Genomic DNA, 72,089 nt, shown 5'->3' with positions numbered 1-72,089 from the left:
ATTACTTTATTTTGTGGAGAAAAAGAGAAAAAAAATAAAACGAATTAAAGAAATAATTTAAAATTAATAGCGGTATTAAATTTAAACTAAAAAGTTCAATTATTTATGGTTAAACACATAAAAAAGTCATTAATAAAAAAAATATTACATAGTAAAAATAATGTTTTTTTTTCATACTTTTAGTAAAAATAATCTAACACAAATTTTTAAAAATAAAAAATTATCTTTAATTCACTTTGAAAGAAAATTTTAACGAAATCTAAAAATCAGTATTTAAATATATTCTTAATGGAAAAATACTTTTAGTAAAAATAATGTAACTCAAAATTTTAAAAATAAAAAATCATCTTTGATTCACGTTGAAATAAAATTTTTAATGTAAAATTTTTAATATGTTCCTAATGGCTATTAATGAAAATTATTTTAGTAAAAATAATATAACTCAAAATTTTACTAATGGCTACTAATATATTCCTAATGTCTATTATTTTAGTAAAAAAAATATTACAGCGTAAAAATAATGTTTTTTTCATACATAATAAAAAAAAATATCCATAATTTTGTATTGACTTTTTTTTACCGTGGCTATTATTTCTGAGAAAATTCTACAATCAAGTCATTCAAAAAGTATGTATATAGTTATTTACAATTATTTGGAATGATGTATTCATTATTGAATATTGAATGTTTGAATGTTAATGTTATTGTTAGTAATGTTGTGTTGTTGTTGTTGTTGTGTTTACTGTTTATCTAGTCGGTTTATTTTGGATTATTCACCTTAATATTGTAAATTTTATGATGATTAAAGAATAAAGATTCATGCCAATATAAAAGAATATTTATCATTGATTTATGGTCAAATGATGATGCATGTCTTAATATTATTTTTAATATAGTTGGCCTAATATATACTTGCAAATATTATGATAAATATCATATTGCATTTGCCAAACTACGATGGACGTTATAGAATTTTTATGCTATATGCATGGAAACATTGTTAATGGGCCAAATGTGATAGACTATGATAGGGAACCATCTCTTCGTATAAACATGTATCATCAAGTTGACTTCAATACATTAATCGATGGATTATGTGATGCATTATCCATAAATAGAGATGATGGGGTAGAGGTAATATTTAGATATGGTAGTATGTAGCGAGATCTACTTTCTATATCCTCATCTCATTACAAAGTGAGACTGATGTACGGTTCATGATGAGCAACGCTCCATACCCTCCAAATAGAGTTGAACTGTATATATCCAACCCAGTGTCCCAAGTCCAGCATCGAAGAAGTTGAAGCTACTCTTGAGTTGGAAAGCCATGATGTGGAGGATGAGCGGTGTGATCTAGCTATTGCCACAAAAGACGAAGAAGTTGAAATAAACTATGATGACATTGATCTAGATCAAGTACCTGGTCAATTTTATGGCATACATGAAGTCCTCGAAACATTTACTGAGATAGATCTGAACAAGATGACCATTGAACCCGATTTGACAACGAGGGAAGATAGTAATATGGGGTCTGATTCACTACTTAAGGGGATGATATTCAATTCCAAATTGGATTTAAAAAATGCAGTGAAAAACTATTCAATCATTCGACATTAAAATTTTGAGGTCATTGAGTCGAAGAAAACAACATGAGATGTCAGGTGTAAGAGATATGGCAATGGGTGCACATGGAGACTTCGGGCTATTTGCCATAAAAAATACAGTAAATTTGAAATTACCCAGTACAAAGGTCTGCATTCTTATGTGTATGCAAGACTGAGTCAGAATCACAATCAATTGGACTTAGATCTAATTGCATCTGAGGTAAGCAGCATAGTGAAAAAAAATCCGTCAGTTGACATCAAAATATTACAAGATATTATCTTGAAACAGTATGGTTATTCCATCAGTTATTGGAAATTGTGGAACGGAAGAAGAAAGACAATTGGGAAGATATTCGAAGATTGGATTGAATCGTATAATTTGCTGTCCAAATGGATGAATATCTTACAAATCACAAACCCCGGTACAGTCGTCCATTGGAGGCTAAATGAGGTGGATTGTGATGAAAGACTTGTAATATTCAGTAGCGTGTTTTGGTCGTTTGGACCTGTTATCGATGGTTTCAAGCATTGCAGGCCGCTACTTCAAATTAACGGAATGCATTTGTATGGGAAGTATGAAGGAACATTGTTAATAGCTATCTCAGTTGATGCAAATGGTCACATCTATCCAGTTGCATACGCCATTGTACCGGAGGAAAGTGCTGACTCGTAGGGCTGGTTTTTGAGGAATTTATGGGATCATATGGTGCATAAAAATGAGAGAATGTGTCTAATTTCAGATAGACACAAAGACATTATATCTGTAGTTAGAAACCCTAACAACAGTTGGGTTGGAGTACACCACAAATTCTGCTTGCGACATGTGGTGAGTAATTTTAACGACAAGTTCAAAAATAGTTTGTTGAAGAGTTTGGTGTATAGTGCAGGATCAAAATTTCAAGTTCGGAAGTTTAATGGCTGTATGGCCGAACTTCAAATAGCAAACCCTAATTGTTTACGATATGTTGCTTCTATAGATCCTAAGCAATGGACATAGTCACATAATGGTGGTCATTGTTATGGATGGCTAACTACGAATGTGGCCGAAAGTACAAATGTTGTTCTGAAAGGAGCCAGAAAGTTACCCATCACTACACTAGTCCAAGCAATATTCTATCAAACTATTGCTTATTTCATTGCTCGTCGTGTAGAAATAGAGACTACTCTTGAATCAGGAGAGTGTTTCACGAGGTAAATTATTCACGTCTTAGTTACTCACGCTTTTATACTGACTATCGAGGTATTCTAAGTAATTTTCGTATTTGTCATAGGTATGCGGTAAAGAAAATAAATCATTGGGAACAACGTGCAACCAAACATTCCATCAACATATTTGACCATCGAACAGGGTTGTGTGAAGTCACCACCTCAATCAACCAATAACACTAAAGGGTGAAAACACACACTGAGTAAAATTAAGTGAAAGAACATGCACATGTAATAAGTGGCAGAATTTTGGAATTCTCTATTCTCACGCTATGGTTGCGCGTAAGACCATTGGCGTAGACTACTTTTACTACATTGAAGACTATTACAAAATTTCCACTTAGCTGGCATGTTATTCACCCCAGTTCGAGCCCATCCCCGATAAAAAATGTTGGCTTGATCCTAACTTCCCAACTATTTATCTAGACGAATCACGAGTTAGGAAGGTTGGCAGACCGTGTACTTCTCGAATGCAAAAGGAGATGGATTGGAGGGAACGTTACATGACACAATGCACAATTTGCAAACAAGAAGGGCATAATAGACGAAATTGTCCCAATTGAACTCGTGATGCGACTTAGTTATTTATTTTTAATTCTCATTGTATTTAATTGATTGTAACTTCTTTTACTTATTTATTCTTTATTAATTGTCATTGTATTTAATTGATTGTATTTATACAATGAAGGATGTATTCTTTATTAATTTTCATTGTATTTATTGATTGTATTTATACAATGAACGGTGTATTCTTTATTAATTTTCATTATATTTATTGATTGTATTTATACAATGAATGGTGTATTCGTTATTAATTGACATTATATTTGTCGATTGTAATCACATCAATTTTTTCTAAATTTAATATTGTTTTTATGGGATCAGATGGACGGGGATGTTACTACAGAGCCATACAACGACTCGATTTTGTACTTACAACGCAACCATAGATCTGAGGTTTTTTGGGAAGACGAGCATATCGATGTAATGCATTGTCGGCGAAGAGAGCTGTAAGATTCTACGGAGTCTCTTGTATAAAATTTATACAAGTAGACTGGCATCTGATAATAGCATTAGTGGAACGATGGCGCCAGGAGACACACACTTTCCACATGTTGCATGGAAAGTGTACAATTACACTTCAAGATGTAGCCATCCAATTTGGACTCCCAATTAATGGAAGACCATTGATCGGGTCTCTAAATTATGACTGGGAACAACTTTGTGCCCTTCATTATTGTTGTTTCATTATGAAATACTAATAGCTAAAATTTAACTTCTGATTGTTGTATATAAAATGACAACTATTCTGTAATTAGAGAACCTACGCATGTTCTAGTACAGTATAGGCACATACTCGATAAACATATGTCTAACCAGGTAATATTTTATTCATTCATACATCATATATTCATAATGTTTCAATCTTCTAGTTAATTCATTTTTTGACACATATGCATGCAGATTATTTGGAAGCCATATAATCATATGATCCAACTATTGCCGCCATATTGTCTCGATAGCAATGAGATATAGACATCTAGATGCCCACTCATATACTTCTTCGTTGTGGAGTGGCATCACCTAGATCGTATGAAGTGTCAATTTGAGATGTTGCAACAAATTCCTCAACCTTGCAACACAGACGCCCGACTTCATTCACACGATTTAAGGGGCAGGCATGAGCGAGACTGGATTGAATATTTGGCTCCTCATATTAAAATTTGGGAAAATTGACAGAATTTAGTTGTTAATGGATCTCCTATTAACAATGGTATAGGTACCGAGCCTGGATATATTGAATGGTATTCCACTGTGAGCAGGCGGTACATAACCAAAGCAGGATCATCCTATCACTTGTTGGTATGAGTTTATTGTTTACTATGATTGTTTGATTTTATTTCTTCATTACACACCAAAATAAATTTTAAAATCATTAACTTATTATTCAATTCTTTTTCAGGTCGAGCTTCCAAATTTGCCAATATCTACTCAAAGAGGCTTGCGTAGACGCACCTCGATATATCGAGTGCAATATTTCGATGGTGACATTCCAAGGAAGAACAAAGTGATCCAACAAGACATGAGGATGTTCCTATTCGACCTAATGTTCGGAATGAATATCCAACAACGCCACTCGATCAGTACACTTCCATGATGTCCTCTCCCTCAACATTTTATTTTTTTTTCCAACAACCCTCAATACACTAAGCATGGAAGAAGAACAAACTTCACATGTCCATCCCAATATCCATGACCAGTATGTTACATATCCATAATGTAGTGAGGGTGTAAAATCCAAACCCTAATTACCTTAAGTAAGCAAGTGTAAGTTATGTGATGTCTTCCAATAAGTTGTAATGAGATTATGTTTTGGTTAATAGTGATGGAGAAAGAAAGTAAACTAAAGAATAAGAGAACTCTCGGATGGCTATGTAGGAAATAATGGTCAAATTTTGGCTAAGTATGGGAAACCAAGAGAAGACCATGCTATCCTATGAGATTTAATGCTGAATTGTGCTATGATGGAGTGGGAAGAAAATGGCTTAATCAAATCTCAGCCATTAATCTTCATTAGTGGGCTAAGTGGCCCAAGGAGATTTCATGCAAGATTTTGGGCGGTGGTAAGCAGAAAGACCGACTTCATTTTATTGGTTTGAACAAATTACTTGGGCTATTCTGTAATTCTAGTGGCATTCGAAAGCTCTGTGTGTCTATTTTCTGTGGCTGTGCTGCTGGAAGGAAAACTCGCCGGAATAAGGTCGGAGGATCAAAATAAAAACAAAGGGTTTGTTTCTCAGGTGAATCTAGGCCATCAGTGAAGAATTGAAGCTTCAGGACGAATCAAGAAAATTTTTGAGCTAAACTTTTGAGATAATATTGTTAAATCAGTTATAAACAACTTTGTAGAATGAAACTTTTTAAGATGAGGCCTGAAAATCGAGTTATATATTTTTGAGATTTGAACTGGAAATTGTTGAACAAGCAGACAGTTGCTTGAATTGGGGCCAATGATGAACTTTTGAATCTCCAGAATAAAGGACGAGGAATTTCGAGCTGAAATTTTAAGTTAATATTTAACTTGATTCTAAGCAAGTTTGTAGAAGGAATTTCCTTGAGATCAGTTCTGGAAATTTAGTTATAAATTGTTGGAATTGAATTTACAGTTTAATGCTCCAAAATTTTTCTAAGTGTAAGGAGTGTGGGCGATCAAAGGGTGCATTCTTTTGACACCCAATCCCTCCAAATTGGCTAAGTGTCTGACCCTCAAGGTGAATGATAGGAGGCACAATGTGATAGTTTGGCATATGAGCTTGATTTATTGAGTAGGCCTAAAAGGAAGGCTAATGTAAACACTAAGTAGTATGTTTATATGTGTAGGTTCAACTCCCATCGGAAAAGCCTATCAAGCCTTAAGGAAGCAAACTTGAAGGATCTGTGAGTGACTAAAATGAACTTAATGTTTTCATACTTATGCATAAAAGACCATATAAGTTACAGTGGTATTGATGATGAATTTATATTTCCTTAAGCAACAAATGTTTAATGAATAGCTTAGCATATCTCCTCCGGCTTGTATATGTTTTAACTCATGCCAAGGTATGTTGTGAATTCATTACAAAAGTTAAGTTCCTATGTTGAAGCATGCATTCTGGAGGAAGGCTACGATAGAATGAGTCTTTGTGTAAATGAAATGCAATGAAACTTAATTTGATGCTAGGAAATAACCCAGTACTGAAGGACACGGAGAAGGTATCTGGGTAATAGTACCTAAGGTGTTGACGGTACTTAGAAAAATCCACGTGCACGTAGGTAGTTCTGAATGAGAGGCTGAAGTATGGATCTCCTAGGCCATATACCAGCAAAGGGAGGCCAAAGTATGGGTCTCTTGGTCGGTAACAGACATTGGGAGCTAGAGCGATGTAGGCTCGTTTTCAACTAAGGAATAATAATGTTTAATGATGTCTAAGAATGGTTATCAATGTTTATGTTTAGAGGAAGTTGCTTGAGATGCTCATCAGTATATTTACATGTTTATAATGATATAATGCGTGGTGTAATATGATTCTATAGTTACTCACTGGGCTATTAGCTCACAGATTTTCTATATTTTCCTTTTTCCAGGCTACGGTCAGATTCTTCAAGGTTGATCCTGCTCTGCTTGCCACTGAAAGACCCGGCTTGATAAGAAGAACTTAAGTTGATGATCTGTCTATGTACACATGTTTTGAGAGGGACTAGGGCTTTGTTAGTGATGTTTAGGCCCAATTGTAAATATTTTACCCGTAGATGTTATGTCATGACTGTTTGCATGTGATTAAATAATCTTATGTAGAACCTTATGGAGGCATGCTATATCGTATATTAATAATGTTTAACAGGTTGGTATTTAGGCTAGAAGGCTAACGTGGTAGTGTTGGCAGTAGGGTTAGTAACTACCACCGTCATATCCTCTTCCAGATTAAGAGGGTAATCTGGGAGGGGATGTACAGAGGGTATACACTTTGGAGAGGAAAGTCAACCACCAAGTATAAGAAGGTGTGGCAATCGTGGACACTATGCCACTCAACATAATCGATCTAGGCGTAATAGAGGATCTTCTTCCAGTCGTGAATATAGAACATTGTACATATGATTAAATTTATTAATGAAATTCAATTACGAAAATGCACTTGCAGTCTATAACACATCCTAAAGAACCTTGACTATTATTTACAATAGTCGAAAATTAATATCTATATTTTTGCATAAGTTTCTAACAACTTTAAACAAAAAAAAAATAATTTGAAGTTAAAAATTAATATTGAGTATATCAAATCAATCATAGCAATGTCTTAATCTTAAAATAATATTATTCTTTATACTGTTAAAAAACTAGTAATATTACTATCAAAATAAAAAACGAGATCAGTGAGATAGTTGATTTTAGGTAAGAATGATTTAGAGTTAAACAAATAAAATATTATTAACCGTAAACAAACATAAGTAATGAAAGTGTTGGTTTCGGTTTGTTAAAAGAATGGAAAAAATAATAGCAAAAATGTTTTATTATTTTATTTTATTTTTGGAAAAATTTCACTAAGTGAGCATTTAGATATTACTAAGCGATCGGAGAGAATACTAAGCGATTGTTTACTATCCACTATAGTTTTTATTAAACGATCGTTTAGCTAATAATATTAAGCGATCGCTTAGCTAATATTAAGCAATCGTTTAACGAACTATTACGTGATCGTTTAGATATACATTATGTAATCGTGTACTAATTTATAAAGCGATCGTTTGGCTAATACTAAGCGATCGCTTAGGTTTTGTTATGCGATCGTTTGGATAATACTAAGCGATCGTTTAGCTAACTGTTACACAAACATTTAGTTTTCATTTAGATAAATTTATGCTAAATTTATAGAATACAATTGGTGTTGTACATTTAACTAAGCAATCGTTTAGATAAATTTGTGCTAAGATTACATATTGTACAGTACAATTGGTGTTGTACAGAATATAATTGGTGCTAAAATTACATATTGTATAGTGTAAATTTGTACAAAATAATTGGTATTGTATAGAAAAATCGAAGCGATCGTGTATAAATTACTAAGTGATCGTGTATAAATTATTAAGTGATCGTGTATAAATTACTAAGCGATCGTGTACAAATTACTAAGCGACCGTGTATAAATTAATTACTAAGCGATCATGTATAAATTACTAAGCTATCATGTATAAATTACAAAGTGATCGTGTTTAAATTACTAAGAGATCATGTATAATTTACTAAACGATCATAAACGATTGTGTTCCATAGACGCATTCTGACCTTTTTTTTTAATGCGGCGTATGGAAGAAAATAATAAAATATTCCCGAATGCATCTCTTCAAGAGACGCATTCGGATGGGGACAAAAAAACTCCCTTTTTTCCCTAAATAAGTTGGAAAGCATCCCTTTTCCTCAATTAACTTTCAAAATAACCCCCCAATCTAAATAACCCGTATTAATGGTAAAAGCTATATTATTAATTAGTAAAAAATGTCATTGGTTTGAAGTTTATTTTTATCCCCCCGATGAAACAAAACATCACAAACAAGAGACGCAAACCATTTAGTGTAAGAAAAAAAGAAGGGAAGAAGTTCTTCCAATATCTTGGAAGTCAAAGAGTGGGCCGAAACATTATTCCAACGACGAGTGTGGACAAAAGAAACATCACCCAACTCTTGTGCATAAGACTTAGTATCGTGGATGAAAAATGAGACTTTTGTAAGATTCTTAGTTTAACCAAAACCATTCTTATAAAACTTGTAAAGTTGAGAGACTCTCTGGCTCATATTAAATCCGTTATTGTCAATCGTTGATATACTACTCAATATAATTAAGAATAGTATATTAGTGATATTTGAAATTGCTTTCTATCCATAATTATTTGATATTCATGTGTTATGAGATATATCATTGATTTTTCATATGAATAAATTATAAAAAATGAATTTATGGTATTTAATTTTCATTTTCTATCCGTAATTGTTTACATGTTAATTTGTTATTAGGTTTATCGTTGATATATCGTAGGAATAAATAAAAAAAAAGTTATTAATAATATTTATATTTATTATTTATCAATAACTATTTGCATCTTATTTTACCATTATATATATTGTCATAACTATCAAAAAGAATAAAAAATGTATATAAGTAATATTTCATCTAATTTTTCCAACACTTATCGTTGGTATGTTTATTTACTATTAGATCACTATATACCTTATAAAAAAATGCTTATTTGTTATTAATTCTATTGCGAATATACCAAATCAATAAAAGTTTAAAAAGCATATCAATGATATTTGAACCTTCTTTTCTTTCTTTTAGTGGTTGTTTTTCATGCTCATTTGGTCTAAAAAGCCATTTATATTAAAAGATTAAAATTAGTAAATCGACCATAACTTAATATAAGAATAAAAATTTTCTGATAACAAATAAAAATAAATTGCTAACAACAATGTATTATTGATATATACACACACATCAATGATAGATATGTATAGAAATAGTCTATCAATTATAAACATAAAAGAAACGTATGGGATAAGGAGTTGGTTATTATAATCCTACATTATTATAGTTGAATTATAATAGTCTATGTTTGGAGGTGTAGATTATTTTAGTTTGGGTTATAATAGTCTGTATTTGAAGTGTAAACTATTTTAGTTTGAGAAGAAAACAGTAAACACTATAGCAAAAAATTTAAAAAAGTTATGAATGTAAAATAGTAAAAAAACAGTAAAAAATAGTAAATATCGTAACAAATGAGAATTTTGAAATAATGTTGAGCATAGCTAATTTGGGATTTTGAAATATTGTTTACTATAGCAAAATGTGGTTATTATAGTCTTATGATAATCTTTACCCCAAATGTTTTCGAAATTGTTCTCATTCAGTGCACTATAAAAAAAAAGTTCTCTATCAATAATGAACATAAAAATAGTCTACTAAATATGTAAAAATAGTTGTTAATAGACAGAAAAAGAATATATGAGAACTTATACATATTAATGATTTGTGATAATCTACATATAATTATTCATAAACAATAAATATTTAAATGGTTGATAAGTGAATCAACATCTATTAATTTTTTACATCAGTGAAAATTATTTATCAGTGATGGAGGTTTATTAGTGATAAACTATTTACAAAAGAAAATTAAATAGTCATATTTGCAAATTGTTTATTGGTGGGACATATTTTCACAAATTTTGCTGGCCCATCACAATTATCCAATAAATAAATAATTAAATGGCTCGGTTTGAGCTTGAGCCGAAACCGATTTTCGGTCATAGTTGGAGCTTGGGGGCCGTCGACTCCGCTGGCTTTTTCCATCGCCTTGGTTGCATCGGAGCTTTCACTAATCGGAAACTATCTCTGAGGGTTTACAGACATGGGGGCTTCAGAATCCGCACTCTCACGCTCTCAGTCAGCGGTATTGCTTTGTTTCTACATTATCTCTTTGCCTTTTCTCACTTATATCTCTTCTTATTATGTCTTGCTACGCCTGAAGAGGCCAGCTGATGTAATCTCCACCGTGTCGGAGCGATCAGAAGCTGCGGATCCCATCTTGGAGAGGCTCAATTCCCTTCAAATCGTAAGTTCAATTTATTACCTCTCTTCAAACTCCCTTTTCGTTTTGAGACTTCATGATTATTGCACCTAATTTCTTTGAGTTTGTCGAACTTTTATCTGCATTTGGAATTTTATTTGGATTATTTCGTATTGTAGACAACACCGATATTGCAGGCACCCCCTGCGGAAGGTAGCCTGACAGATATCTTAGTAAGAAAACCGCCCTCTTCTTCAAATGCTGGTAGGATTCTTAGGGTTGAACTTATAGTTTGTTTATTTACCTTTTGGGTTCTTTAGGTAGGTTATAGCTGTAGATGAATATATAAACTAAAAGCAGTTGACACATTTGTTCATTTTCTCTATTGGGATTGGAAAATTAATTTGAAAAAGAAAGAGTGCATCTCCTCCTGTAATTTTTAACTGTTTGTACAATATGAATCATGCATCCTTGATCCATAGGTTATATATATATTTTTAAGTTATTCTATAGGTTCTATCTTGTAAGATGCATTTACTTTAGGAGAGTTTCCTTTTGAGCTTTTCTTTTTGTATGCCCTTGTATTCTTTCCTTCTTTCTCATCAAAAGTTGTTTATATACACACATATATAGAAAACCTTCATTATGTAGAATATTTTATCCAAGTATGAACCTTCAATCCTTTGTTAATCTTCTAGTCTAGTCAAATGAAGCAACCATTTTGCTAATTTTGGCTTCTTTCCAATTTTATGACTTTCGTTATAGCTTGGACATGGAGATCATTGAGACCATTTCTTAGTTAGTTATTGTTATCATTCCTATAAGAAAAGTTATTGCTATCAGATTATATCCTTTCTGTGTCATTTTATGCCATTACAATATTTTTTCGAACAATGATGCTTGACAGTTCTTTTCCTTTTCAATGTAATGTAGTTACTGTAAATCCTCAAGTGCTTTTGGAGCTCTTCTCGATATACCGTAAGTGGCAGGATGAAAAGGTCCAAGAGATCAACAAAAATCAGGTTTGCTCTATAAAGAAATATTATGATTTTTGTATAATGAATGCAAATGGTTGTGAGTTAAGGCATCTTCTTTCCCTTTTATGCCTATATATATTGTTTCCTTCAATAAGTTATTGCTTTGAAACTCATTATATCACTACATTCTGGCCTAGGGTCACAAAATTATACTTTATTTCAGCTGTTTTTGTTTGAATGCCTCACTATTATAACAGATAAACTAAATTTCAGAAGTACTTCTTGATCATGTACTAAAGCTAACACTAATGCGATTAAATGCTTTTTTCCGCTTTATGACTTCATCTAGAGGCTAGAGGCCCCATGAATGAGTAGAATATAACCATCATTTGTTAGTCTAGTGGTAGTGGAAATATCAAAAAAAGGCCAAAGGGCTAAGAGGTCATAGGTTCAATCCATGGTGACCACCTACCTAGGATTTAATATCCTACGGGTTTCCTTTATACCCAAGTATTGTAGGGCCAGACGGGTTGTCCCATGAGATTAGTCGAGATGCACGAAAACTGGCCTAGACATTCGTAGATTAAAAAAAAAAAATAGAATATGCTGTCCTGATAGAGTTTGAAATGGGCAACGCCATATTTAACATCCTTCGATGTACTTTTCTCATGATAAATGGGTTTTTCTCCTGTTTTTTCTATTTTTAAAGGAGAAACAATTTCACTGATGAATTAAATAAAGAGAAGATGAAGGGAAAAGTTAATACACCTCGAAGCACCGAAAGGTGTATTACTTGAAAGATCTTCGATCGGAAATTAAAGTAGAAAGACTATAATTGTTAAATGGTATTTACATTTCTCCTTTGATGTAGAAAGAGAAGATGAAGGTAAAAGTCAGCTTTCGGGATAAAAGGAAACAAACTGAGGGTTTTTTTCTTGCACAGCACAGTAAGACGTAGCAGATAATTTCAAAAAGGTCTTTTCACGGATGCCCACGAAGCATTAAATCTAATAAAGGGCCAAAGATCGCTCTCTAAAAACTTTATCATTCCTCTCATCCCAAAGGCCCCACAAAAAGCACATACCCTGGTCTGCCGCAAAGAAAAAGGCTCTTTCCATGAAGAGGGAAACAAGTTGAGGTGGAAGCAACTTCTAATGTGCCCTTGGTTCGTCTAAGCAGTAGAAAGAGGGAAGTTTATTAGAAGAAATCACCCAATAGAAGACAATGCTGACTCTTCAACAGGATTCCATTAGTGTTTCAAGGACGATAGACAATTAGAGGACCATATAGTAGAAGGTACGAAGCTAATTCCCATATCCCCTCAGTCGATGATGCCGCTTTTAGAGTTGTCCAGAGAATGCTTGGAGGAAACGGATGCTGAAATGAGGACATAGCAGATTACGAAGAAGACCCCTCTTCACCTTAAAGTTCATTAGGTCCTTGAAGAAATGAAAATTATGTATTAGACCCATCTCGACAAAAGGCAGTGTGGCAGTAAAAGAGGAAAGCTAGGGACATTACCAATCAGATAAAACCCTTGGAAAAGGAAATTGAAGCAGAGGGTAGTAAGGTAGACATGGAGCTCCCTCCAAAAGAGCTCTTGTTAAGGGGGTGTTTGGCCCATGGGTTTGGAATTAGGGAGATTTGGCATTTAAAGCCAAACCCATATTTGGCCCATCGGAATAAAATGTTTGGGATTAAGAACCAAACTCATGGGTTTGGAATATGTATTTTTAATGAATGTCATATGTTCGAGAAAAATTTCTCTTCATCTCCTACCTCGTCAATGGTCACCGATAGTCGTCGACAACAATCGTCGACCAACTTTCGTTATCTATTGCTGGCAACCGATCGTCTTGATCGTCAACAATCAATCACCTTGACGGTCAGCGGGTGATCTTTTTGATCATCAGCGATCGAGCATCTTGATCGTCAATAACCAACTGTTGTGACATTAACGTCTGACTTGACTGTTGATAGCCGACTATCTTCATTGTTGGTGGGTGACCTTCTTGATCGTTAGTGACCGACCATTGTGATTGTTAACGATCGATTGTAGTGACGGTCAGTGACCAAACGTCGTGACCTTCGACGGTTGATTGTCGTGATCGTCGGCGGCTGACCAGTGCTTTAAAAAGCCTTCTCGAGCGCGTGCCTAGACCCAAGGCATAGGTCTGGCACCTCGCCTTGGAAAGGCAAGGCTCACAAAATAAGGTGTGTCTTAGGCGCACGTCTTTTGTGAAACCCCAAGGCTCAAAGTCATGGGCCTTAGGGCCTCTTTATTAATTTAAAAAATAGTAATAATTAAGGGTCTTCCTTCTTTATTCACTATGGACCATTTGTATCTATATGCATTAGGAAACCTAAAAGAATTGAAGAAGACCATTTGGGAACAAGAAAATGATAATAATGATTTCGAGAAAATAAATTAAGTAAGCCTAAATGCAAAATTTCTTGTGTTTGGGGTTTTCTTTTCCATATTTTCACTTCAATTATGCTTTTTCTTTTTAATGTAAATATATATAGTGCGCTTCACAAAAAAAGCCCACGCCTTTCTGTGCACCTTGCGCCGTGATGCGCCTTGGGTATTTAAAAACATTTTGACCAATCGACTGTCTTGATCATCGACAATCGACTGATCGTTATGCTATCGTCAATTGGCCATTGTGATCGTGTTCGATCGATGCATGCTTGTCAGTGATAGTCGGCAATTGTTATCGGCATGCTGCCTGTGACCTTTGCCCATTGTCAACTTTTTTCCCCCTCCATTTTCCTTTCTTCCTTCTTTTCCCTTTGGATTTCTCATTCTTTTTCCCTTTGTTATTGTCACAAAAATAAAATAAGAACTAAAAACAAGCTCCCTTATCATAGGATTTTCTCCTCGCTAAAGCGTGGTGTCGATTATGCTAGTCGTGGATAGTTGGATGTTCTATGTCGTCTGCTTCCCACTGCCGATCACTAGGGTTTTATTTATTTATTTTTTTGCTTCTTTTTCTTCTTCTTCCTCTTTTCTCCCATTCTTACTCATTTTTCACACCCTCAAAAACAAAAAATTGACTATTTCATCTAAGAGCTCTAAATGCTGAAATGTTGCATCAATAGTGCTACTTATGGGTCATGAAATTCTCTTCATCGGCCATCGCATACCTACCATTGTTGGTCACCTAATGACGGTTACCAACAATTTTTTTTCTTTCCTCCATCTTCCCTTATTTTTCCCCTTCAATTTTTCATTTCCTTCTTTATTTTTCCACCAAAAAAATATATATATAGTGATTGATGGATTCTGAATGCTATTAAATGCAAACCTTAAATGGAAAATACATTTCATAACTACAATAAAAAAGAAATAAATTAGGAATTTGAAGTAAAACTATCTTTGTTATAAATTTGTTAGTATACTAAATTTCAAACTGGTACTATTTTGTTATCAAAAGATAAATTTGTTATTTAAAAAGAGATATTTTAGAAATCTAAAGATGAACTGAATTTGTTATAAAACTTATTTCAAAGTTATGTTACTTTGTTACTAAAAACTAATTTTTTAATAAAAATAATTAAATCATTGTCATTCCTAAATTATTGTCATGGAAATTAATAGACCAAATGAATTAACTTAATATTACAAAAAAAACGAAGGTAATATAAATTTCATTTTAAAATGGATGGGTTAAAATTTTGGGAAATTCTTATAAATAGAAAAATCTAAAAAAATATTTATACTTTATAGGAAAAAGTTTCAAAAGTACTGCTATAAAGTGTAAATATTTTTAAATATTTTTCTATATTTGAAAAGGCCCCTAAAATTTTCTTTCAAAGTTATCATAAAAATTAATCCAAGATACGAGGTTATACAGTCCACAAATCAACTCTAAAAAATTAGGAGGAAAAAAAAATAGATTATCCAAACTCATGCTTATATCCTAACACAAGCATTTGTGATTCCCAGGCTTCAAAATCCCCTCAAATAAGTCTCAGGCATTTGATTTCTAGGCTTTTTATTCTGAACCTGCACCCCAAACGCCCCTCAAAGAATAGTACTTTCACTTGGTCTGTGTTTAGAGGAGCTCCTAGCTACTCATATTGAGTCTTTGACAGCTTTCTAGTTTCTCAGAGTTGGGTTGATTACTTTAAAGAGGTGGAATTGGTCAAGTTCTCAAGAATGACTTTCAATCATTGTCCAATTCTTTAAGACTTGGCGACTGTTTTTGGGGTCCTTCCCCCTTCTGTTTTGAAAATATCCGGTTAGATCACCCTCAATTTCTAGCAAAAGTAGAGGTCTGGTGGAATTTTACGTAATTTCAGGGTTGGCCAGGCTATGCGTTTATGGACGAATTGAAAGGTCGGAAAGGTTTTCTAAGGAGCTGGAATTCAACATGTCACTTGTTTCCTCTTTGCTTTGATTTTATAGACATTTTGTAAATATTCTATAGGTTTAGGGTTTAGGTTTGTAGGCTTGGTTTTTTGTGTGGCCGTCCATTCTTTTATTTTTTCTCAAGGAAAGTTATTTCCCATAAAGAATGTCTCTTTAAGTCAATTCTATGATTTCTAATCGTTGGGAGGCTAACATGAGTTAATGTCGGTTGGACAATTGTAGCTATTTATTTCTCCAAAGGGAACCTTTCTGAGGTTCTTGTACGGCTTCTTTTCAGTCACATCTTGTACTTTCCATTTTCACATTCCTTGATGAAAGTTGTCCTCTACCATTTACATTTTATTTTTAAAGAATAATCTAAAATCTGGATGCAGTACATTTTTACTTTGGCTAGGCGAGAATCAACCTTGCTATATATATCTAAACTACCGGAATCGCCAATTGCCATTGCTTTTGTATAGACATTTCAGTTCTTTAGCTGATCAGAAAATCATATTATTCTTGACAGGTATTTACCACACTGCTGCCTTGTTATGGTTCTTCCATTTGAAGAATTGGAAGGATTTGTTGTGCATGAACTTAATTTGGTGATACTTGTTGTAGGAAGATATTGAGAACAAGATTGAAGTCACAGATGCTTTGGCTGTTAAACTTCTTCAACGCTTAAATTTTTCTGTTTCTGCAGTGAAGTCAGCATCCCAACATCTATCAGAAGGTACCGATACCATTTTTTTTCCCTCCATTTTTTAAAAGATTGGTTCGTAAATGCTAGTGTTTCACAAAGTAAATGTACTATTCTCTGCCTTTGGATGTGTGTAATGTAGTTCACTCACTGGAAGTGGAAATCGGTGAGCTTAAGGGAAGATTGACAGAGGTTATTAGTAATTGCGATGCATTGTGCAGAAGAATTGCCTCAGAGGGTCCGGAGTCTCTTCGGTCATCCATCAAACCATTTGTTGTCGCCACGGCCGACTCGGGGTCTTCCTGCAACTCATCTTCTGAGCAAGTAGCAGCTTTGAATACAAATCAACATCCCCAAGAACCTAAATTAGATTGATTCATCATTGGAAATCACTTTGTAATACAAGAACAAAGCACTCCATTGCAAAAGAAGGTAGATATAAATATGCCAATTCTTGATACATTGGATTTACACCATCCATCTTCAACATACATAATTTTCTTTTTCAGCATTCATACAGTGTCAAATTTTCTGTTTACAGCAAAATTAGGCTGTTAATTGAAAAAAAAAAAAAAAAAAATCTAAAGCAGTGTTCCAAAATCTAGGACCGCTGACCGTAGGTAGCTCTTTGAAAGGTCACCGCCTGACCGGCCGACTGGCCAGCCAGGCAGAGGCCACAGCCACATTATGAGGACATCTCTCTGGCCCTGTCGTCCCCTGGAAGTTCCCCACCGACGTAGCCTTCACTTGCTTGTTAAGATCCATCTTCTAGAGCCAGAACTATATGACCCATTTCAATAAATCACATTGATTGAAGATTGGTACTGTCGGTGCTTAATTAAGCTCGCTCTTGGCCTGAATTTAGAAGTGTTTTAAATGTTGGTTTGTCCGAAACTCCATTTAAAAATAATGCAATCGGGAATTTTGGATTCGCGAAGAGAACGCAGAAGAAAAAAAATTAGCTAGTGAAGTGTATTTATTAATAATATTTTCTGAGTTGAGAACAGATGTAATAACTGACTGTGAAAAGAACTTTATATTTGCTTAAATAACACAAAGGAAAACAAAGACAATGAATTCTGAAAATCGAGCTATGTTACTCTATTCAATGAAGTTGCATTGAACATTAAAGATCGGGCAATTTGCAGCGTACAGTAGTTTTTCTGGGTTGGCTCTATCTGATCTGATGCATTTCAAGGTTGCTGCTGAGCATCCATATAGCCAGCGTCAACCAATACTTTCTCCCGCTTGGCTATTTCAATGTCTTCATCCACCATCATCTTCACAAGCTTCTCAAATCCAACCTTTGGTTTCCATCCCAATACCTTCTTCACCTTGCTTGCATCACCCTTCAGATTATCAACTTCCGCCGGCCGGAAGTATCTCTTGTCGATCACCACATGATCTTTCCAATTCAATCCGACATACCCAAATGCAACCTCCAAAAACTCCTCCACCGTGTGTGATTCCTCCGTCGCAACCACGTAATCATCGGGTTGATCTTGCTGCAGCATCATCCACATAGCTTCCACGTAGTCCCCTGCAAAACCCCAATCCCTCGACGCCTGCAGATTCCCCAAAAACAACTTGCTCTGCAATCCAATCTTGATCCGCCCTACAGCTCGTGTGATCTTCCTCGTCACGAAATTCTCTCCCCTGCGTGGCGATTCGTGGTTGAATAGTATCCCATTACAAGCGAAGATCCCGTACGCTTCACGGTAATTAACAGTATACCAATGCGCAGCACATTTCGCTGCAGCATAAGGGGATCGAGGATGAAATGGAGTCGTCTCCGACTGAGGCGGCGGCGTAGACCCAAACATTTCTGACGATCCCGCTTGGTAATACCGAATGTGGCTACGGCCAGTAGCAGAAATGTGAGATCGAACGGCCTCAAGCAGACGGAGAGCACCAGTGGCGACAACATCAGCAGTGTAATCCGGAATTTCAAAAGAAACAGCAACGTGAGATTGAGCAGCGAGATTATAAACCTCATCAGGGAGAATGATATCGAGCCATCGACGGAGAGAGGAGGCGTCGGTAAGGTCAGCGTAGTGAAGCTTCATTCGAGCCTTATGAGCATTGTGAGGATCGATATAGATGTGGTTGATTCGCTGAGTGTTGAAGTTTGAAGATCGCCGGATCAATCCATGGACTTCGTAGCCCTTCTCGAGAAGGAACTCGGTGAGGTAGGAACCATCCTGACCAGTAATGCCAGTAATTAAGGCCGTCCGGCGCTTCTCCGCCGGATCGGCGGCCTTGCCGTTGGTATCGGAGGCGGATCTGGTACCGTCGGCAATGGATGCCATTAGAAATGAAGGCGATTGATGAGTCGGATCTGGGAAAAATCAAAATCAAAAGAAGGGAGAGAAGTGAAGAATGGGGGAAAGAGGGGAAGCTCTAATTATAGTAGCCGCGTCTGGGAGAAAGGGTTTGAATCCAGTGAGGGCGAGTGGCACGCACTTCTTGCTTTACACAGCTGGGTTACCCAGTCAAAACGTGCCACCTCAGATCTGTGGAGGGCAATATTGTCCTTCAACTTTTTATAATTTAGTTGATGAAAACCGGCGTAATCTTAATGAAATTCTAATAGGCCACAATCATAAATGTAATTGAATTGTTTTTACCATGTTTACTTCAAATTATGAATTTTGTCACATTGACTGGTATCTCATATTTCTCATGTTGTGATTTTCAGAAGCAATTGGATTGAGCATCATCTACTCATCAATCTGTTTGTTTTATTATATATTTGGAAGTGGATCGTAGATGTCAATAAGAGGGCAAAACTCTAAATGAACAACACTAAAGGAAATCAAATGGAACTCACTTTTCACAATACCATTCATTTATTAGGATTGACTAAATGTGGCCTTAAATTTTGCTATTTAATCATTGGATGGTCAATACTCTATCTCAGTAGACTTCAATTTGATGCATTAATATAAGTTTTAGACTTAGGTTGGGTATTGGTAACCATGTTTTTAAAATCTTGCTTTGGTTTTAGTTTACTTGTAAACGCATTTGATGATCCAATACATATAGGTGTAATGTAAGGAAGGTTTTTATTGTGGGTAAATTAATTTTTAGTCCTGGTTTAGTTTGTAGGCTTCAAGGACATGAAGTCTCAATGTTTAGAAAATGTTACATCTTGATTTTGGTTTTGAATTGATAAGATTGTTTAAAATTAAATGATAATAATAATAATAATGATAATAATTTTAGAAAGAACAAAAATGTCCCATTCAAAACAAAAACCAAATAAAATTTAAAAAATTGTAAGAAAAAAGGGGAGAAAGTAATGGCTAAGAATTTTCCTGTAGCAAAGTTTATAGTTGATGAGACTCTATCGCTGATAAAGTTCTATTCTTAATAGGCTCTATCAATCATGAATTTTAATTTTGTTATTTTGGGTCTAATTACCATAAGATCTATCCAAAATAATAATAATAATAATAATAATAATAATAATAATAATAATAATAGTATATATATTTTTTATCTAGCTGAGATACCACTGACATCTTTTCTATGAGGGTTTATTTTTACCCAAATGGAACTAGGGATGTTGACAAAACAGAGCCACGAAAGATGTTCTCCAACTATGAATCACAGATACTTTATGTGAGGCAAAAAATACATGTATTGAATACTGATACTTCCAGATACTTCTCAGATACTTCTCATATACGTATCTGACACGCGATTTGATGTATCTATTTCTATGCGTACTTAGAAAAAAGACAAGTAACTCATCTAAACTTTCACAATCTAAAATTAGGCAACATATTTAAAAAGATTCACTACTTGAGTCCAAAACTAAAAGATAAATAAATAACAGACCAAACCCTCGACTAAAATCATCTAATCTCCATCTTCACATTTGAGTCCCCACAAAGTCCACCAAAATATAAACCATTTGGATATCTTCAACAATAAATTCTTCGTTTATCTTCATACTTCTTCCTCTAATCTCCTTCTTCTTTTTCTTTGCAATATGAGTCACTTTTCTATTGCATTTTATTAACCATTGTACTTCAATATCTTAGATGTTGCTTTTTTTGTATTGTATTTTAGTGTTTGTATTCTATTTTGTGCTAATATTATTAACTTGTATGCTAAATTTATCTATATCCTAGATTTTTTTAAAGAAAAAGAAAATGTATCTTCAACGTATCAATATCTCGTTTTTTAGAAATATATATATTAAAAAATATATAAAAAAAATGACGCATCCTTATATGTATCCATATCTTAGTTTTTTAGAAATTGACGAATCGATCTGTGTGCTTCATAGTACTCCAATTTATTTTCTCGTTCCTTCCAAATAGTATTTTTTTATCTCATTTTTTTTTATATATATTTGTAAGTGTTCAGACCAGTTTACACACATCTCGATTAATTTCATGGGACAATCCATTTGATTCTACAACATCTGGATGTCAAGGAAATCTATAGAATATTTAAATCTTAAGTAGGTAGATGTCATCTACGTAGGACTTAATCTCAATGAAACTAATGGCCAAATCTTTTTTTAATTAAATAGTTGATTTCTCAAGAAAACTCTTCATTCAAAAGGTTCTCTATACGAAAATCCCCATTTAAAAGTCTAACTAAAACATGCAACTCAAATTCTGCTTTGATTAAGTAAAAATCCGTTGGTGGATTTGTTCGATTTTGTTGATGTTGTCGATTTCAATTCAGATTTGTTTGATGTTATATAAACACATACCTACCTACATGCATATATATCGTATAACACATGAAATTGATCGTATGCCCTTGACGTTTCTCTACTAAATAAGATGAAAATTGACATATAATGGCTCATGCCTTAATGTTAGAACGTCTCATACTTGATATTATTTATAATGTCGATGTCAAAATTTGGACAAGAGAAGTGGAGATGTTCACATGACACCAACTTTGAATTTATTCGAGAGTAGGATTTCAATTACCTCATATGAAGCTATGATGTATTTATAGAAGCGATTGACTAAGGTTGTTCCGACAAGGTTTTGTATTTGGATAGGGTTGGGTTGAGATGGAGCAACTTTTCCTAGGCCCATTTTGGTCTTAGGGTAATGCTTTGGGCCAGTGCATGAGTGGGACATGTCCTATTTTGCGACCTTGGCCGAGTACATTAACTTGGAATTTGACTTGAACAAACCCTCTTCCCTAGGCTCATTTTGGATCTATGATGCTATTTTTTTTTTTTTGCATAAATCTTGTTATTTTTCCGATTTTGTTGCTTCTATTACTATTTTATGTCGATTATAATCTTTGTTCCAAAATCACTCATAACATACAATATTATTCACACAACTTAACATAGAAAAATTGATTATGTAAATGATTTTAATGACAAATTTTAAAATGAAATAAATGGTAAAAAAAATATTAAATCTTCTAATATTATCAAATAATATCATGTATATTTTTTAATTATGGTCCATTTTTATCTTTTATTTTTAATAAAAAAAAAATATTTTTTTGGAACAAATCAAAATTCAAGGCTATTTTTTAAAAATAAGTTTCAAAGTTAAAAGTATAAAAATGAAAATTACAAAGTTTAGAGGTTAATGGCAACATATTCTAAATATTAATTTTTAAAGGGAGGTCAACTTTTAAAGTCTTTGATTGCATGGTCAACATTCAATTGCGAAACTTATACACTTGGTTGTGTTTGATTTCTCTAAATATTAATTTTAGTTTTATTTATTTGTAAAATTTGATGCTAGATCCAATATACATGACTTACGGCATAAGTAAGAGAGGATGGTTTTGAGGAGGTCGTCTTGTAGTGTTTAAAGATCCAAGACAAAAAAATAATAATAATAATAAATAAAAAAGGTAATAATTTCTAATTTATAAGAATGTAAGCAAGTTACCCTGGGAGGGGTTAATAATTAATTATATAAGAACGTTGGTAAAGAATTGTAAATATAATAACATCTATTTATGATAGACTCCATCATATATTATTGTTAAAATTCTACCGACGATATGGTCTATTTACTATTAGACTCCAAGGGCTAATCTAAATTTTACAATATCTATAAATTCTTTTGAAGTATGTTATATCTATTAATACTTTGACTTTAATTACTATATTTGTAACTATATATTGTTCAAATGGAATCGACAAATCAATTTTGAAGTAGAGAAAAAAAATTGATGCCAAAGTGAGCACAACTCAACTTGCATGCAAATATGTTAGTGGCAAAAAAGGTTTGTGGTTTGAATCTCTTTATACCTAAATATTGCTCTAAAAGAACTTTTAAATGTTTCAACAATTCTCTAAAACTTTTTTAAAAAGAATTTAAAATATCTTTACCATTAGTTTGAATGAAAATTATAGGTACTTTGCTCAAAAATGTCTTGAAACTTTTAAAAGTTTGAATACCATTAAACTTTTAAAGGTATTAGTATCGTTCATTTTCTCTCTCCTTCAATCTATGACTTAACATTAACACTTTCATTTTTTTCCTCCCTTCTTAAATACTCTTTTACTTCCTTCTAGTATGAGGGAAAAGAAAGAAAACTTATGCACTACCAAATTTGTAACGACGATGACTTTGTTGATAATTTTTGTAGTTCATACTAGTCTATTTATTATAATTAGTTATGAATATTTCTCTCGGTCAAGGTGATTCATCATTTTGTTGAGTTCTGAGGAAAAATCCATGTTTTGGAACATTTTAGAATTTAATTTGATTTTTGAAAAAAAAATGTAATATACTAACGACAAAAACATTCTAAAACTTTTTTTTTTCAGAGTTATCTAATGTAGCTTTTGAGAATTTTAGACATGTTCTAAATGAAAAACTAATAATTTTTGTCCATATACTAATGATAAGAGCATTCCTTAATATTATTTTTTAAAGTTCCAGAGTTTAGATTTTTGAAAGTTTTGGGTACTTTAAATAAAGTACTAATGTTTTCTATCTAAGACTAATGGTACGAATATATATATATATATATATATATATATTCGTACTTTAAGGGTATATTTAAATATCATTTTGGTCAATGTACTTTGTTCAATTTTAGTTCTACTTTCAAATATCCAATTTAATTCATATATTAGTCATCCAAAATTAATTTTTATCAAAATTGGTTAAATAATAATAATAATACTTATGATTATATTTTCAAAATTTAGAGTGAAAGTGCTAGTAAATAATTTTTTTTTTTTTTGAAAGAAAATCAAACCTAAACAAGCTAGGAACTAAATTTAACTATTTTTTTTTTTAAAGTATAGAGATTAAAATTGGATATTTCAAATTATATGGACTAAAATTGAACAATCTTTAAAGAACAGGGACAAAAATGGTATTTTAACCTTGAGCCGTTTGGTTCAAGGTTTTAAAGATGTGATAAGATGTTTGAGAATCAAAGATGACTGTGTTTAATTATGTATGAGAAATGATGTCAGAATGTTATGAATTTTTTTGTTTGTTTGTATTTAACTTATGAAATTAAGCATGACAATCTTATATAATTGTAATAGATTAATTAATTAAAAAATAAATATCATTCAATTTATTGATAAAAACTAATTAATTAGGAATCAATAATAATTTTAATTATAAATATTAAAAAATTGAGTACTTTATAATTAAAATTAACCAATTAATATATTTAATGAACGTCATATTAATTATAATCTAATTTTTGTAATTAATTAAGTTCAACGTGAGTTTTTAATTAAACAATAAAACAAAGAATATTTTAATAAACAATATATTAAATAAAAAGTGAAAAATAAGATAGAAATATGACATGTTAATAAAAAAAATAATAAATAATACTAGAAAAAGTTTTATAAATATGATATGTTAATAATGAATGGAGTAATAAAAATTAATCACAATAAATAATTGATCGATTATAAATAATTAATAATGATTATATGTTTATAACAAAACATCAAATTAATTGATCTCAATAAATAATTATTTTATTAAAAAATAATAAATAATCAATTATTATTATTGAAGAATAAATTTTTTGCACTAACTAAATTTAACTAAACTTACTTTATTAACTAAATATATTTAAGATATTATTAACTAATATGTTTTAATAGATTATTATTGATTTATTAACATAAATATTTATATTAATTAATTAATTAAGTATATATAAACTGAAAAGATAGATGGGGAAAAGAGAAAATTCACCATTTTGGAATGATATAAAAAATCCTTGTCGGTGGAAAATGAGGTGTTTGAAAATAACTTATTCTTAGACAAAGTATTGAAAACTATGAAACAAACATGGTTTTTATATTTTTTTTTATTAATTTTCATGCAAAAAAATCTTTTAACCAAACGACTACTAAAGATATTATCGAGACTTTTAAAAGTTAGAAATATGTTTTGAATAAAATACAAATTCCATGACCATTTTCTATAACTTAGCCTCACTATGATTTGGTATTATACTTGAACATCAAGCCAATAAAAACATCACATTTTAAACAACTAAACTAACTCATTTGGTTGAGTTTTCATTATTATTATTATTTGTGTTACGCTAAATTATAGAAAATTTGTGAACTTTGTACTTTTGTATAAAAAAATATCTTTCAAAATTTTCAATATATATATATACTCTTATTATTAGTTTTGAATAGAAACCATTAATACTTTGTTTCAAAAAATACTCTCGAAGTTTCAAAATTTTAAGATTTATTGTAAATTAACTTTGAAAAAAAATTATAACTTTAGACAGTATTTCATTTCATACATTGATAAATTAAACTTAGTGAATATTCAATAAAAAAATTAAACTTTATCACAAGAATTTTAAGTAACTTTTTATTAAATTAATGAATACTGAATGTCTTCTAATTAGTAATAATAACGTTACCAAAAAAAGCACTTCATCGTATTTTTATCCTAAATAACACTTTATTTTATGAAAAAAAAAAAAAAAAAAAAAAAAAAAAAGCTCCTAACAAGATTCAGGTAATTTCTATTTTTCATTCTTTTAGGAAGAGAAGGAAAACCACCCCAAAAGTTTCATTTTTAACTCGTTCCGTCTGTATCAACAATAAACCCAAAAGGTTAAGCAGACAAATGGATGCAAACTCTCGACTCGAGAACCTCATGTTTTAATCCTCACATGTTGAACTGTAATCAAATGAATAAAAATTATAGAAATGGAAAATTCACTCGGCACTGATACTCAAGTTAATACTTTCATTGAATAGGAAATTTAGGAACACGGCTAAAATTGATGCAATACAAAATAACAACCAAAAAGAGACTAATAACAAATATTAATAAGGATAAAATAGTAAAAACATATTATCCAAATACCTTTTATCATCCCCACCAGCGAATGGGTTCTTCGGAAGGACTGTGAGCTTGGTCGAAGGGTGATCATCGGTTGATCGAGGTTGGTTTTCAAACTAGATCAATGTCGAATGGACCATAATTGGTTTTGAATCTGACCAAATCGGTCCGGCCATCAACTAAGCAGAAACACGATCGGCCGACCAGTCTGTCAGTCGGTTTGGCCTTTTTTTTTTTTTTTTTATAAATATTCTTAGAAAAATTGCTATATTTAATAATTAATTATTTACATTTTACCACTTAGTAGTTAATACTATTTGCTATTAGGTAAAAGTTATATTTAGTTATAAATCATTATCGTTATAAATAGCAATTTTTTAATACGAATAAAAAATAAACTATTTGTTAATTTCCTTTTTCTTCCTTATCAATTATGTTTGGTTTTCTATCTTAATTTGTGATTGTGATTCAAAATTCAAAATACTATTTCACATTTTAGTACTTATGGAATAGAGGTACTAAAAATAAAATATTGATATGATTTGATTTGACAACCCTTAATATTTAACCATTAACATGTCCATTGTTTGGGATTTTGTTCGCTTCGCTTAATTGCTTAAAGAAGCACATAATACATACTACATATATATCTGAAAACAAAACTAATATGAAAGTCGAGAGTGTACGTCACAAATAGAAATGTCATATGACAAATGTTACATGACACATACAATCAAATTAGAAATTACAACATAAAGTCAAATACAACCAAATTACAATAAAAACACAAATATAGTACGTCAAAATAATAAAATACAACCAAAATCACTGCTAGTAAATAATAAATGCTTAATCGATAAGTGACAACGTTGCAAAATCTAGAAGGTCTTGAATCTTTTTTTCATTGTCCATAACTGCTCTGAATCGTATATGATTAAGATTAAGAAGAGAAAGACAACCTCATTAAGATTTTAAACTAACAAATTACAACTACAAAATACAAATGAAAGTTTAAAGTTAAACAATTGAATAAATACCTTCTTCAAATAATGAAGCTTCTTCCAAGTCATGTTGAACTTCAAGATCTATTGGACCATAATTTAGCCAATTTTGAGTACAAATGAGAGCCTCCACTGTTTTTGAAGCCATGAACAACGTGACGAATCAACAGCACATCCTCGGGTACTAAAAATCGACTCAGATGCTACAGTAGATACTAGAATTGCCAAAATATCTATAGCCATATGACTAAGAACCTCAAATCGATGACTGTTCATCTTCCACCATTGAAGTATGTCAAAATCACCTTCATTCTTAACATTGGCTTCTAACAAATAAATATCAATCTCTGACCCATGTTCAAAAGGTGTAGTCTCATCACCTTCAAAATCAATATCAATTGTATCATAGACAAAGTCTTCACCCACCTTTTCAGTTGGATCACAATCATGGTCTCCGAGGTTGAGATAGTTGGTGTATTAGTAGTAGTAGTAGTACTTCCATTATGAGTACTGTACTTATGAAAGAGACGTCTACAACATTGCTCCACTACATTTCCCATAGATTTGGTAACCTCTAACCCAAAAAAAAAAATTTAAGGCAAAAAGATACAAACCTTAGCTTTTTTCGAAGATCTAGCACAATAGCAACATACAACATAGACTATTTTTTCCATTGTTCCCCCAATACTTCTCAAATTTAGCCTTCATGCTATTGGTCATTCTAACTAGCATTGCATTTGTACTACCAACATTCAAACATATACAATTCTGAACCGTCGTAATCTAATGAAAAACCATATTCGAAGTGGTGTACAAAGAGCCTAAAATTTTCAACGTCACATCATAAAATACTTTTAAAAACCTAATCAACATTTTAGGATTTGTCCAATCTTCCTTATTTGATGAAAAATCGTGTCTATAAGAAGCATTTTCATCTTCTAATCTATCAAAAACCTTTTCAAACTTCACAGTTGCCTCAAGCATCAAATATGTAGAGTTCCACCTAGTGGGAACATCAATACACATAACTCTAACAAGAAAATTTTTCAATTTCAATGCACTTTCTAAGTTTCAAAAAGCATGCAGGAGAAGATCTTATAAATGGTACAACATATCAAACCTTCCTTCTTTTTGGTGGATTTGGAACATCTGACGTCTCATTTGCTGAATCAACATCAACGATATTTGTATTGACATCTGTTTCTGCATCTCATTCATTTTTTGAAGTATCAGTTGCAGTTCCATCAAACTCCATATCCGTTGAATCCATGTAGCTGAACCATACCATGTCAGACATCATTATCACACAATTCACAAAAACTCAAAGTATTTCATCCTTACAAAAACTAAGTCTCCAAGTATTTACAAAAACTCATATACTCTTATGCATGAAATATGAGCAAATAAGGAATCCATGCCAAGACACACCATACCTCTATACAAATAGTCTAAGCTTGAATAACTAGCTTAAATTTAAAGAGCAACTAATGAATGCAGCTTAGAGCATAGAAATTGCAAATCAAGGATAAAACAACACAAAAAGAATATAACCCCAGAAGGAGTTGATAGCAAATCCCCATTAAATCGATAAGCATACATCGTAGGGACACGACACGAACAGTGGATAAGCGTTCGCCGGAGGGACACGGACGGACGGTTGGATGAGTGAAGACCTACAACGATCAGCTGGAAGAGATGGACGGACGGTGGATAACAAACCCTAACCTTATCGCAAAAAAATTTATACCACGCCTAATATTTTTTTAAATAATAAATCGGTCGGATCGAGTCGAGACCCGATCAATTATCCGCCCAGACCGACGTTCACATCGGTTCAAAAAAACGTAAACCAACACCAATCGATTTAGTCCGATTTTCGACCATCCGACTTCATTTCAGCCAGTTTGGGTTGGTCAGGTCGTTTTTCGGTCTAACATGCTCACCCCTAGCTTGGTTTAAAGATTAGAGAAACATAGGTAAGGCCTTAGTCAAAATGTTGGCCAACTGATCATCTGAAGGCACAAATCGAACAATCAATTGATTTCGAGTAACATGTTCACATATAAAGTGATCAATCTTAATTTGTTTAGTTCAATTATGTAAGACCAGGTTAGCGACCAAATATATTATACTAATATTATAACAGGGAAGAATAAAGACCCAAATAGACAACTCATGTTTAGATAAAACTTATTGAAACCAAATAAGTTCAGCTGTAGCATTAGACATCCCACAATATTCTAACTTTGCACTTGAATGAGACACAACACTTTGCTTAGCAAACTTCCACGAAATGAAATTAGAACCAAGTAACAAATAGAAAAAGTTTGTGCTCTTTCGATCATCAAGGCAACTCGTCCAATCTGCATCAGTATAACATGTGAGGGAATGATGAGAACTTTTAATGATGGAACCAAGAGAAGAAGTACCCTTTAAATACCACAAGAGCCTCTTGATAGCCTGCATATATGATATGAACTACCTAGGGTTCCAAGCTATTATTAATATTTTCTTTATTAATTTAAGTATAGTTTTATTGTTTCCAGTTTTATCATTTTCAAACATGTTAAATAAGGGTAATTTTTGTCATTTTATTAAATCTATGATGTGGTACAAATTAGGATTTTGGGAGACTATAAAAAGTCTAGCCATTAGGTTGTATGAAACAATTTTTTTGGTTTTCTAAATTTAGAATGAAATTTTCCTCTGTGATGATAACGGAGATTCATCACCAACTTTGCAATTTTTTTTTTTTATTTAGGGTTGCATTGCATGCTTGAGCATTCAGGTAAGACTGATCATCTTGCTTGTGGAGTATTCATACCTTTAGTAGAGGATTAGCTCTCCTTATCTCTTAGTCTTCTATCAAAAGGAAATCCAAATCTAATCATTCTCTTTGGATTGTTGTTAAATTGATTAGGGCTTTAGAATTTTATATTAGGGGTTCAACAATTGGGTTCCTACTTTTCAAATCCTAGAGTTTTCATATAATTTGGTATCAAAACCTAGATTCTAGATTGAATATATGTTTTTTTTTTCAATTACTTTCTTTGTTGAATCTATTTTCTATGTTGTTATTTTGAAAAGGAAAAGAAAATTGTATCAAAATCTTAGTTTGAATTGAGGGAAACAAAAAAGAAAAAATTGAAAAGGAAAAAGAGGTGGATTGATACTGTGCAGATTTTGAAATTAAAAGAGGAAAAGAAAAAGAAAGGAAATCAAAATTGAAATCGATCGACGGTGCAGGGAAAGAAAATAGAAAATTCTGAAAAGAGAGTATAATGTACAAGCATGCTGTAAAGATTCTATAATTTGTATATTTTTGTTCTGTAAAATTTTAAAAAATTAAATTTTGGGACTGATTCCCACTTCCACAGTGGACCTTAGAGTTCCTTCAATTGGTATTAGAGATAGGTTTTGATCCCAAATTTTATAATTTAAGAATTGATTTTATAGAATTGATGGGTTGCATTCTGTATTTTTTTCATATGATAAATGGATGTTGAATGCATTGCAATTTTTGGATGTTTCGGGATTGGATTTTAGTTTTACTGCTTTATTTTTACAAATTTTAATATGTAAGGGTATGATGTTTTGGGCATAATTAAAGCTATAGAGTCTATAATTTTAATCTCTTGAGTCGTTCGTGATTGTTCCGGTTTCTAGAGAAAACGAAACCAAAATCGAAGAATGATCGACAAAATTCGTAACTGTACAATGACTACTGTACAATAGCGTTATAAGTTGTGCTCTAGCGATGCAACGTTGCGACGGCGAACGGAAAATCTTTTCGTAGCATTGCAACGCTAGGTCACAACATTGCAACACTCTAAGACATAAATTTTTTCCAGTTCACGCACGGTTCGTGGTTCTTCCGACTCATGGTTCATCCGGTTCGCTTGCTTTGGTTGGTTCGTGGCCAGTTCGAGTGTTGGGCGATCCGGTTTGTATGATGCAAGACCTGGTTCACCTGTTTTGAACCAGTTGGCTATTATTTTTGTAATACTTAGTTGTTTTTTAATTAATTAAATTAATATAAGTGTTATATTAATTTAATTAATTGTTTTAGGTGTCCAATCTAGTCCAATAATTGTTGTTTAAATTATACATTTGATGTTTGATTTAATTTTATATTTGTATGTCATAATATACGTCATATAGTAAAATCCCACCATAGGTAATGCATTATTGATGCATCATTTATATTACAAATGTTATAATATATAGTTGCATGATTTAATTTTATAGCATGCTCATGCATCATATAATATAAGTGTTATAATATATGTTTGCATGCATTAATAACATAGTCATGCATTATTTATATTATAAGAATTATAATATATAGTTTGAATGTATGGATGGATGTATGTTATTAATTATTTCATTACTTTAGTATATAAGTGTTATGTATGTTAAGTAATGAAATGGAATTACATGAAACATGTCACAACTTTAGGTTATTTTATAATTGTTATAATTTACCTAGGTATGCTTTAACATGCAATAATTGGTTTTAATTTATTTCATTTCTTTTATAAGAGTTATAATTAAATGAAATTAGAAATTAAAATCAATAATTCAGAATTGTATGTAAACTTTAGGTTAAAATCATTTTTTAAAATAGTTTTAAAACATGATTCATATAGACCTAAGATCATATTTCTAATGAAATTAGAAATAAGTTTTGTTAGGATTGGTGTCCTTATAATCTCGTAGTTTGTAAACACTGTATAAACATATTGTTGTTAATAAAATAAGTGTTATTTTATAAGCATATACTCAATCCAAAAAACTAAGATCCGAGGTTATTTTATGTAATTTAAACAAGTATGTAGAGACATACAAGTGGATCTTATTTAAATAATAATCTAAACGATCTGTAGTAGATGGATAAGATTGGGTACCTTATTCTGGTGACACTACAAATAAGGCTTGCTTTGTAGATGTTACAAGTGTTGTAAAGTGCTACAAATGATTTGGTCCTGATCGTTCATATGAAGACATGTGAGCGGGGGTATCCTATACAAAGAATTTGTATAAGACCGGACCATGAAATGATTAGTCTCTTTATATAACGTCGTTAATAATAGAGACTTGCATTTCACTAAGATGACCATAGGTGACATGACCTGAATCCTGAGTGAGTTATGAACTCCTACTCATGAAGGTGGTTCTTTGATTTGTATAGGTGATGGTGGCCAAATTTCCAACTCAATAAGCCTACCATTTTGGGGATTCGTCTGACTGGGGAGCTAGGAGCACAACTACACAAGACGGAATTCACTCCTTCCTCGATGCAAGGGCAATTAGATAAATTATTCCCTTAAGGGTTTATTCTAGGTCTTGAACATAGTGGCCACACCCCTCTCCTAGCCGAGAGGAACTTGGTCATAGTTGGACTATGACTTATTCTTCATTGGAGGGATTAATGGTACTTAAGGAGTTAGATGTAACTACAAGGGAAAAACGGTAATTTTGACCTAGTTGTACTTACGAGCAATTTGTGAAGGGTCATCTACTGTTGATTGGTTATATCCAATGGACACAAAAATTTATCTATAGTACAAAAAGTGCAACTGTCGGTCTCTAATGGACGGTAGTTAACGGATGTTGGATAATTTAACTAAAGAATTTAATTAATTATCTGAGTACCATTGAAGCTTCAATCTACAGGTCCATAAGGTCTCATCTGTAGCTCAACAAGGATTTAATTGAGAATTAATTTTAGATTAATTTGAAGTGTTCAAATTAATTGAATGAATTAATTATATATGATATAATTAATTAAATTGATTATATATGTGATATAATTAATATAATGTATTTACATTATAATATAAGGTAATATGAGAGGAATTTGAATATGATTCAAATACTAATTATATGAATGAGATTCATGTAATTAATTTTAATATAATATGATTTATATTGAGAGGAATTAAATATTTGAATATGATTTTGTTGGGGTTGATGCCCTAAATCTCGTAGGGTCCTATAGTGTGTAAACCTTGTATGAACAAATTTTTATGTGATTAATAATATATGATATTTTTATTCACTTTGTTATAAAATATGTGATATTTTAGTTACATTAACCACAAACCAATAAACAAACATCCAAGGTTATCATTGTAATTTAAACATTTATATGGAGACATGCAAGTGGATCATGTTTAAATGATAACCTAAATGGTCTGTAGTATATGGATAAGGTTAGGTACCTTATCCTGGTGACACTACGAGTATGGTCCACTTTATAGGTGATACAAATGTTATAAAGTGCTACAAATGATCTGATCCTGATCATTTATATATTAGACATGTGAGTGAGGATATTCTATACAAAGGAGTTTGTATAAGATCGGACTATGAAATGTTTAGTCTCATTATATAACACCGTTCATAATAAAGACTTTTATTTTACTAGGATGACCATAAGTAACATGACCTTAATCCTGAGTGAGTTGTGAACTCCTGCCTATGAGAGTGATCATTTATTTGTATGGGTGAGTGTGGCCAAATCGCCGATTCAATAAGCCTATCATTTTGTGGATTCGTCTGATTGAGGAGCTAGGAACACAGTTACATAAGAAGGAATTCACTCTTTCCCCAAAGCAAGGGTAAGTAGATAAATTGCTCCCTTAAGGGCTGATTCCGCATCTTGAACAATGTGGCGCCACACCCTCTCCTAGCTCGAGAAGGGTTTAGTCATAGTGGGACTATGATCTATTGTTCATTAGAGGGATCAGTGGTACTTAAGGAGTTAGATGTAACTATAAGGGAAAAACAGTAATTTGGTTCAGTTGTACTTACGAGCAATTTGTGAAGGGTCATCGTACTATTGATTGGTTATATCCAATGGACACAAAAATATATCTGTAATGCGAAGAGTGCAACTATCGGTTTTTAGTGGAGTGTTCGACAGTTAACGAATGGTAAATAATGTAATTAAAGAGTTTAATTAATTATTCACGTACTGTTAAAGCTTCAAGCTACAGGTCCATAAGGTCCTCTTGATAGCTAAAAAAAGATTTAGTTGAAAATAAGTTTTTGGTTTAATTTAAATTGTTCAAATTAATAAGAGAGAATATAATTATATATGATATAATTCAATTGATTCAATTATATATTATATAATTGTCATAATGTATTTGATACATTATTGTTTGATTGGAAGAAATAAATATTTGAATGAGATTCAAATATATTTTCTATTAACGAGATTCATAATTGTTAAATTTAATATAAATACGATTTATAATAAATGCCATAAAATAGAGAAATAGAACTATAGTTTATATTGTATATGATACAATATTAAAACTATAGGTTATATGTTATATTTGATATAACATATAGTTTAATATAAATAAAATATGATAAATTAGTTATCACATTTATTTATGTTTATTTTATTATTTTGGATAATAATTCCTAATTTCTCTCTAACCACCATAGTGGGTGGTTAATTGGTTTTTTGTGGCAAATGGGATAAAAGAAAATAGTTTTCTTTTCTTTCTGACAACACTACACGACTGGCAAGTTTTTCTATATGATTGAAGAATAGAAACGTTCTAGGTAATCAATCTTCTTCCTTCTCCAAACTCAAACTTACCCTCCTAACCAAAATAGTGAGAGCCCACAACTCCTGAACTCTCACCCTGAGTATACCAAAGGCTCCTAATGGTTGTGTCTTCTTGGTTTTGGTTCGTGAAGTTCTCGAAGAAAGTCTTCAAGGGTTGCTGTGTTCAAGTTTGCGACAGTTCGAGGGATTTACACGAAAAATCGTTCTTCAAAGGTATTATCTCTTGAACCCTTTTTCTTTATAAAAAACATGTTGTAATTTACTATTGAATGCATATGTTGAATGTTCACTGTAAATTTGTTTTTCAATGAAAATGGAATTTGGACGATCCATTTTCGCTTAAAGATCTCTTTAAAATGAGTTTCTTTAATTGGTATCAGAGTCAGGTTAGCGTTCTGATTCTAAATTCCATTTCTGTATTGAAATCATTTACATCAGATGTGGGTTTTAAGTTCTGCATTGGGTTTAATTGTTAAATGTATGTGGATGGTTGTTGATGGATGTTTCGAGGTAGTAATCTCTGTTTATGTAAATGCATGATTTAATTTTATAGCATGTTCATACATCATATAATATAAGTTTTATACTATATGCTTGCATGCATAAATAACATAGTCGTGCATCATTTATATTATAATTGTTATAATATATAGTTTGAATGTATGCATGTGATGTATGTTATTTAATTTTATTACTGATATATATATATAAGTGTTATGTATATGTAGTAATGAAATAAACATTGCATGATGCATGACATTACTTTAGGTAATCTTATAAACGTTATAATTTTATAAAGTATGTCAATCGATGCAATGTAGGTTTTAATTTGTTTCATTTACTTTATAAGAGTTATAAATAAATGAATTTAGAAATTAAAATCAATAATAAGAGTTGCATGCAAACTTAGGTGAAATCATTTTTAAAAATACTTTTAAAATATGATTGAGATATACCTAAGTTCATAAATTTCTAATGAGATTAGAAATTAGATTAATTTTTTTTAATCAGTTTAATAGGATTAAATTGATTTCAATAAAAGATTAAATTTGTAGCAAAAATATTTATAAGGGACCTTTTGTCTAAGGCGGGTTCTGGTTAGGCTAGGGTACTTAAGTTGACAGAAACGGAACACCCTTATCTAGGAACCTACCTGGAAAGGTGAATTAGATAGATTTGCTACAAGCATGCAATTATTGATTAACATTTGTTAAAGTGTTTGGTGGATATTAATCAAAATTGTTTAACTTTCCAAAGTAAATGTTACTTTTGGGCAAACTTAAACAATCATTTTGTAAAAATAATTAGCAGTATTTTTCCTAAGTAAATTAAACCTAGGTTGTTAAAATACTCAGTGGGAGGAAAAGATGTATATGATAGGTCATTTTTCCACTCACGTTTCTCCCTTAATATTCACACCGTGAGACTTATGCTTGGGCTTGAGGTGCCTTGGGAGCGTCCCCTTTCGGATGGTGTTTGCATGGGTTAATATGAAGGTGAATGGAGAGAGTATTTATAGTAAGTGAGAGGGGATATATGTTAACATGTCCTACGGTCTCTTTCATTACATTGCACCGTGAGACCTTCTTGCACGGCCTCGAGGCGCCCTAGGAGCGTCCCCCTTCCGATGGTTTGTGTAGTAGGTCAATATCAAGGTGAACTTCAGAATTGGATAAGATCGTTTTAGTTTTTGGCCCAATCAATTTTTCCCTTCGGTTGGCTCGTTGATGAGAACTCTGCGATCTAAAATGGAGGGTGACACTTTGGGGAAATTATTAAGCAAGTTAAGGATTTCTTGACCAAATAAATGATGACTGATCGTTATAGGAATAAGAGTTATTCTGGTGTAATGATTGGTTGAGAGTGTCTCAATTCAATGAATGGATAACTGACTACTCTTCGGTGGCTTTTGTTTTAAATCATTGAAGCGTCCTTGCAAAATTAGATGTTAAATGGGGTTCATTTAAATTTTGCTAAAATAAATTGGATTTTTTAAAAGTTATGCTAAAATCTAATGTAGGTCAATGTGTTTATTTTTCAACAAATATATCAAATAGAGTTTTTCTGTTAGTTGTCTTTTCTAGTTTGACCGATTTCAATTACTCAACGTGGAAATCCATTAAAACGCTTTTCGTGATAAACGACCTCGAAATTGTCATGACTGAGGATTATCCTCAAGTCCCAACCCATGATGCACCACAAAATGTTCGTAAAGCATATAAGGTGTGGACAAAGGCTAATTCGAATGCCCGAGTTCACATTTTGACAAGCATATCTGATGCATTAGCCAAAAGGTTTAAGAACATGGTCATTGCACATGAGATCATGGAATCAATGCGAGAATTGTTTGAACGAAAGTTTTCACTATTTAAGTAAAACAGGATTAACGACAATGAAACCAGTAGTGTCAGTTCCCAAGATAAACTCCAGTTCATATTGAATATCAAGGGACTAATAGAGAAAGTAATTGTTGCCAACTCTGATGAAGTTCATCGACGAGGATTGTCTTCTGAAATGATACTTGGAGTTTATGATTTGAGTTCTGGAGCTGATCCCACTACTCTCCAGAAAATGAAGAACTCTAAAGAAAATAAATATGATTTATTTGTCTTTGAGATGTGCTTAGTAGAGAATGATGATTCTGCCTAGATAGTTGATTCATGAGCTACTAACCACGTGTGTTCTTCTCATCAAGGATTTAATTCCTGAAAACAGTTGGAAGTTGGAGAGATGACTTTTAGAGTCATACTGGTGAAGCCGTTTCAGTTATTGCTGTATGTAAGTTTAAGCTATTTGTGGACAAGAAACGATATATATTATTAGATAACTTATATGTAGTTCCTTATATCAAGAGGAACCTAATTTCTGTTTCCTGTCTAATTGAACAAAAATATTTCATATCCTTCTCTGAGAATAAAGAGTTTATTTTTAAGAATGGAATGGAGTTAGGTTTTGATTCAACGTAAAATAACTTATATGTACTAAGGTCGTTAGAGTTATAAAAGTCGTGCTCAATATTGAAATGTTCAAAACAGCAACAACTGTAAAAAGATAGAGAATCTCTTCTAAAAAAATACCCATCTTTGGCATCTAAGGTTAAGTCACATCAATCTCAATAGGATTGAGAGGTTGTAAAAAGTGGACTTCTAAATGGTGTAGAAGAAAACTCTTTATCAGTATATGAGTCATGTCTTGAAGGCAAAATGACCAAACGACCTTTTACTGGAAAAGGTCATAGAGCCAAAGAAACCTTGGAGCTTATACGTTCAGACCTCTGTGGTCCAATGAATGTAAGAGTATGAGGTGGGTATGAATATTTCATCTCTTTTATAGATGATTATTCTAGATTTGGATATCTATACCTAATACAACATAAGTTTGAAGCTCTTGAAAAGTTCAAAGAGTACGAGACTGAAGTTGAAAACTTGTTATGTAAAAAAATAAAAACACTACAATCTGATCGTGGTAGAGAGTATATGGACTTAAGATTCCAAAACTATATGATAGAACATGGAATCACGTCCCAACTCTCAGCCCCAAGTATACCTCAATAGAATGATGTATCAGAAAGTAGAAACAGAACCCTGTTGGACATGGTTCGGTCTTTGATGAGCTATGCTCATCTTCCTAACTCATTTTGAGGATATACAACAGAGACTGCAGTTTATATTTTGAACAACGTTTCCTCAAAGAATGTTTCTGAAATACCTTTTGAGTTATGGAGAGGTCGTAAAGGTAGTTTATGCCATTTCAGAATTTGGGGATATCCAACCCATGTGCTAATTGCAAACCCAAAAAAGTTGGAATCCCATTAAAAAATGTGCCTATTTGTAGGTTACCCTAAGGAAACAAGAGGTGGATAATTTTAAGATCCATGTGAGAATAAAGTGTTTGTATTGACAAACGCTACCTTCTTGGAAGAATACCACATAAGGGATCATAAACCACGAAGTAAACTTGTTTTAAGTGAGATTTCTAATAAGACTACTGAGACTTCAACAAGAGTTGTTGAACAGGCTGATAGATCAACAAGGGTTGTTGATGTTAGTTCATCTAGTCATTCATTTTAAGAGTTGAGATTGCCTCAACGTAGTGGGAGGGCTATGAATCCACCTGTACGCTACATCGGTTTAACAGAAGCCCAAAATATCATAACTGATGATGGAGTTGATGATCCATTGTCTTATAAGCAAGCAATGGAAGATGTTGACAAGGATGAATGGATTAAAGCCATGAATCAAGAAATGGAGTTGCTTCAATTTTTTCTGGGAGCTTGTAAATCAACCTGTAGGGTAAAACCTATAGGTTGTAAATGGATCTATAAGAGGAAAAGAGGTGGATGGAAATGTACAGACCTTTAAAGCTAGACTTGTGGCAAAAGGTTATACCCAGGTAGAGGGAGTGAACTATGAAGAAACTTTCTCACCTGTTGTCATGTTAAAGTCCATCAGGATTCTCTTGTCCATAGCCACATATTATGACTATGAGATATTGCAAATGGATGTCAAGACTACCTTTTTGAATGGTAATCTTGAAGAGACCATCTACATGAATCAACCAGAAGAATTCATTGAGCAAGATCGAGAGCAAAAGGTTTGCAAGCTTAATCAATCCATTTATGGACTGAAACAAGCATCTTGATCTTGGAATATAAGATTTGATACTGCGATCTTATGGCTTTGATCAGAATGTTGATGAGCCTTGGGTTTACAAGAAAATCATCAACAGCTCAATAGCTTTCTTGTGTTGTATGTGAATGATATCCTACTCATTGGGAATGACATAGGTTTTCTGAATGATGTAAAGAAATGGCTAGCCGCCCAATTCCAAATGAAAGATTTAGGAGAGACGCAATTTGTTTTAGGGATCTATATTATAAGGGATCGTAAAAACAAAAGGTTACCCTTGTCTCAAGCATCATATATTGACAAAATGTTTGTCAAATATTTGATGCATAATTCCAAGAAGGGTTTATTACCTTTCAAGCATGAAATTGTATTGTCTAAGGAACAGTGTCCTAAGACACCTCAAGAGGTTGAGAAAATGAGACAAATTCCCTATGCATCGGCTATTGGAAATCTTATGTATACAATATTATGTACTAGACCTGACATTTGCTATGTAGTAGGGATTGTCAGTCGATATTAATCCAATCGAGGATTAGATCACTAAACGGCGGTCAAAACGATCCTCAAGTATCTTCGAAGAACGAGGGACTATATGCTTGTGTATGGAGATAAAGATTTGATCCTTATAGGATACACTGACTCTAACTTTCAGATTGATCGGGATTCTCAGAAATCCACATTCAGGGTCAATGTTTAGCCTGACTGGAGGAGCTATAGTATGGTGAAGCATCAAGCAAGGATGCATCACAGACTCCACTATGGAAGCCGAATATGTAACTGCTTTTGAAGCTGCTAAAGAGGTTGTTTGGCTAAGAAGTTCCTTACTGATTTGGAAGTTGTTCTAAATATATCTTTTCCCATCACACTTTATTGTGATAACAGTGGTTCTATGCAAAATTCTAAGGAACCTAGGAGTCACCAAAGAGGAAAGCACATAGAACGGAAATATCATTTGATTCGGGAGATTGTGCATTGAGGTAACGTGATTGTCACGAAGATTGCTTCAGAGCACAACGTTGCTGATCCATTTGCAAAAGTTCTCATGGCTAAAGTGTTCGAGGGTCATCTAGAAAGTCTGGGTTTACAGGATATGGGACATATTGTCTAGGGCAAGTGGGAGATGTTACTAGGATATAGTGTATAGCCTAGTTTATTGTGATTTTGTACTTTATTTGTATTGTACATTTAGTCTCCGAAAGCTTTAGGACAAGTGGGAGATTGTTGAGATTAGTGTCCTAAATTTCTTATAATCTCGTAGTTTGTAAACATTGTATAAATATATTGTTGTTAATAAAATAAGTGTTATTTTATAAGCATATACTTAATCCAATAAACTAAGATCCGAGGTTATTTCATGTAATTTAAACATGTATGTAGAGACATAAAAGTGGATCTTGTTTAAATAATAACCTAAACGATATGTAGTAGATGGATAAGTCTGGGTACCTTATCTTGGTGACACTACGGATACGACTCACTTTGTAAATGTTACAAGTGTTGTAAAGTGCTACAAATGATCTGATATTGATCATTCATGTGGAGACATATAAGCGGAGGTATCCTATACAAAGAGTTTGTATAAAATCAGACCATGAAATGATTAGTATCTTTATATAACGCCATTAATAATAGAGACTTACATTTCACTAGGATGACCATAGGTGACATAACCTGAATCCTGAGTGAGTTGTGAACTCCTGCTCATGAAGGCGGTCATTTGATTTGTATGGATGAGAGTGGCTAGATTGGCAACTCAACAAGTCTACCATTTTGAGGATTCATCTGACTGTGGAGTTGGGAACACAGGTACACAAGACCAAATTCACTCCTTCCCCGATGTAGGGTAAGTAGATAAATTGCTCCTTTAAAGACTGATTTCGAGTCTTGAACATAATGGACACACCCTCTCCTGGCCCGAGAGGGACTTGGTCATAGTTGGACTATCACTTATTGTTCATTAGAGGGATCAGTGATACTTAAAAAGTTAGATGTAATTACAGGAGCAAAACGGTAATGTGGTCCAGCTGTACTTTCGAGCAATTTGTGAAGGGTCATCGCACTGTTGATTGGTTATATCCATTGGACACAAAAATTTATCTGTAGTACAAAGAGTGCAACTGTTGGTCTTTAGTGGAGTGACGAGCAGTTAACGGATACTGGGTAATTTAATTAAAGAGTTTAATTAATTATCCAAGTATCCTTGGAGCTTCAATCTATAGGTCCATAAGCTCCCCTCTGTAGCTCAACAGGGATTTAGTTGAGAATTAATTTTGGATTAATTTGAAGTGTTCAAATTAATTGAGGGAATTAATTATATATGATATAATTAATTAAATTGATTATATATGTGATATAATTAATATAATGTATTTGATACATTTTGATACATTATAATATAAGATAATATGAGAGGAATTTGAATATGATTCAAATACTAATTATATGAATGAGATTCAAGTAATTAATTTTAATATAAATATGATTTATATTGAGAGGAATTAACTATTTGAGTATGATTCTAATATCAATTATATGAATGAGATACATATAATTGAATTTGTCATGTGTTGTTGAGAGAAAATAAAATCTATAGATTATGTTGTATTTGATGCAATATAAAACTATAGGCTATATGTTATATTTGATATAATATATAGTGTATATATATAATAAAGTAGTTATTATATATATATATATATATATATTATTAATTCAATTGAAATTAATAAAAGGGAAGGAGTTACAACTCCCTTCCCTTAATCTATCAATTAAATTTAACGTGGGATGTGGTTGGAGATTCATCTTCTACCTCAATTCTCTCTGAAAAAACAGAAACAAAGAAGAAAAGTTCTTCTCATCCCTCTTCTCTCCTCCATCTCCTTCCCTCTTCCAAGGATTCAAGCAAAATCCATAACTCTTTCTTGAATCTTTTATCCTAAGAGAATATAGAGGGCTCTCTAGTGGTGGTGTCCCTTTTGAAGAAGGAGAGCCGCGTAAAGAAGAAGGAGATTCATCCGTGATTTGTTCGATGGATTCTTGAAGAAAGTGTTCTTCAAAGGTAAGGGTTTCTGAAACCCTAAGTATTTTTTTTTTAAAAGCATGCTATAATTTATGTACATGCATATCTTGTTCTTGTTTTACTGTAAAACTTATATTCAATGAGAAATGGAATTTGGGTCGATCTTGCTTCCGCTCAAAAGATCTTTTTCGAAAAATTCCTTCAAGTTTAACCTTTTAATTGGTTTAATATGATTAAATTGTTTTTAATTAAAAGATTAAATTTGTAACAAATGTATCTATAAAGGACCTTTTGTCTAAGGCTAGTTCTATCCAAGGTGGGGTATTTAAGTTGGCGGAAACGGAACATCTCTAACTGGGAACTGACCTGGAAAGGTGAATTAGATAGATTTGCTACAAGCATGCAATTGTTTATTAAAGTTTATTAAAGTGTTTAATGAACATTAATCAAAATTGTTTAACTATCCAAAGTAAGTGTTACTTTTGGGCAAATTTAAACAATTACTTAGTAAAATAATTAGCCATATTTTTCTAAGTTAAATTAACCCTATGTAAACATTCAGTGGGAAGAAAATGGGGTATATGATACTTCATTTTTCCTTTTTCACGTTTCTCCTTGTAAGTTCATAATGTGAGATCTATACTCAGCCTTGAGTCACCTTTGCTTGTGTCCCCATACAGGTGGTGTTTGTATAGATCAATACCAAGGTGAATGGAGAGAGTGTTTATGGTAAGTGGGAATGAGATGTGTGTCAACACATCCCACGGTCTCTCTCATTAGTTTATAGTAAATTTTCATGCTTGGCCTCGAAGCACCTTTCTTGTGTCTCCCTACGGATGGCATTTGCATGAATTTTTACTCAAACTCCAAAAATAGATAGTATTGCTTTAGTTTTTTTACCCCAATTGGTTTTTCCCTACGGTTGGCTCATTGGGGCGGAACTCTAGATCTAAACTGAGGGGTTACACTTACAAGAAAATGTTAAGCAAGTTAACATTCTCTAGACCGAAAATGGTGATTGTTATTTATAGGAACATGGAGTTGTTTTGTATATTGGTTGGGATGGTCTCATTTCAGTGAAGGGGTACCTGATCACCCTACGGTGGCTTTTACTCTGCCTCACTAAAACATCATTGCAAAATAGATGTCACATAGGGTGCATTATATTATTTTGCTAAATTTGATTGGTTTTTCAAATGGATAATGCTTGAATACTAATTTAATTAAATTCTATGTTTCAGCAAATTCATTATGACTTCTACAATACTAAACTTACTCACTGCTGACAAACTTACCGGCAAAAATTACGCAACATGAAAAAACAAAACCAACCCAATATTAATCTTTGATGACCTAAGATTTGTCCAAATGGAGGATTGTCCTCTTGTTCCTACTCAAAATACTCCTCGAAATGTTTATGAGGCATATGAGTGTTAGATACGGGCAAATGAGAAGGCTCGAGCGTATATCTTGGCAAGTCTTTCTGAAGTCTTGGCCAAGAAGCATGAGCCCATGATCACTGCCCATGAGATCATGGAGTCCCTACGGGGGATGTTTGGATAACCGTCCACACAACTCAGGCATGACACTCTGAAAAACATCTTCAATGGTCGTATGCAAGAGGGGGCATATGTTATAGAGCATGTTCTCAACATGATCGTCCATTTCAACATGGTGGAAATGAATGGGTATGTGATAAATAAAGCCAGTCAGGTTAACTTCATACTGGAATCTTTACCTAAAAGTTTCCTGTAGTTCCGTAGCAATGTTATTATGAACAAGATTGACTACAACCTGACCACCTTGCTCAACGAGCTATAGAATTCCAATCCTTGATGAAATCCAAGGAACAAAAGGGTGAGCCAAATGTTGTTTCATCCTCTAAGAAGTTCTATAGAGGTTTGACCTCTAGAACTAAGTCTGTGTCTTCTTCATCCGGCACCAAAGAGTGGAAGAAGAAGAAAGGTAGAAAGGGGAAAGCTAACCCACCAGCTGTTGTCCGGAAGGGCAAGAAGGCTAAGGGTGCAAAGGGAATCTGTTTCTATTTCAACCATGAAAGACACTGAAAGAGAAATTGTCCCAAATACTTAGAAAAAAAGAAGAAGACCAAGCAAGGTAAATGTGATTTACTTGTTTTGGAAACTTGTTTAGTGGAAAATGATTATTCAACCTAAATAATAGATTCAGACACCACTAATTATGTTTGTTCTTCATTTCAAGGAATTAGTTCTTAGCGGAAACTGGAGGCTGGGGAGATGACAATGCGTGTTGGAGCTAGACACGTCATCTCAACTATGATAGTGGGGGGACTCCAGCTTACTTTATAGAATAAATATATTTTATTATAAAATGTAGTTGTTATTCCTGACTTAATGAGGAATTTAATTTCTGTAAAGTGTTTGATTGAACAAAAATATTCCATACACTTTTCTATGATTAAAGCTTTTATTTCTAAGAATGGTATAGAACTTTGTTCTGCTAAACTGGAAGATAATCTTTATGTGCTAAGACTGTCAGTAACTAAAGCCCTCCTAAATACTGAACTGTTTAAAACTATGGTAACTTAGAATAAAAGACTTAAAATTTCTCCTAAAGAAAATGCTCATCTTTGGCACCTAAGATTAGGACATATAAATCTCAATAGGATTGAGAGACTGGTCGAGAATGGACTTCTAAGCGGTAGAAGAAAATTCTTTACCTGTGTGTGAGTTATGCCTTGAAGGAAAAATGACTAAAAGATCTTTTATTGGAAAATGTTACAGGGCCAAAGAATCCTTAGAGCTTGTACATTCAAACATTTGTGGTTCGATGAAGGTATGGGTATGTTTATTTAATGCAACATAAGTTTGAAGCCTTTGAAAAGTTCAAGAAGTATAAGGCTAAAGTTGAAAACGCATTAAATAAAACTATTAAAATATTTTGATTTGATCGAGGGAAAGTATTTTGATTAAAATTCCAAGATTATTTGATAGAACATAGAATTGTATCCCAACTCTCGGCACTTGGTACACTTCAGCAGGATGGTGTATCAGAAAGAAGAAATTGAACCTTGTTGAACATGGCTCGGTCTATGATGAGTTATGCTTCCTTACCAGACTCGTTTTGAGGTTATGCAGTACAAATTACAGCCTACATTTTGAACCGCATTCAGTCCAAAAGTATTACTAGAACACCTTTGGAGTTATGAAATGGTTGTAAAGGTAGTTTATGTCATTTCAGGATCTGTGGTGCCTAATATATATGTTTGAGGCAAATTCTAAGAAATTGGAACCTCGTTCAAAATTGTGTCTATTTGTAGGTTACCCTAAAGGAACGAGAGGCGGTTACCTCTACGATCTTAAGGATAATAAGGTGTTTGAAGATGACCACATAAGGAAGCATAAATCTCGCAATAAGATTGTGTTAAGTGAACTTTCCAATAAAACTACTGAACATTCAACAAAAGTTATTGAAGAACCAAATACCTCAACAAGAGTTGTTGAAGTTGGGTCATTTAGTATATCAAATCCACCTCAAGTGTTAAATGAGCCTCGACGTAGTGGGAGAGTTGTGAACCCGCCTGATCGTTATATGGATTTAACAAAAACCCTAGCTATCGTAGATGAAAAATATGTTGAGGATCCATTGTCTTACAATAAGGCAATAGAGGATGTTGACAAAGATGAGTGGATCAAAGATATGGATCTCGAAATGAAGTCTATGTACTTCAATTTTGTTTGGCATCTTGTAGATCAACCTGATGGGGTAAAATCTATAGGTTGTAAATGGATCTACAAGAGAAAATCAGGTTGATAGGAAGGTACAAATCTTTAAGGCTAGACTCGTGGCAAAGGATTATACCCAAGTTGAAGGAGTCGACTATGAGGAAACTTTCTCACATGTTTCCATGTTGAAGTCTATCGAGATCCTTCTGTCCATTACCTCATATTATGACTATGAGATTTGGAAAATGGACGTCAAGACTACCTTCGTGAATGACAATCTTAAGAAGTCCATTTGTATGAAGTAGCCTGAGAGATTCATAAACCAAGGTCAAAAGAAAATGGTTTGCAAGCTTAATCGGTCCATTTATGGATTGAAACAAGCTTCTCGATCTTGGAATATAAGATTTAATACTACAATTAAATTTTATGGCTTTGATCAGAATGTTGATGAGCCTTATGTGTTTACAAGAGAATCATGAACAGTTCAGTAGCTTTTCTAGTGTTGTATGTAGACGATATCTTACTCATTAGAAATAATGTAGGTCTACTGACTAAAATTAAGAATTGGCTAGCGACTCAATTTTAAATGAAAGATTTGGGAGAGGTGCAATTTGTTCTGGGCATTCAGATCTTCAGAGATTGAAAGAACAAAACGCTAACCCTGTCTCAAGCATCGTACATGACAAAATGCTTGTCGAGTTTTCAATGCAGAACTCCAAAAGAGATTTACTCCCTTTTAGTCATGGAGTTATATTGTCAAAAAAAAAAAAAAAACAGTGTCCTAAGACGCCTTAAGAAGTTGAGAAAATGAGACAGATCCCTTATGCATCAGCTATTGGTAGCCTGATGTATGTGATGTTATTTACTAGACTTGACATCTGCTATGTAGTGGAGATAGTCAGTAGATATCAGTTCAATCCAGGATTTGATCACTGGACTGTCGTTAAGAATATCTTCAAGTATCTACATGATCGTGTATGGTTCTAAGGATCTAATCCTTACAGGATACACGGACTCTGATTTTCAGACTGATAAGGATTTTAGAAAATCCACATCAAGATCAGTGTTCACTCTTAATAGAAGGGCAGTAGTCTAAAAGAACATATAGTAGGGGTACATTCCTACCTACACTATGGAGGATGAGTACGTAGCAGCTTGTGAAGCTGCTTAACAAGTTGTGTGGCTCAAAAAATTCCTGACTGATATGGAAGTTGTTCTAGACATGTCTAAGCCCATCACTCTTTATTATGATAATGTGGTATTGCGGCTAATTCCAGAGAGCCTAGAAGTCACAAGTGTAGGTTGCACATAAAGCAGAAGTATTATCTCATCCGAGAGATTGTGCATCAAGGAGACGTGAACGTCATGCAAATAGCTTCGGATCATAACGTTACTGATCTATTTACAAAGACCCTCACAGCTAAAGCGTTTGAGGGTCACCTGCAGAGTATGGATCTACAGGATAGGCCACAACTAGTCTAGGGCAAGTGGGAGATTTTATACTGGGCGCGTATTATGCCCTGGTTTATTGTTTGTGTGTACAGTTATATTAGTGTGACTTTTATATTGTACACCTCACTAGCTTTAGGACAAGTGGAAGATTGTTGAGATTGATGCCATAATCTCGTGAGTCCTGTAGTTTGTAATCGTAATGTACAAATAATTTTATTTATTTAATAAAATATAAAATATTTTATTCGATATTTAGTAGTTTAATCCATGAAACCAATAAACTAGCATCCAAGGTTATTTTTTGTAGCTTAAACAGGTATGTAGAGACATACAGGTGGATCATGTTTAAGTGATAACCTAAATGGTCTATAGTAGATGGATGAGGTTTGGTACCTCATCCTAGTGACATTACAAATACGACCTGTTTTATAGATGTTACCATTGTTGTAAAGTGCTACAAATGATCTGATCCTGATCATTCATGTAGAGACATGTGAACGAGGGTTTTCTATATAAAGGAATTTGTATAAGATATGACCACAAAATGAATAGTCTCATTATATAACGTCTTTAATAATGAAGACCTATATTTCACCAGGATGGCTATAGGTGACATGACCTGAATCATGAGTGAGTTGTGAATTCTTGCCAATGAAGACGGTCCATTGATTTATATGGGTGAGAGTGGCCAGATCACCGATTCAATAAGCCTACGATTTTGGGATTCGTCTTATTGGGAGCTGGGAACAAAGTTACACAAGACGGAATTCACTCATTTCCTGATGTCGGGGTAAGTAGATAAATTACTCCCTTCAGGACTGATTCTAGGGCTTGAACAATATGGCGTCACACCCTCTCCTAGCTTGAGAGGTGTTTGGTCATAGTCGAAAATATATCTATAGTGCAAAGAGTGAATTCCAATGGACACGAAAATATATCTATAGTACGAAGAGTACAACTGTCGGTTTTTAGTGGAATGATCGACTGTTAATAGATGTTGAATAATTTAATTAAAGGAGTTCAATAATTATTCAATTACCATTGGAGCTTTAATCTATAGGTCCATAAGGTCCCCTCTGTAGCTCAACAAGGATTTATGATAACCAATTTTGGATTAATTTGAATTGTTCAAATTAATTGAAGGAATTAATTATATGTGATATAATCAATTTAACTTAATTATATATGATATAATTAATATAATGTAAATACATTATATAAAGTTTATTTGAAATGAAATAAATATTTGAATATGATTCAAATATTAATTATGTGAATTGGATTCATATAATTGAATTTAGTATAAATGGAATTTATATTGAATACCATGCATTAATGAGAGATTAAAACTATAGGTTATATTGTATCTGATACAATATTAAACTATAGGTTATGTGTTATATATGATATAACATATAGTTATATATATATATAAATTAAAATTAATTTATTTTAATTTTAATTTTAAAATTAAAGGGAGAGAAATAACTTCTCTTCTCTTAATTCTCTCTTGATCTCACGTAGTGAATGGGGTAGTTAAGGGTGATAATCTTCTTCATAGAATACTTATGTCAGAGGTTTGCTTTGATTTTTTGTATTCTTACTAAAATTTCTCTCCTAGTCACTCTTTCTCATCTCATCTCAATCTCTCTCCCTTCCAAAATGTCAGAGCTCACACCTCCTGAGGGTTCTCTACCCAAAAGAGAATACAAAAGGCTTCAATTGGTGGTATCACGTTTGGATATTCGTGATAGTACAAATTATTCATGATCGTTTTGGAGAAAGGAATTTCGTGAAGGTTGTAAATTCTTCAAGGGTAAGTCTTTCTTGAAACCCTAATTTCTATTTCTACTTTTTCTAAGCATGTTGTAAAGTTTCAGTAATTTGCATATTTGTGCTATGTAAAATTTCTTTTCTGTAAAAAATAAATTTTGGGACTGATCCCCACTTCTAGAACCATTATCATTCCAAGTTCCAAATCCAAAAACGGTTTTGTACGAGTTATACGAAAACTCTAGTAAATTGAAAATTAAAAACCCTTTTGGATGAGAACCCTTAATTTTCAATCATTAAAACTCTCAAATCAATATGATTTTCAACCCTTTGGATTGGGTTAGACAATAATTGCCCTAAGATCAAAGATCTTAAAACAAAGAACAAGATTTCTAGCCCAAGATTCGAACACTCCACAAAAAGGATGATCAATCCTGCTTGAATGTTCTTGGCAACTCTAATGAATTAAAAATTCAAGAAGCTCTTTGGCTAACCTTGAAAACAAGCACAAAGGTTAAAACTCAATACATCGTAATATGATTAAAATAACCTAATAGCCTCCCAATAAAAACCCTAATACAAGATAAAAAGACTAAATCATCCATACTTAAATGTCATAAGAAGGATAAAATTAAAAAGTGCTAAAATTACATCTAAATTATTAAATAAAATATAAAAAAATAATTTGATGTCTGAGCAATTCATATCAATATGTGAAGATTTGGAGCATGTAGCAACTAACACAGCTTGTTAGTAACAAAAACGATCTCGAGCCATGTAAGAGTGTAATACTATGATGTTGGGGTTGGTGTCTTGAATCTCGTGGTTCTCATCGTTTGTAAATTTTGTATATGAACTATTTATTTAATAAAATAAAGTGTTATTTTATTCGACGTTTAGATTGCATTAACCCAATCCAATAAACTAAGGTCCAAGGTTATCTTATGTAACTTAAACATGTATGTGGTTGACACACAGATGGATCATGTTTAAGTAATACCTTAAATGATCTGTAGTATATAGATAACGTTAAATGCTTTATCTTGGTGACACTACAAATACGACCCACTTTGTAATTGTTACAAAAGTTGTAAAGTGTTACAACGATTTGTTCCTAATCGTTCATGTGGAGACATGCGAGTGGTAGTATAAGACCAAACCGCAAAATGATTATTTTCTCTTTATAACACTGTTAATTGAAGAAGTTAACATTATATAGGATGACCATAGATGACTCAACCTTAATCATAGACACGGAAATATATCTATAGTACGAAAAGTGCAACTGTGAGTCTTTACTGGAGTGACCTACAACTAATGAATGTTGATTAATTTAATTGAAGAGTTTAATTAATTAAACTCGTATCATTAGAGCTTCTAATCTATAGGTCCATAAGATCCCTTTCTAGCTCCCTAAGGGTAAAACAAGAATCAATCAATTTTGGATTAATTTGAATTGTCCAAACTAAGTAATGGAATTAATTGTATAAGATATAACTAATATAATTTGTATATAGATACATTACAACATGAAGTTAATTTTGAATAAGATTCAAAATTTTACTGAGAGATAAATATTTGAATCAGATTCAAATATTAATTATATGAATAAAATTCATATAATACTATATATTAAAATTAATATGAATGAGATTCATATTAAAACTATATCATATAATTAATATGAATGAGATTCATGTTGAAACTATTGGTTATGTAAGAGTTTGTTATTTGAATATGATTCAAATTAAATTAAATATATGATATCTAATTTATTAATTAATTAATTAAATTTGATTTAATAAATCATTTATTTAAATTCCAAAATACTCCCGAGTTATTGTGAGCTAGTGGAAGGGAGTTTTAACTCCCTCTCAAACCAACTCACTCTCACGTAAAATGGGAGGGAGAAGATTCATTTGGTAGAAGCTTCAATTATATGAATGAGATTCATATTGAAACTATAGGTTATGTAAGAGATCGTTATTTGAATATGATTCAAATTAAATTAAATATATGATATCTAATTTATTAATTAATTAATTAATTAAATTTTATTTAATAAATAATTTATTTAAATTCCAAAATACTCTCTCGAGGAGTTATTGTGAGGTAGTGGAGGGGAGTTTTAACCCCCTCTCAAACCAACTCACTCTCACGTAAAATGGGAAGGAGAAGATTCATTTTGTAAAAGCTTCAATCCAATGCATTGATCACTCAAAAGAGAGATCAACATTCTTCATCTTCTTCTTCAAGAAACCTCTCTCACACAAAATCACTTCTCCCTACCAAATTAAGGAGTCTACGCATCTTTGATTCTTTGTCTGGAGAATAGCGAGGAAACCAAGTGGTGATGTCCCTTGTTCGTGATAAGCGTTTTCTAGTTCCAAGGAGATTTGCATTTGTATTGTTCAATTTCGAAGAGAGGAATTACGCGAAGAAAAGTCTTCAAAGATTAATTCTTCTTATCATTTTCTCTCTAGAAACCTATTGTAATTTATAAATGTTTTTCCTATTCTTATATAATTTCTCTGTTTTTCAAAATTTTTCGAATTGAATTACATTGATACATGTGTCCACACGTTTCCGTTATGGAATTTCATTCCTTCATATAGGCACAACCAAACCATGATACCGGGGTGGAACCTACAATGGTTGTCCATCATGAAATGACATCTGAACACCAACCATCATAGGAGAATTAATAAGCTTGCAATTAGATATAATTGCACTCTTGAATAAGTCACTGATATATTTCGCATGGGACAAGTGCATAGAATCTGGTGAATGAACCACTTAAATACCCAAGAAGCAGGCCAGACCACCCATATCTTTAAGAGAAAATGTTGCATTTAAAGCTGATACGAACCACTGAATTAATTTGCTATTGTTACTAGTAACAAGGGTATCATCAATCAACATAAATGAGAAATATGACAATAGGAGATAAATGAACATTGAAGTATCAGCTTTGGAACCAGACAATCCCCAACCTAAGCAAGCACAAAATAAGCTTTGAAAACCAAGTGCGTGAGTTTTGTTTTAGGCCATAAAGAGATTTATGAAAACAAAGTATGTGATGAAGATGAGAATTACTTACAACAGGTTGCTTCATAAAGACTCCTTCCTGTAGATCACCATGAAGGGAATGTATTCTAAACATCTAACTGTCCGACACTCCAACCAAATGACACAGTTGAAGACAACACAATCGGAATATTTGAAAGCTTAATTACAGAACTGAAAATCTCAAAATAGTCTATTTCAAAAGCTTAGAGTACCTTTAAGCAATTACCCGAGCCTTATAGCGTTCAACTTCACCTAGAGGCTGTAGTTTCACATAACACCCATTTGTAGCCTATAACCTTACGATCTGGGGGCAATGGGACTAAGGGCCAAGTGTTGTTCCTCAATAAGACCTCATAATCAGCGACCACAGCTTGTTTCCAATGTGGATTAGCAAGTGCAACCTTACAATTAGATGGTTCGGTTGTAATGGTTGATGAAGAAGTGGGAACAGAGGCTAGGAGAGCTTTGGGTTTAAAGGTTCCAACCTTGGATCTGGTAATCATAGTATGCTGATTGATAGTGAGGGGAGGCTGGGGACAAGCGAAAGGGAGGGAAGATAATGAGGAAATAGGGGCAAGGGGTGATGCTTAGGATGTGGATGGTAAAGGGGCAGTATAGATGGCATTGAGAGAAGGGGATGGATTGATAGAATCAATGTGGGACAAGAGGGGAAGGGGTATGGTAGGAGGTGAGGAAGAAATAGATAGGTTAGAGAGCATGCTGGAGGTAGTAAAAGCAACTGGATTAGGAAGGGAAAGTGGTGGATAATGAATAGGTGATGTAGAGAAAGGCGTAACCATATCAGTAAATATGGAAGAAGGGGAAAGAAAAAAAATCCCGATGTATCTGTTTAAGAGAAGAACATTGAGAACTATGGACAACAAAGGGGAAAGAGGATTCATTAAAGATTGATGTCAAGATACATATATGCAACCACTGGAAGCATCTAAAAATAAATATCCTTTATGAGAAGAACAATAACCAAGAAAAACACATTCATGAGAACGAAATTAAAGTTTATGGGCATCGTACGGGCAAAGGAAAGGAAAACAAACATGGCCAAAGAATTTTAGAAGAGAATAATCAGGGGTTTTATTGTATAAAAGAGAAGAGGGAGAATGTTTTTGAAGAACATTTGTGGGAAGTCAGTTAATAATATGGACAACACATTGAAAAGAAAAGGACCATAATTTTCGAGGAATAGATGCATAAACAAGAATGGACAAACCAACCTCAACAACATTTACCATTTTGCTGGGATGTATATGGATAACAAATGCAGTGTTGTATGCCACAGGAAAGGAGGGTAGGGATTAAAGGCTTAAATTCAACACCAACCCGAGTTTGGAGAGCAACAACTTTAGAATTGATTGATTTTTAATCATGACCTTAAATTGTAAGAAAATAGAGCAAGTTTCCATTTTTGTGCGAAGAAGATATACTCAAGTAAAACGACTAGATAAAATAGGGGAAGGACCTCATATGTTTGAATACACGAATTGAAAAGGATGCATTGAGCGAGAAAAAGACAAGAAAAAAGACAAGCGTTGGATCTTAGCCATTTGATACGCAATACAAAAAAGAATAGAGGTAGACCTAAATTTGATATTATATTGACTTAAAATAGAATTGAGAACAAAAATTTGAAGAATGGTCGAGCTGGTGATGCCAAACTTGAGGATCTTGAAGCGTTGAGAGAAAAAATTGTTAGTGTTGTGGAGGATGGAGAGACTCTTGGAATGACATAAAAAGTAGAGAGTTTGTAAAGACCATGATCAAGAAGTCCTCGAAGCAATAGCCTTTTGGAAATTGGATCCTTCACAAGAAAATAAGATGTAAAACTCCGCAAATATCACATTATCATAAAGAAGTTTAGCTATGCTGTTTAAGTTATGAGAGATTTCAGGAGCATGAATGTCAAATTTAAGATGAAGAGGAGTGAATAAGTATGGAGAAGAAATAGAAACTAAACACTCTTAAGAACGAGTGCCTACAACAACCTACTCACGTCCCGTATAGGGAAGATCTTGTTGGAGATTGTTGAGGTCAGGTGTCATATAGTGAGTAGCACCCAAATCCATAAACCAAGCATCATTAGAATAAGAAAAGAACGTGTTTGAGGAAGAATCACCAGAATAGGGAGGTTGAGGAATGGTAGGTTGATTATGAGTAGTCTAAAGGGAGTTAAAAAGGGCTAGTGGTTGGGGCTTTCGAGGGAAACGATAAGTAGGGTTGTTTCTATTATAGCAAACAAAAGTAGGATGTCTCATTTTGCCATGGATTTGACACTAAGGGCAACAAGATTTTTTGTTTCGATTCTATTGAGAGGGTGAGCTAAAAATACCAGATTGGGAGTTGGGTTATGAAAGGGTGGATCGGTTGATTAAAAACAGGAGAAAGTCCAGGGGAACAAGGGATTGATGAGAGGAAAAATTAGGGAGCTTACCTGGAGAAGGTGACTTGGATCTTCTATGATTTTGAGAGAACTGGAAGTTGGCTAGGTTAGCTTGAAGCATATTTAATTAATCCACAGCCTGTTGTTTTTCCAAATGAGTATCATAAGCCAATAAAAGACTTCAAAAATCAGCTAAGGACGAGCAACCAGTCCGGTTCTGTATACTCGTGACAAAGGTGTTATACTCAATACCCAAACCTTACAATATATATAGACCAAATGATCCCTATACGATAAAGGTTCACTGATTGCAAAAAACTTATTGTTTGTTCCTTAATTTGAACGAGATACTAACGACGAGGTCATCCTTTTTTACCTGTTGAAGCTGAGAATGTATACTCATGATCCTCATCTCCTCGCTATAGACGACCACTCAGACTCTTTTAAGATAGAATGCAGTAATACATCCCAATATTTCACCCAACTTATCTCCAGTGAGGGATGAGTATTAAACTGTTACCAAACTGCATATTGAGAATTTAACTGGGTTCACAGCTGATCAAGAAACTGAGGAGCTGGAATAGAGCCATCAATGAATCCCTCTACATCATACGTAATAATAAAGTTGCAAAGCTGATTTTTCAAGAGGAGATAATTGAAATCTGCAAGTATGATAGACAACGACTACGTGAAAGAAAGAAAAAAAGTTATGTTTGCCTTTTGCTGAGGTTGGGGGAAGAAGGGTAAGGAGTAAGCATAAGGTTGAACGGGTGGGTAAAAGAAACCCCCATTTGTAGGCTGAAAGGGAGGAATATTTGGATTTAAGTTAAAATTAGGGTTTAATTGAGGACGAGGGTTAACGGGAGCGAGGCGACTATGCAAGACAGGTGTCGCAATGGTGGCATGAGAGGGGAGGTCTGAGTTTAACTTGTATTAATGTACAATTGGCGGGTTTAGCAGAAAAGTTCATGTAGACAACAGCATTGTACTGGGTAAAACAGAGGAGCCTAAACCTTCTGATGAAGACGTTGAACACAGCACCATCAACCAAGATACCATGTAATAAAACGAATAGAAATATTGAAATGAAATTCACTCAACAGGCTGAGACTTTCATTAAATAGAAAATTTAGAGACACGTGTCCAGCATTGCTTCAATACAAAAGAACAACCAAAACAGAGGCTAATAACATATATTAATAAGGACAAAATTGTAAAAACATATTAACAAAATATTTTCTATCGTGAACTAAAACTAAAACTAAAAATGTTGTTGAACAAAAAAAAAACATATATAGAGCACTAATAGACACGAAGAATTCAAACCACAACCAGTTGAATGTTGATGTTGTCACGTCTACAAAGGGAAAAATTCAATGGCATAAAAGCATTGAACTTCAGAAAAATCTTAGTGTCACTGAAACAGAGTAGCTATAGCCAAATCACAACATGAATGATCGATAGAGTATTATATTAAGAAATTCTTATGGCCTTGGAGCAGAACAAATCCTACTTGATCAACTACAATTTGACCGAAGGCCAAATGGATTAAATGCTTCATAAGTAGAGCCACCAGATTATGAGACAAGTTTAAGCAGTGCGCTTGATGATGTGAACTCCACTGTCAGTATCAACAATGTCGCTTACTTCTCCGACCTTGAGGGCAAAGGTTGCTTCTTCAAAAGGCTTCTGCATCTGGCCACGCCCAAAAGGACCTGCAATAACATTATTGTGTTGCTCATTTAGTCTATGTTATGCTAATCCATACAAACACAATTGCTAGCATAACATATCACCTACTAACAAATAAAACATCACGACATATCCTTCTGATCCTAGAAATTGTCGAAAAACCTGCTATTGAACTGCCAAACATAATTAGTCTTTGAGTGTTTATCAATTGGGCTCTCAAGACTAAGTACATAACTATAAATTTCTAGCAGACACAACCAAGGGTGGAGCAGAAAAGGGAGAGGAGGCGCAATATATTAAGAAGTTGAGATTCTAAATTTTCCATTAATTGAAAGAATAAGGAAAAAAAGGACTGCACGACTGCATAGAACCAATTTTAACAAAAAGGGAAGTTCTTGTTTGTATACTATTTAAGCGGTTTTCATACATATGCTTTATATTATAGGGGAAGTTTCCTCATTTTCTGTTCCCAATTAAGATAAAGAACATTCAACTTGCCAAACATGGGAGTAATTCTGGTGTATATGATTCCAAGAGCAGGATTAACACCAAGATTCTATATATTGGGGCTTTCTTGTTGAAATCTTGCACAAGATTAACATCGAGATTCAATGAACAAGTCAAATTATTGCTATTTCCCCACCTCTCTATTTGATTTACTTAGCTCCCATTTAAGTTCATAGAACTCAAGAATTTTAGAATCTTAAGCATTTGCTGGGACAAAAATTTATTCAGAACAGCAGGCAAAAGGTTGACGTTCTTGCTTTTTACCAAATATAAGATAAAGGCTGTAGATGTGTTTTCTGATTGAATGGTTGGTTTAACCAATTGACAACACATAAAGAAGACCTATTTTAGCTAAAATCGACTGATTAAGTAATCCTTCCATAGATTTTCAAGTAAAATGCTCCACACAATAGTCATCACAGTATCAACCAACGTCCAGAATCTAAAAGTAAGAAGATAACCATATCATTCACAATCTTGTGATAATTCTTTGAGCATCAATGCAGGATCATAATAGGTTTTTTAGAAAGTAGTAAAAATTTTAACTTAGAAACTGAGGTATCGTATAGCAAAGTTCCTCACTCGTACATATAACAATTCAACAAAAACGAAGCAAATACGAGATTCAGATATCCTGTTTACAAATAATATTCAACTATTTGAATTCTAAAGCTTAAATCTTCACCAAACCGAAATCCAAAGACTACGGTCCTTTCATAACCATTTGGGCTTTAATTGTTGGTTTCTGAAAATTGAACTTAACACAACTTCCACAAAAGGTTTTTTTGTGTTCAATCTTACTTTTAACCAATGTTCACAAAATCCATGCCAAATGAAGCATGTTTTCATTTTTGTTTTTGAAATTTAACTATGAATTCAAATGTTCCATGAGAAAGACAAAAACCATGGTAAAGAAATTGTGAGCAACCCAAAGCAGAAAACTAAAAAACTTAACCAAACAGGACCTAAGATTTCTCACAGTTAGTCTAGGGCACAAGGCTCAATGCATGATAAAGTGAAAACTACCTAATTCCGGACTGCAAATTATACCAATCAGACAAGAAATGGCGAATAAAAAGAAACAATTATGTAGATTAGAAAATTAAAAAAAGAGCCAAAGGAAAGGAGGTTAGTGAGCCGACCTAGATCGCCGCCACGCTTGGCAGAGCTACAGTCAGAGATGCGAGAGGCAATATCCTCAAACTTGAACTTGCCGGAAATGATGTCGTCTCGAATGGCAGTAAGCTGAGAGACGGCGCTATCACGAGTGGTATTCTTGATAATTCTGCCTTCGGGATCCTTCCACGAAGCAGGACGCCGAGAACCTTGGTGCTTTATGAGTATGTGCGATGCCCTAACCTGACCGGTGGCCGCCGAAGAGGACATCTTGTTTTTCTTGCTGCTGCTACGCTTTTCCTTCGCAGTTCGATCTGCAGAGGAGATCGAATAAGCCGATTTCTTCCGCTTGCGATCGGAATCTATTTTGGCAGCCGGTGATAGGTAACGGGTGGCGCCGCCCTCGCTTTTTCTTTTACTTGGATTGGTGTAGATAGTTGCGAGCTCTTGACAATGGTGGGCACGATGAAGGGAAGTGGAACATATATATATTTATTATTTATTAGATACTTCCCGAAAAGTGGAGAGAATTTTCTCCTGCGGTCCAGTACATCTAGCGATGCAATCTACACCGTCCATTTCAGCTTTTTAGAAAATATCTAACGGTTGTAGATTTTTGGAAAAATAAGTGTACAAATTTTCCAAATTTTTGGTTTCGTTTATACTCATTTATCTTTATAAATATTAGTAGATCTATCTTATTTTTAAGAAGATGTTGTTGTGACACATTATATATGAGGAGGGATTATGGAAAATTTTCCATATCAAACATTTTTAATAGAGAGTATGTATATATTATTATGTTAGGTTTATTGACTTATAATATCGTATTAGTATTATTTTTATATTTTTAAAAAATGTAATAATTTTTTTGAAATTTTATGGTGTGACAGCATGTTGATACTACCCAAGGCTTAGCATTAGGGAAAATTTTATTCTCCTTTGTATTATCAGTGTATAGTATTCAGAGGAGACTAGGAAAACTTTATTTGAGAAGAGAGAGAGAAAAAAACTAGAAGAGAATGTACATTCTTTCTTCACATTATCAACGAACACAAGACCATTCTCTTATTTTCTCAATATATCAATCTAATAAGTTAATCTGTAAATTTAGTATCCATTTAATCACTAGATGATATGTTCTGATAGGTCATTGATTAAACATACTTAAAATTATGGATCCACCATATAAAAAAAAGTAAATAATTAAAGATTTATTAACATAAATCACAATTTTAAATCTAATAGATTCGTTGGTTTAAATAAATCAAATGTTTCATAGATAAAAGTAACTTAAGTATGAAAAATTAAATGTATAGCTTAAAAGTAATTCACCATTAACTAAAATGAACTTAACTCAATCAACAACTTGTAGAGATCTAGATTTCAATTTTACGGAACTGTGGAGGGTCAAAATGAATTAGGTTCGAATTAATTGAACTTAGTACGACAAAATAAAATGTTAAGGGTTGTTTGGATAATTGAGTTGAATTTTAGAGTATGACATTAATATGTATGTGGAGTTAATAAGTATGTATTTATGGTGCAAAGTTGTTTAGTGAATTAAAAGTATGTGTTTAAAATGCAAAATTGAGTTATTAAGTCAAATAATCGAGTGCAATTTTTTGTAATCTAAAAAATTATGATTTTTTGGTAATTGTTTTTGTTTACTTAACTTTTGTTTATTCCTTCCATTGCACACATATTTTTTCAAATTTTCAAGATAACCTGAAATCTTTACATATATTTTAAATTAAAATATCATTTTGATCCAATACTTTGGAATTTATTCAATTTGAGTTTCTATATTGAAATTTAGTCCATCAAAGTTAATTTTTACCAAATTGGTTAATAATAATAATAATTTTCATATAAAGAAACACAATTCGTAAACATGTTTTTAGAATTTATAGTTAAAATGCTAATAAATAACAAAAAAATTATTTTAAATCAACAACAAACTAGTAGTAAAGATTAAATTCAAGATTTATTAAAAGTATATAGACTAAAATTAGATAATTGAAAGTCATGAAGTAAAATTAAATAAAATTTGAGATACCAAAATGATATTTTAACTATATTTTACTATTTTATACATATTGAGGTAGATAAAATACCCTTATTTTATACCAACACAAAATTACAATATATGAAATTAGTGGAAATGTACGAATATAGTTGGGGAAAAAAAGGGAGGAAACAGCAAAATTGAGAATCGATTATTGCATGCTAAATCGTAGGTTAGTATAATTGGAATAAACAAAGTTGAGAATCGATTATGGGGAATGATGATTCGTGGAATTCGAATTCTGGCGAAGGAACATCAAAGGGCAGTGTCAATCATCCCCTTCAGAAGAAGATGTATATCCAGCAGAGCGGTTATGAGTTTTGGAGATGGTAGCCATGGCGCAATCGGCTTGCCCACTTCCCTCACTGGCATTGGTGGCGCCGCCTACGAACCCACCACCGTCCCCGGGCTTCCTCCCGACGTTACCAGTATAGCCGCCGGGCATTATCACTCTCTCGCCGTCGATTCGCAAGGCTGTCTCTGGGCTTGGGGCAGAGATCATGAAGCGCAGCTTGGCCGGGGCTTTGCTTCCCCTAGGTAACTTCATTTCTCCCTCTCTCAAATACGATTAGAATTCTTGCAGAATCCCTGCTGGTTTTCTTATAGTTGCTAATAAAATGTTATCGCTATTTTAAGTTGAAAAGCTCTCTATATGAATAATGCTGAGCTTTGTAGTTCTTAGAGACTACTTCATCCTAGTGTTCGACTAATAGAAAAATTAAGCTATGGTCAGTTCATCAAAATAGTTTTGACAAAGTTGCTGATATATAGATGAATGAAACCATATCATTTCTCATATTTTGGTGTTAACCTTTCGTTAGCCATTTTAGAATTTGTAGTTGTGTTGATGATTTCCTTACATCATTTTCGACAGAGATTCTTGGAATGTACCAAATAGAGTGATAGGGCTGGACCTAGTGAACATCAGTTCAGCATCTGCCTCGGGTGTTGTCTCTGCTGCTATTGGAGATGATGGAAGTTTGTGGATTTGGGGAAAATCTAAGCGCGGACAGCTTGGTCTTGGAAAAGATGTCACGGAGGCTGTTATACCCTCTAGAGTTCAAGCACTTGAAGGTGAAAAGATAGTTAAGGTTGGCCGGCTGGTTTTCTCATCCACATTTGACATTCCAAAAATAAGGCACGATCTCTTGTACGGCTATTTCAAGCCTTTAAAAATCTTTAATGTAAAAGAATTTCATATTCTTGGCAGGTTTCTTTTGGTTGGGGACATGTACTTGCATTTAGCGAGAATGGGAAACTGTTTGGGTGGGGTTATTATGCTGATGGCAGGTTGGGAAATATTGGAAGAACTCTGAAGATGTCTCCTTTGGATTCAAGTTCATATAGCTCTACAAATGGCCAAGAACAACCAAATATTGAGCTTGCTGAAAGGTTGGTTTTGGAATCAATGGAAGATGAGAAAAATATGCCAATAATATGGGAACCTTGTCTGGTGGAAGACCTTACTAGCGTTGAAGTGGTAGACATTGCATGTGGACTTGATCATTCCTTGGTTCTCTGCCGTAAGTAACAATCGAGCTAATCACTTTCATATTACTACCCAAACATCTGTCTATATTTGTTTATGCCAATATCAAATTCTCAGGTGATGGCACCCTCTTAAGCTGTGGAAGCAACATTTATGGGCAACTGGGAAGAGCTAGACAAGATTTGGGGTTGTTACCAGTTGATTCCAGTTTCCATGTAAAATCTGTAGCAGCAGGGCTTGGTCATTCTCTGGCCTTATGCCAAGATACTTCAAACAAAGACATAAGCGATGCGACGAGTGTCATCTCATGGGGATGGAATCAGACGTCTCAACTTGGAAGAGAAGGACCAAACAATATCCCATTGGCAATTGAAGGATTAGCAGGGGAAACACCTATATTAGTGTCAGGAGGTCGTGCACATTCTATTGCTCTTGGCTCTAGAGGAGAAGTGTGGGTTTGGGGATGTGGAAAGGATGGTAGACTTGGGTTAGGAAGCTCCAGTGATGAATCTGAGCCAGTTTTTCTAGATAGCCTCGAGCATCGCAATGTTGTGCAAGCTGTGTCAGGCTTTGATCACAATCTAGTGTTGGTTGTTGACTGATGTGGTACTAATCTAGTCTTGGTTTGTATCTTCGGATGTATTTACTATGAATCCTTTTTGCACCCAGGAGTACAATAATTGGTGCTTCGTTGGTACTTGGTACCTATAAATTAATTGGCCTTTTTTATGTGTATTGAGTTAGACTATAGTTCACCCCAACTATATCTTAATAGTCAAAGTAATGTTTGTTAATTAGAAAACTTGGGTATGTCACATTTCTTTAAAAGTAACCCTTTATTTGACCACAATTTGGTTTCCTGTTTCTCAAACACATCATTGCTGTAGATTTATGAATGAAGAAACTTGACAAAGAATGATGACAACATACAATATTTTTGGCATCTTATTAAAATTTTATGTCGCAGAGAAATTTCCTGCAACTTGAGCAGGAATCAAAAGAACGCTGCGTTTTCCACACACCTTTTCCTTTTCTCTTTTTGTTTCCTTGGCAGGTACAAAAGCTAGCATGGTGGAAGATCCTTGGGGGGTGGAAGAATGGTTTGATCTTTTCCAGGTCCATCTTCAACCACAAATGCTGTTTTCAGACCCCATCCTGTATGGACCTCAAGATGACAATGCATGAACCAGACTCCTGTACGTTCATTACCAAAAAATATTTATATCTATTTACTACAAGTCATATTTCAACTTTTTTCATTTTTTAAAGTAAAAAATATCAATATCCACCTGGGTTATCGGCTCTAAATCGGATGGCAGTCCATCCTCCAGTGGGAACTCCAACGGTGTTTCTCTCGACAGGATCGACCAAGTTATACTTTGCTGGATCTTTGGCTGGATTGAAGTTTCCGATCCCCGTTCCAATGACGAAAAAGTTGTAGCCATGGAGATGGAATGGATGAGACTCAACAGTAAGAAGATTGGTGTCCTGTAGTACCAGCTCAACTGTAGAATTGAATGCAATCTTGCTAAGCCTCGTGCCCACTGCAGTTCTCAGATTAGCGGTCAGTGGTGCTCCAGTATAGTTGAATGGAGTTGGAGGTTTGTCTGGGAAATCAGTTCTAAATACTCCACTGATATTGAAGTAATGAGATTGAAGAAGACCAATTTGGGGCATCACAAAAGAGATGTTGTTTAATGAAGCAACTAATTGGGTTCCATTTAGACAAGTAGGGCAAGCATTTTGGCCCAAACCAATCGTGTAGAAAAGCTTTCGATCAACTTTGAGTGGAACATTAGCAGGATATTGAGGTGAGTTTAAGCTTTTGAGCTTCTTGTTGTAGCTCAAAGCAAATGACGTGTCATTTGAGGCCGGTAATTGGGGAAGGATTGGGAGGATTGTGTTAGGGATTCCTTTGTATTGGAGAATACCGGTGGCTGTTTTGTTGTCCACAGGAATTGGAACATCCATGAACGACCTGGAAGCCATGAAGTATCTATTCGGTGCTTGGTTGGCTTGCAACAAGACATTTGTGGTTTGTCCTGGTGCAATTAGTATAGCTTGTGTAGTGAATGGTTTCGTGTAAACGGCATCAACCTCTACAACCGTCATGTTGTGACCAGCAATGGCAAAGAAAAGCTCGTCGTTGAGGGCAGCATTTATTATTCTCAAGAGATATGTCTTTCCAGCTTCAACCTCCATGGCAAAAGTATCTGGAAAGTGAATCGCAAAGGAAAACCAAATCATCATCAGTGCTATGTTCACTGAAACTGGTGCCAAAGACCCAAAAGCTTTCTCCAATTAATATTGCTTACGTTTTTCCGAACAAGGGAAGAGCGGCCCTGGCTTGCCATTGATTGTGTGAGCATCAGACATATTTGGTGGCACGCCCATGCTGGATCCTTGGTTGACAACCGCCTCCACATCATTATTCCACCATTCTCCTGCACCAGAGGTGATGATTCTACCATAATTTTTATTTTCTTCTAATGATCCAAACGCTATAATTTCAAGTAAATTTTCTCAACTGACCCAGAAGAATTTCAAATTCTCTGTTTGGCTGAGGGAATGGATAAGGGGTTCCTTGCTTGGGCAATATGACAATTGCTCCATAAACTGTTGCCCTTAGCCAAAGAATGTGTGCATGCCACCATAATGTGCCCCTTTGTCCCGTGACATTGAAATCGTAGGTATAGCTGTTTCCTCTCTGAATAGGACATTGTGTAATGTAAGCAGGTCCATCTGCCCACCCATTTCGATACTGCTTCAATCCATGCCTGCAGAATATGCAGAAGGCGACAGAGATAAACCAAGTAATGTTTTTTTTTTTTTTTTTTTTTTTTTGGGGGGGGGGGGGGGGGGGTGTCAATTTTCTCATTATTACCAGTGAATCGACATGTTATATTGAGCATGGTTTGTAACATTGACAAGAACTCGATCTCCTTCTTGTACGTATATTGTCGGCCCTGGAAATTTCCCGTTTACGGTGACAATTGGCTTTGCGTGACACAATCTACTTATATTCTGCACTTGAACCTGAGAAATAAAATCTCAGAAGAAAGGCAAGTTAAATAAAACTGATCGATTTAGATTCAAGATCCTCGTCTATATCCTTGTCTATATATGTTACATCTACAGCAATTGAATCTATGTAATAACTTATAACTCACATCAAACTGATATCTTTTTATTGCAGCTTCTGCAGAAAATGAGATTAATCCTAAACAACAGGCAACGAAGAGAAATGTCAGACGATGAATGAACCAAACCAAGCGGGCCATTGTCTTTTGGCAATGGCTTTTTTTCTTTTTTTCCCGAGGTAATGCAAGTATGAATAATAATGAATGATTTGAAACGTGAACAATGCCAAGTATTTATACCATTTAGAAAGCTGCGCTGATTTGAAGGTTTGTGAGAACAAGTTGGTAGGAATTGTGCAAGAGTCTCCATAGCCAAAGCTTGCAAGCAAAATACGGATAGAGACTACTTGCCTTGCTTTTGACTAACTTGGAGGCTGAGATTTCCAAACGAAAGAGAAATTTTAGACTTGATGTTCACTTGAACTTATGTTCAATTCATATATTACAACGTTACAGTGTTATACAAAGAACTTGCATTTGAGAAGTACGTAAGTTCAACTCATGACTTGTTTAGAACTTATTTGATAACATTTTTTTGTCTTTTGTGGAAAAATATAACTAGATTATGAACATTGTTTGTTCATTATTTCTCATTTTGTGATGTAAAAATTGAAAATGAGTTTTTTTTTTAGGTGTCAATGGAATTGTTACTTGCTTATAAATGGAAGAACAACATGAAGAACAAACTAAAACCTTTTTAGTATTGTCTTATATTTAAAAGAAAAAGAAGAGAAAAGAAAATTAAGTAATTTTTTTAATAGAGAACAAGATAAAAGAATAGATTTGCATTTTGTTATTGATGAGAAAACGAGGGGTTGTTTTCTCCCCTTAAAAAGATAAGAAGTAAAGAAAAATGAAAGTGGATGGATTTTTTGTTCTTTCTAATATATAGAGTGGGAGATTTGAATCTTTTAACTCGAATCATGTATCTAAAACAATCAAGATAAACGCAGAATAGTAAATAAAATTACAGCTAAATAAATTAGTATTGTCATTGACAATTTTATCCATTGTTTATGATTGATGCAATTACTTGTTCATAGTATTACAATGAAGAAGAATTTTGAATCTTATCATAAACTTGAATTAAGTTCATAATGTAAAATTTTTTTAAAAAATGTAAAAGGGTTAGTTTCACTCCTCTCCTCTCCTCTCCTCTCCTCTCATTTATATATATATAAACCTATATTAAAAGGTTGATTAATCATAATTCATAGGGATTGTAAGGTAGGGTCCACTGTTTAATGTTTGGACTGAAAGTTAAGGGTTGAAAAAGAGGAAATTAGTTAGAGAGAGGAGCATTTACTTTAAAGCTTCTTTTCCCCTTTTCCCCTGAATTCATGGCTACATTGCTTATAGAGGGCCTCACTTTGTTTCCTTAAGCTTCTTGGTAACCATTGGACCTTTGCTTTTTACCATTTTCTAAATTTCAATGTTCCTATGGAGTTGTAGACAAAAGAACTATAATTTTTTTTTTTGTTTAAAATAATATTTCGATCTTTTACCTTGAGTTTCATTTTATTTTAGTCTATGTATTTTTATTTGTCAAAATTTACACCGTATAATTTTAACCGATCTTAAAATTAATCATTATGGTTACTTTAAAGTTGATTTTTATTAAATTTGGTAAAATAATAATAATAATTTTTATTCAAGGAAATAATCTACTATCTCAAAATTTATAAAATGATAACCATAAAATATAAGATTAAAATAAGACTTATCAAAAGCACATAACTAATATTTTAACCTTCATTTTTTACATTAAAGTGAACTTAGCTCAACAATGATTGACATGCATTCCCTCCCATTTAATGTTAAATCTCTATCTCCATAATCGTTGGATTAAGAAAAGTTAGAACAAAAGGAGATAATACTAATAACATAATAATATTTAAGGTTATTCAAGGGGCTTATAGCCAAAAAACACTAGAGTAATTGTCAAACTATCTAATATAGGTCAACTCATACATTACTAATACAACCCTCTTGGGCTTATGCTAGATTCGTCTCTGACTCATTGATAATGGACAAATAACAACTTTTTCTAAAGTTAGTGATCTAAGTTTAGTTGGTAACGAGTTAGTTTTAATTTTTAGTTTTTGAGAATAACAAAACATGAAAATCTATGGTTGGAAGTAATGTTTATAAATTTGATTTTTAAAAAATAAAAAACTGAAAACTAAGGCCCTAGTCGATAACTATTTAAGCGTTTGGCAACCACTTCATTTTTTTGTTTTTGGTTTTTGAAAATTAAACTTATTTTCTTTCAATTTCATACGATGTTTTGCGTCTCTATCGAGTATAAAAATTGAATTCTTAGCCAAATTTCAAAAATAAAATCTACTTTTTGTTTTTCAAATTTGTTTAGTTTTGAAAACATTAGTAAAATGTATACAACAAAGCAAAAAAAATTAGAGGTGAAAAGAATGTTTATAGGCTAAACTTTTCAAAAACAAAAAAAGTTAAAAATGGTTATTAAATGGGGTCTAATTTTTTGTTTTTTTTTTAAAAAAAAAAATAGACATTATAAACATCACTTCCATCTATTAGTTCCTATGTTTGGTTGTTTAACGTGTTAGGAATGGTTTTCAAAATCACTGTCAAAATTTGAAAAGTAAAAAAAAAAAAAGAAAAAAAAAAGTAGTTTTCAAAAACTTGTTTTTGTTTTTGTAAATTGGTTAAGAATTCAGTTACATAGGAAATTTGAAAACTATGATTAAGAAATGGTGAGAAAATAAGTATTATTTTCAAAAATCAAATGGTTACCAAACATGGTTTAAACTTTCAAATTTATCTAAGGGGTTTTCGGATGTCATTGAGTCTATAAACTTTTAATTTTGTATCTAATAAATTCTTGACTTTTAAATTTTATGTTCAATATATGCCAACTTTTTTAAAATTTTTAAAGTTCACAAATTTATTAGATACCACTTTTGTGTTTAACTTTCAATTCTTGACTTTTAAATTTTATGTTCAATATATGCCAACTTTTTTAAAATTTTTAAAGTTCACAAATTTATTAGATACCACTTTTGTGTTTAACTTTCAATTCTATAGGATTTGTGAATTTTAAAAAGGTCAAAAAAAAGAAAAATGAGAGCTAACCTTTTAATAACTAAAATTTTAGTGATGTATTATACATTTTTAGAGTTTAAAACCTATGCACAAAAATCAAGATTCAAAATCTATATAAACACTTTTAAAAGTTGTTGAAACAAGCATAACTCAATTAACATATAAATATGTTAGCGATTAAGAAGTCTATGGTTTGAATCCATCTACCTCTCTATTGTACTTAAAAAAACACTTTCAAAAGTTTAAAGGAAAAAGAATCAATCTTTAAAAATTTAAAGACCAACAACTTGAATAGCTCAACTTTCTAAGATATTGTATCTAAATAAAAAGTCTAAGAAATATAACACTGAATCATATTACAAAAGTTCCCGAAAAAATTCATTTATCATCCCTATGTTTTTGGTTTAATTTCTATTTGATCTCTAAGTTTCAAACCGTTACACAATAGTTCTTAAGTTTAGAGTTTGGTTTCAATTTAGTCTCTAGGTTTCAAAATGTTACAATTTTGATCTTGAGATTTGAGATTTGAGCTTTGTTTTAATTTAGTTCATAGATTTCAAAATTCACACTGTTAATTTCGACTTTTCACTAAATATCCATTTTGTCTTAATTTTTAATCTCTATTAATTAACTTAAAATAAATAAAAATTAAGTTTCATTATTTTTCATTACTATTAATATTTTACTTCACAATCATTTTAAATTAATTAATAGACATTAACGTTAATAACTTAAAATTAGTATTTAATAAAAAAATCAAAGATAAAAGTGTAAAATCTTAAAACCTGAAGTCAGAATTGAAACAAAACTCAAATTTCAAGAGTATAAGTGTAACATTTTAAAACTAATTGAAATCAAACTAAAAACTTAAGAAGTAATTGAATGTTCCAACTTCAAATAGGTGGAGTGAGTTATTACAGGGACTCCATGTTTAGGACTCAAATTATAATAGTTAGTAGTTGCAACTATTATAAACTATAATTAACTATACTATTGCTATTTCAAATCTCTCTATTATCGTGTTACTTTGTTACAAGGTTTGCTATATCCTACTTATCTTCTTTTTTTCTTTTTCCTATAATATTTACTATTTCTTTCTCAAAGTAAAATAATATGCATTCAAAACACATACTATTATAACCTATAAACTATTAGATAACATTCAATAGTATATAAACTATTAGACTGTAATAACTAATTCGACGTTCTAAACTTCTCTCGAAATGTCGGAATTAAATAGAAACTATACCTAAAATTTAAGAAAAAAATGTAACTTTTTGAAAAGTTATAGATAAACGATAAGACAGACATAATATAAAAAGAATAGAGAAATTATTTTAAATGATAAAACTGTCGAAAATATTTACAAACAATAACAAAATATCATAATTTTTGACAGATAGTTATTTATAAATGTTTTAATTCATTTTTATATATTCGAAACAAACACATTAATTACTTGATAATTAGATGGGTGGGCAATCTCGGTACCAAAAGATTCGGACAATAATTCAACGGTTGTGATTTGACGTTCAAATCTCCCCGATGTGGATAGAATGGATGCCAGCTCAGGAAAATAAAATAAAATAAAAAATATATATATAAATATAGGATGAGACGATAGTTAAATAAACTACGTGTTATCTCACACAGTCACACGTGCCACTAAAAGTGTGCCTTTTTGGTGAACTCTCAGCGATGAGCCACTAGGTTCGCTTCTCTACTCCTTATTTCCACTTTAATTACAACTATTTTCTAAAATCAAACCACGACATGAATATTATAAATTTTTTTTATGTATTTTTAAATACAGAAAAATAAATTAATTTATTTATGAAGCTAGTAAAATGTTATTATCTATCAATAATAGATATCGATAGAAACATCTATTCGTAACTATCACTAATCTTGATAGATGTCTATCAGTGTTTATCATTGATAGATGCCTATCAGTGTTTATCATTGATAGACAATGATATTTTACTATATTTGAAAATATTTTCAACATTTTTGTCGTTTTAAATAATTATCCCATATATTAAATTTTTTTTTTTAAAAAAATAGAGATTTATTCGATACAAATTTGAAAGTTATATACTTCTATTACACTTTGAAAGTTTTAGAATTAAATGGACAAAAACACGAGTTTAAAAAACAAACTCTAGTTTAACATTCTTTAGTGGAAAAAAAATTAGGTCTCATTTGGTAACTATGTGGTTTTTATTTTTTGGTTTTGAAAATTAAGCTTGTAGAAGTGTTCTATCTCCAAATTTCTTTTTTTGTTATCTACTTTTTACCAATAACTTAAAAAACCAAGTCAAAATTTGAAAACCAAAAGAAGCAGCATTTAAAATTTTGTTTTTGTTTTTGAAATTTGGTGAAGAATTTAACTGTACTCAAAAGATATATAAATCATTGTAAAAAATAGAAGGAAATAGACTTACTTTTCAAAAATAAAAAATAAAAAATAAGATAGTTACTAAATGACACCTTAAAGATTTTAATTTTTAACATTAAAAGAAAAAATAGGTGTTATTGGACCTAGACCTATTTTTGTACCTACCGCAATAAAATAAAATAAAATAACTAAACTTGTATTTAAAATTTTTATATTAAAAATTAGACTGACTAAATATTTTTTAAGGTGTAATTTTAAAACATCAAAAAAGTTGTATTTTGGATTTTTTTATTAAGTTAAATTTTTTTTATCATATTGATTGTTCTCATGGTATTAAATTTTCGTTGATATACCAATATTTCTATTAATATTTATAGATTTCTATAAGTTCGACATCTACATGAGAGATAAATCAATTTTCTATTATATTATAGAAAATGTTATGAAAGCAAAAGCACATGAAACTAAAAGCATAACATATACATTAAAGATATGAGCCCAACGGATTCACATTGTCTCCTTAAGACAAATTTGCTCACCCTAGTACCTGAGTTTAGAGAGTAATTGTCTCCTAGGATAGAACATATCACCTTTCTTATGGATATAGCACCCCGTCCACAAGATCAACGAACTAAACTTTGTGGATATACCGAACTTGCACAAATTTATAAAAAGAAAGGAAAGTTTTATGATAGAAAATGCTTATGGAAAAAATTAAGAAAATAAATTGAAGAAATGACATATTTATAGCTTAATTTGTGTCCATTCGAATAGTTGTGTCCTTTCTTCAATTTGGTTATTTATGAAAGGAGGCAACTATTTATCAAAGAATACAACTTATGAAATTGAAAAGATGTAACTGTTGGATTTTATATCCTAAAATTCGTGGTTGGTAAACAATAAAACTAATTTATGAAAATTCAATAAACTGTTATTGACTATATGTATTGCTTATTTTGTTTTAGAAATCCAATAAACTAAAAAGATCCATGACTATTACATGAGTACTTGAACTTTATGTGGAGACATAAAAGTGGAACAGGTTCGAGTAAATAGTCAAAAAGATCTATAGTATATGAATAAGGTTAGATATCTTACTCTAGTAACACTATCGGATGTGGCCCACTCTGTAGTTGTTACAAAGAGTTGTAAAGTGCTACAGACGATGTGATCCTAATTTGTACATGTTATGATATGAAGAGTGAGGGCGTTTTGTGCAATAGGTTTGTACAAGATCGGACCACGAAATCAGTCATTCTTACTTTATAACGTCATTTACTGTTTAAGACTGACTATTTCAAAGCGATGACCTAGGTAACTTGATCTTAATCCTGAACTAACTATGAACTCCTGTTTATTCAGGATTATCCTTAGATTTGCATAAGTGAGGGTTGACTCAATAACGCTGTTCAATAAACCTCCATTTCAGGGGTAAGATCGGATAGATAGCTGGGGACATAGGATGTAAGATGGAACTCACTCCTACCCATTTTCAAGGATATTAGAGAGGTTGTTCCCTTAAGTGCTGACTCCGGGTCTTGAACAAGGGACCCCACCATCTCATTGGCCCGAGAGGGACTCAGTTTGTTGATCGGATCACAAATAAATTATTCATTAGAGAATCAGTGAGACTTAAGGAACAAGAGGTAATCTCGGGGGTAAAATAGACATTTGACCCAACCATTATTACGAACAACCTGTGAAGGGTTAACTTACTAATCGTGGTT

General features: G+C 32.9%; 5 protein-coding genes and 1 long non-coding RNA gene across 9 annotated transcripts; 3 read left to right on the top strand and 3 right to left on the bottom strand.

Annotated features, from left to right (window-relative positions):
• Positions 1 to 10,590: 10,590 nt before the first annotated feature.
• On the top strand, positions 10,591 to 17,451 carry LOC120081229 (uncharacterized). 3 transcript variants are annotated; one of them, XR_016523657.1, is made up of 7 exons: positions 10,591 to 10,789; positions 10,875 to 10,951; positions 11,086 to 11,170; positions 11,840 to 11,928; positions 16,633 to 16,766; positions 16,862 to 16,973; positions 17,083 to 17,451. XR_016523657.1 is itself a non-coding variant. In XM_090305543.1 (6 exons), exons 1-6 carry the CDS (start codon positions 10,606 to 10,608, stop codon positions 17,313 to 17,315), a joined length of 780 nt encoding a protein of 259 aa, XP_090161669.1. In that variant the 5' UTR covers positions 10,591 to 10,605; the 3' UTR covers positions 17,316 to 17,451. The 3 variants fall into 3 exon arrangements, 2 of the variants coding, with proteins under 2 accessions (XP_090161669.1, XP_038891870.1); XM_090305543.1 differs by lacking the exon at positions 16,633 to 16,766; XM_039035942.2 differs by lacking the exon at positions 16,633 to 16,766 and having other exon boundaries at positions 10,612 to 10,789; positions 10,868 to 10,951.
• Positions 17,452 to 17,898: 447 nt separating this feature from the next.
• Positions 17,899 to 19,376, bottom strand: LOC120081221 (GDP-mannose 4,6 dehydratase 1). Its single transcript, XM_039035931.2, has one exon. The coding sequence runs from the start codon at positions 19,247 to 19,249 to the stop codon at positions 18,134 to 18,136; it is 1,116 nt and encodes a 371-aa protein (XP_038891859.1). The 5' UTR covers positions 19,250 to 19,376; the 3' UTR covers positions 17,899 to 18,133.
• Positions 19,377 to 56,191: 36,815 nt separating this feature from the next.
• PIN1AT (peptidylprolyl cis/trans isomerase, NIMA-interacting 1) lies at positions 56,192 to 58,707 on the bottom strand. Its single transcript, XM_039022221.2, has 2 exons — positions 58,216 to 58,707; positions 56,192 to 56,589 (listed from the first exon to the last, which is right to left on the bottom strand). Exons 1-2 carry the CDS (start codon positions 58,457 to 58,459, stop codon positions 56,465 to 56,467), a joined length of 369 nt encoding a protein of 122 aa, XP_038878149.1. The 5' UTR covers positions 58,460 to 58,707; the 3' UTR covers positions 56,192 to 56,464.
• A 1,638-nt stretch (positions 58,708 to 60,345) lies between these two features.
• Positions 60,346 to 62,548, top strand: RUG2 (Regulator of chromosome condensation (RCC1) family protein). 2 transcript variants are annotated; one of them, XM_039049809.2, is made up of 4 exons: positions 60,346 to 60,794; positions 61,132 to 61,348; positions 61,468 to 61,780; positions 61,864 to 62,548. In XM_039049809.2, the coding sequence occupies exons 1-4, from the start codon at positions 60,475 to 60,477 to the stop codon at positions 62,346 to 62,348; spliced, it is 1,335 nt and encodes a 444-aa protein (XP_038905737.1). In that variant the 5' UTR covers positions 60,346 to 60,474; the 3' UTR covers positions 62,349 to 62,548. The 2 variants fall into 2 exon arrangements, with proteins under 2 accessions (XP_038905737.1, XP_090166201.1); XM_090310075.1 differs by having other exon boundaries at positions 61,132 to 61,395; positions 61,449 to 61,780.
• A 15-nt stretch (positions 62,549 to 62,563) lies between these two features.
• On the bottom strand, positions 62,564 to 65,112 carry LOC120091684 (laccase-11-like). The gene is made up of 6 exons (XM_090310072.1): positions 64,917 to 65,112; positions 64,631 to 64,782; positions 64,279 to 64,523; positions 64,062 to 64,190; positions 63,036 to 63,959; positions 62,564 to 62,940 (listed from the first exon to the last, which is right to left on the bottom strand). Exons 1-6 carry the CDS (start codon positions 65,025 to 65,027, stop codon positions 62,810 to 62,812), a joined length of 1,692 nt encoding a protein of 563 aa, XP_090166198.1. The 5' UTR covers positions 65,028 to 65,112; the 3' UTR covers positions 62,564 to 62,809.
• On the top strand, positions 64,619 to 65,479 carry LOC120091706 (uncharacterized). The gene is made up of 2 exons (XR_016527169.1): positions 64,619 to 64,808; positions 64,943 to 65,479. It is a non-coding gene; the product is annotated as an uncharacterized LOC120091706 (long non-coding RNA).
• Positions 65,480 to 72,089: the final 6,610 nt, after the last annotated feature.

The sequence above is a fragment of the Benincasa hispida genome, chromosome 1, assembly GCF_027475165.1.
Source record: "Benincasa hispida cultivar pf3 chromosome 1, pf3_genome.v1.1, whole genome shotgun sequence".
Lineage (NCBI taxonomy): Eukaryota > Viridiplantae > Streptophyta > Magnoliopsida > Cucurbitales > Cucurbitaceae > Benincasa > Benincasa hispida.
Note: the sequence above shows the minus strand (reverse complement) of the source record. Positions and strands in the feature narration are given on the sequence as shown.

Excerpts from the sequence above, each read along its gene's own strand:
- LOC120081221 (XM_039035931.2), bottom strand. The coding sequence starts at position 19,249 with ATGGCATCCATTGCCGACGGTACCAGATCCGCCTCCGATACCAACGGC.
- LOC120081229 (XM_090305543.1), top strand. The coding sequence starts at position 10,606 with ATGGCTCGGTTTGAGCTTGAGCCGAAACCGATTTTCGGTCATAGTTGG. Across the intron at positions 10,790-10,874 it reads TCTCACGCTCTCAGTCAGCG|CTGATGTAATCTCCACCGTG; the intron begins GTATTGCTTTGT and ends TGAAGAGGCCAG. Across the intron at positions 11,171-11,839 it reads GCCCTCTTCTTCAAATGCTG|TTACTGTAAATCCTCAAGTG; the intron begins GTAGGATTCTTA and ends AATGTAATGTAG.
- PIN1AT (XM_039022221.2), bottom strand. The coding sequence starts at position 58,459 with ATGTCCTCTTCGGCGGCCACCGGTCAGGTTAGGGCATCGCACATACTC. Across the intron at positions 56,590-58,215 it reads CAAGCGTGGCGGCGATCTAG|GTCCTTTTGGGCGTGGCCAG; the intron begins GTCGGCTCACTA and ends ATGTTATTGCAG.
- RUG2 (XM_090310075.1), top strand. The coding sequence starts at position 60,475 with ATGATGATTCGTGGAATTCGAATTCTGGCGAAGGAACATCAAAGGGCA. Across the intron at positions 61,396-61,448 it reads TTTGACATTCCAAAAATAAG|AATTTCATATTCTTGGCAGG; the intron begins GCACGATCTCTT and ends TTAATGTAAAAG. Across the intron at positions 61,781-61,863 it reads TCATTCCTTGGTTCTCTGCC|GTGATGGCACCCTCTTAAGC; the intron begins GTAAGTAACAAT and ends TCAAATTCTCAG.
- LOC120091684 (XM_090310072.1), bottom strand. The coding sequence starts at position 65,027 with ATGGCCCGCTTGGTTTGGTTCATTCATCGTCTGACATTTCTCTTCGTT. Across the intron at positions 64,783-64,916 it reads TAAAAAGATATCAGTTTGAT|GTTCAAGTGCAGAATATAAG; the intron begins GTGAGTTATAAG and ends TTTATTTCTCAG. Across the intron at positions 64,191-64,278 it reads AGAATTTGAAATTCTTCTGG|GAGAATGGTGGAATAATGAT; the intron begins GTCAGTTGAGAA and ends CCTCTGGTGCAG.